Source organism: Euprymna scolopes, chromosome 41 (genome assembly GCF_053919585.1).
Source record: "Euprymna scolopes isolate OS-2025 chromosome 41, ASM5391958v1, whole genome shotgun sequence".
Taxonomy (NCBI): Eukaryota; Metazoa; Mollusca; class Cephalopoda; order Sepiida; family Sepiolidae; genus Euprymna; species Euprymna scolopes.
In genome coordinates, this window is record NC_136522.1 from 45,319,490 (window position 1) to 45,380,437 (window position 60,948).

Genomic DNA, 60,948 nt, shown 5'->3' on the forward strand with positions numbered 1-60,948 from the left:
CATGAACAAAGCTTCTTTCTTAGAATTGCACGCCTGTGCAACTCTTTCGTTTTCCTGCTGACTACAATATGCTTGTCTTCAAGTTCAACATAAACAAATTCTTGATGAGCCATTCTCATTAAGTAATCCAGTTTACCAAATTTCCACTTCTAACGATTACTACGATATTGTCCCATTGACTACTGTACACTTATTAACCCTTATCGTCGAGTGGGCTTCGGGCCTTGATAATTGGTGACTCTTTTGTAAAAAAAATCATAACCATCGGTTTAATGTCCGTTTTGTATGCTGACATGTGTTAGATATTTACTTCTCAGTGAACCTATCTCTGACCAGGTCTTTATTTATCCCTCTTTTTGTCAAGTTCATCCTTATCATTTCCTTTTATGTTTTACCTTACTCTTTCTTTATGTTCTATTCCTTTCAGTTAATAAATTATTATTTTTGTTGTTTTTTTTTTATAGTGTTAGCCATTAAAATTGGTTTGTAAAGGGAAGTAACTTATATATTACCTCCCTTGATGGGAAAAGTTTTATTTTGTTTTGTATTGTTTTTGTTTTGTTTTTCTTGACAGGAATGTATTTTTGACAAAGTCAAAGGACAAGTCACAATCCAAAAGAAAAGTTTATTGCAAAAGTTTCTGCCACTAATGATGAAACAATCTGTGGGTAAGTTCTTTTTCTTTTCATAAAAAAATTGTTTCCTTTGTGTCATTAACAGATTTTTCTTCTTGCTACAGGGTGACCCCCACCCCTCAAAAAACGGGCCTCAACTCTAATTAGGCCCCGTTTCTTAGTGTTTTGTCCGATGAAATGAAACTTTGGTCATAACTAGTTTATTATATTCAAAACATCACATCAATAGGTGTATCAGAATTTTTGTAGGAATTTTTGAGAGTCCTAACATGAAACTGCAAATATAAAAAAACTCGTAATTTCTCTTTTAAAAGTGAGTTGTTTATTTTCTTTATGGATTATACTTCCAAAATAAACTAATAAAGTTGTTTTAAAAGTAATAGAAATATTTTTTTTATTTAAAAAAAAAAACAGTAATGAAATTAAATGAATTTTACAAGCTCAGTATTTTTCAATTTTTAAACTTTAAAAATCTATCAACATTTTTCTATTGATTCAATTTTTATGACATTTTCAGTGTCAATGTGAAATTTTATGCTCTTTCCAATAAACCGAATATAATATTTTAGACAAACGTTTTCTTTTAATTCACGCCCCCCCCCATTTTCAAGTGTTTATTAAAAAGTAAATAATTAATTTACTCACCAAAGTGTTATATATCACAAATTGAAGATGAAAGATCAATAAATAATATATTCAAATTTAAAACAAAAAAAGAAGTGTTTTTTAGAAATTTACCTGTAAAGTCCGAAGTTTAAAACCTTTTTAAAAAAAAAAAAACACGTTGTTTGTTTGTTTGTTTTTTTAATAAAACCTTGGTCCTTGCTCCTTTAATTGAAAAAAAAAATTCGAGCCTGAATTACATTTTTCGAGGAGTTATAAGCTTGGAAAGACGTGGTGGAATTATTCAATATTTTCCACGAAATTTCTGACACACCTATCACATCAAAACAGGGTCTTGGGCCTTTTTTTCTCCGTTGATTGTAAAATGCTCAGAAAAACAATTGAATGTCCTCTGTTTTTTTTTGGAGGGGGGGGGGTCACCCTGTACTTCAAAATTAGGTTACTATTTTCGGTGACAGGTGATTTATTTTTATTTATATGGTTTCAAATTTGATGTTGTATATCTCTATGCATTTATAATACTTTTATTACTACTACTACTACTAATAATAATAATAATAATAATAATGATAATGATGATGAAAAAATATATAATGGATCAAAATTAAAACATCTAAAACTGGTAAGTTTAAAAAAACAAAACAAAGGAAAGACAAAACATAAATCAATAAAGAAGCAAAAAGAAAAAATGCCTCATAATGATAATAAATTAAAGTTGTCTTAAATCCATTCAATCCATAGTTCTAGTTTGAATACTCCAAATAATACTAATTTTTATTGGTAATTACATTTGACAAAAACAAAACCAATCCAGTGTTCAAATATAGTCAGAAATCTAAATCAGGTTTTTTTTGGTTTTTTTTTAACTTGAGAATCTTTGTCAAACTTAGAATTCCATATAGATGTCCAATTTCAACATAAGCTTTCTAAGTTTCAAAAGATGCACCCGAAGAAGGTCAGAGGTTGAATAAAAACTAACGAAAATAAATGTGCATATAACCATTTCTTTCATCTTTTTTAGTTGTGGCAAATCTTGATAATATCATAGATGTGAGAGTGGAAGAAAAAGAGTTGAAATATTTGGGTAAAGGGCGGCAGGTTGTCCTACACCTCCATACGGGTGCCATCCTTGGGATCACAGAATCTTTTACAATGGAAAATATATTGTAAGTATATTCTTACTTTTCTAATTAAAATTGAACAAGGATTTTTATTGCGTGCACATTTTATTGCAATGGGTTGTGGTTTTTATTGATTTCTTCTCATCGTTGTACTCCTTCTCTCTGACCTCTGTTCTCTCTGAAGTGCCTCAGGGGGCCTATCTATTGCGGGGTTAAATGTCGGCGACAATCGACTCTACAACTAAAAGATGACACAGGCAAGAAAAAGATGAAAAAAACGACAATGGCAAAGAAGAGATGACAAACGCAGCGGGTACCGTCGTGAACGAATATAAATCCGTTCAGGTTTATTTTTGTTAAAGAAACCGAATAGTGGTAGGAGGTCTCAGGCTGAGGATTGAAATCCAGCTGGTGTTGGAATGGGCACGGCTGCGAGGTCGTCACTAGTGGCTACAGGAAACATGTGCTGTCTTGAGAAGCTGGACTGCTGGGAATCAGATGTGTTGCCGGTGAGTGGTCACTGCTGCTTCAGCCATTGTCGGGGAGGTAGTCAAAACAGTTCTGCGTGGACATGACTGCTGCTGAATTGGGTTGGGCCGCTGATGGAGGGATCCTTGTTGCCTGATGAGCCGGGCTGGTCTGCCTCTGGTTGGAATAACTCGATGTATTTATACTCGTCCAGCGGACGTAGTTAGACATCATGATTTTGCAGCATTGATCATCGTTTTTCGTTCTTGATTTGTGTTTGTTTTTGTTTCTTTAAAGTGCTGTAGGGAGTCATCTGTTTAAGGTTTATATTCGTATGTCATATCAAATTGAAGCTGGGAAAGTTGTGAGCATTATTCTAGCAGGAATCGTGCTATTCAGAGTTCCACGGAAAAATTATTCATATCAAAGTACTTGTCAAAAGGGCCGTTGACTGTGGTTTTTACGTTTTGGATGGGGATCCTTTTTTGATGAGCGATTTCTTTTGGTTAAAACCGCAACACATCTTTAGACCATTATTATACCTGATATTCATAAACGACCTCCCTGATAAACTGTGTTTGAGATGGGTATATTTGCTGATGATACAATGGGCTATAATAGGCAAGAGGGAAAAACGGGTATACATATATCAAAGTCAATGGCAGAATCCTTAGAAAACAACTTCTAATCCATAGTAGAATGGCGCTGTAAATGGATAGTAACATTTACTGCTACTAAGACTAAACTTCTTTCCTTTAACAATTACAAGAAAACCTTTTCAATCACCGCTAACCATAACACCCTATCTGAGAATGCTTTTTGGTTTAACATTCACAGGTAACAATGAACTGGAACAAATACATAGAGGACATTGCAAAGGCTGCTACAAAGAAGGTGGGCTCCCTCTGCTGTACTAGAAAATTACTCACAGATGCATCTCTACTAAATCACAATTAACCCCTGCATGGAGTATTGTTGCCACAACTGTGCTAATTCATCTATCACTAGTCTATCCCTCTTGGGCAGAGTCCAAAAAAGAGTCTCCAATCTAATAGGTCCCATACTGTCAACTAAGCTTCAATTTCTGTCTCATCACTGCAGTGTTTCATCGTTGTGACTGTTTCACAAGTGTTGTAATAGAATGGGCTCTGATAAACTCATCGCACTTGTACCCCCTCGATGTATATATCCCCCGACAAACCCTTTTAGCAACCAAAACTCATTCCTTCAGTGTAGAGGTCTCTAGATGCCAGAAAGGCTTCTACTCTAATAGATTCTTCTTTTGAACTGCTAGACTTTGGAATTTCCTCCCTGTTTCCTGCTTCTTTGACTGTACTGACATGCAGACGTTTAAATATAATATAAACCAACATCTCGTTCTTCTCTTTGCATCATCCCCAATAAACATGGTCCCAAATAATGAACCCTTACATCCAAGTGGTAATATGCCTTCTTTGGAGTGAACATGAGTAAAAAAACAAAAATCCATTGTTTTAGTATTTCAACATTTCAGAACTCACATACACTTATGATAAAGGGATTGAGAACATGAGCAGGTGCTTGTTTACTTTGGCAATCATTTAAATCAGCACATTTCAGGTGTAAACATTATTATATACTCACAAGGCATGGTAAAATTTGTATATTTTCCAATATTACAAATTATATCCAGTAAAAAAATAATTACAAGTAAAAATAGAATTTATTGAGTTTTATCGTATGTTTTAATGTGGAAGAGTTGTGCAACTAATTCATATGACAAACTGACTTATCTCCCTTGACTTAAATTGATTTTAAATCAAAAGTCTGCCATTTTTTTAACCAAACATAATTGGGATTATTTTTTTGTTATGACTAGTGATGAGATGATTAATCCGATTCAGAATCGTTAATTGTAAGAATCGTGTATTTTGAGGGGAATCGGAATTGCATCGTTAAAAAAAATAACTTAGATTTACGATTCTTTCATTACGATTCTCTTATATTTTTAAGTTGAACTGTTTGTTTGAAGTGAGATTTTTCCGTCACATACATAGGTGCTGTCTGTCTGTTTCAAAACTTCGAGGCCATGATTAGAGTGAAGCTGAGAAACATAGGTTCCGCTGACGAGCCTCGTTCTGACATTCGGAAAATTTAGGTTAACAACCGGTGAAGCTACCGAAAAGTAACCCTTTTGAACAAAGATGGATATAAACAATATTTTTCAAATCAATTTCTTAATTTTACTTAAAAACAAAATGTAAACATATATAAACAAAATATTTTAGAAAATAATTTCTTAATTTAAAATAAAAATTGATTGTAAAGAATTTTTTTTTGAATAATTATTGAAAAATATTGCAAAGTGTTTACATAGCTGGTTCTTTGGGATAATAGGGGCGCCTTAAACCTCCCTTCCAAAACAAAAAAGCTTTAGTGTTTTTACTTTTTTTAATTTTTTTTTTAGTTTTAAACACAAGTAGTGGCTAGTTAGAATAAATGTATTGTAATGTTTTTATTGGGGTTGAAAAACTTTTTCAGCCGCCATATTACTGATAAGACACTTCACTATGCCCATTCACACAGGAATGTATCATGTTACCAAAGGCGGTGAAATGGCACAAAATAGTCCCAAGGTCTAGGGGTTCATACCATGCAAACGGTAAATTTGCGGCAGGTTTGATTATTAGATTCATTGTCAGCGACCTCAAATACCCTTAAAAAAACAAATTAGATCAATGTTCTGTTGTAGCGTAAGGTAACATTTACCAAACCAATTTATTTCGATTTAAAAATTAAAATCATTGTTAAAAATATGTTTAAAAAGTCAAATAAATAAATAGGAATAATTTCAGACGATTGGATATAAAAGGCTAAAAATTTAATCAAAGATTTAGTTATTTTTAAATTTCATTTAGAAATAAGAATATTCTAGAAAGTGGAATAAAAATCAGTTAACGATTGAAGCTGCAAAAAAAAAATGTTAAATTTTAAAGAGTTATCGAAGATAAAGAGAAAATAAAACAAAAAAATGAATATCAAAAGATAAAAAAACTTGAAATTTGATGTTATTGTATTTTTGTTGAATTAATCATGACTTTTTTTTTTCCTTTTTTTTTTACACGTTGGTCACCACTTATCAAGGCCCGGAAGCCACTCAGGGATAAGGGTTATTGCAAGTACAGTGCGTTAGTGTGGAGATTTGATGAAGTGTTTACTTAAGGGGGCGGTTCATTAGGAATTTGTTAACGTTTTACTTTTTCTTTATATTTTTTAATATATAAAATAACTCCTGAAATTGATTGTTATTAATTTCATGGTGCATGTTTCATTCATGGTTAAAATATTTGTTTAGACTTTTATCTTCAATGAAAGAAATTTTATGAAAAAAATCAAATCGTTTTTGAGATTTCCTTAGTGGTATTTCTACTTTTTTGCTGCACCAAATTTTTTTGCTACTTTCGATTATATAATGGTATATTTCAAAACAACAATTCCATGGGAATCGGAATCGTATTTGGTATCAGAATCATTAACCAACATTTTCCTGGAATCGGAATCGGAAAAAATTTAGGAATCGTCCCAACACTAATTATGACGGTTATATGCAAATACGGAATTGTGTGCGAAATGACATCACAGTAAGGAAAAAGATTATAAAAGAGAGAGAGAGAGAGAGAGCACGTTTGTGATGTGGGTGACATCACAGTCATAACGAGAAGTCACGCATGGCAGGAGAATGAGGAAATAAACGTCGTGGTTACAAAGAGTTAATTGATTACTTGTCCTATGTTTCTTGCGACGTACGCTGCATACAACGTGTGGGTCCCGATTGTCTATATGTTACAGATCTTCTACTGGAGCATTTTTCATAATTTTTGGAATTTATACTAATTTTGCCAGCACATGTAAGTACATAATAATGTTTTCACCTGAAATGTGTTGGTTTAAAAGATCACTAATGTAAACAAGCACCCAAAAGCGTTTTACTTATACTATTCTACATTCCAATTTTTTGTATCTTTGGCTTCATTCTTTGTCTCTTTGAATTATCATTCAACAAATCCTTCATCATTCACTGATGACGGTTTCTGTTTTCTATATCTTCCAGTTACCACATTTAGAACCTGTGTGTCAAGTTAAACAAAATCTGATTTGAAACTGATTCAAGAGTTTCAGAACTGTTTTGAAATAATAATTTTTTTTGGTCTGACATGCATAAGTTTGAAATAGCATTTTTTTTAATCTAACACAGTGATTTTTTTTTTGAGGGGGGGGGGGGTCTGACACATACAAAGTTGAAATTGCATTTTTCCCCAAAATCTGTCTTTCTTTTCTTTTTTCTTGGCCACTCAACCATTCTAAACTGTTCTAAAAATTCTTTGACCTCAACTTCGACTTTGTCACATCGTTATTTTTTTAATTTTTTTAATTTTTTTGTTTGATTGATTATTTCACCTTATATGCAGAGAGTGATTATTTAACAGCTAGAAGCTGGCTTGGGATGAATGGATGAATACAAACAGTGTTGAATATTAAACTGCTAAGGCAAAGAATTTGTTTTGGCTGGGACTGCAAAAGAATGAATTTGCTTTTACTGTGACTGCTAAGGGAACAAATTTTCTCTGGCTGGGACTGCTAAGACAACAAATTTGTTTTTATTGTGTGACAAAATACTCCTTTTTCGATGTCTCAGACTGGAATGGCTAAAGGAATGAATTTGCTTTTGCTGGAACTGTTATAATAAATTTGTTCTGGCCAGGATTGTTGAAGCGATGAATTTAGTCTGATTGGAACTGCAAAGGATATGAATTTGCTTTTTTTTTTTGCTTTTTTTTTTTTTTACACAGTGATCACCACTTATTAAGGCCCGGAAGCCACTCAGGGATAAGGGTTATTGCAAGTACATTACATTAGTGTGGAGATTTGATGAAGTGTTTACTTAAGGTGGCGGTTCATTAGGAACGTTAACGTTGGACTTGAACACATCCAAGTTGTAGTCCGGTGGGAAGCAGGCAGACGGAACAGTTCCACAGGCGTGCAGTTCTAAGAAAGAAGCTTTGTTCATGGAATCCGCGTTTTGATTTAGGCACAGATAAAGAGTGGGGGGAAACTTTTGACAGTGGATTCAGCTAGACAGGTGTTTTTCGCGAAAGATTGGCGAGGGTGGACCAGAGATTGGAGTTCAGACGAGCACCTGCCATGGAAATAACGATAAAACAAGGATAGGCTCGCAACGTCTCTTCTGTGGGAGAGAGGTTGCAGGGTAGAGAAAAGGGCATCCCCCACTAAGCCGCAAAGTCTATTTTGTACTATGTCAAGGCAGAATAGGCTGTTTTTAGCAGCTCCTGCCCAGATATGGCAACAGTATTCCATCCTTGGACGTACTTGGCTTTTATATAGATAGAGAATTGCATCAGTAGTGAGATATCTTCTGGAGCGGTAGAAGGATCCCACCATCTTTCCAGCGACCTTGGCAACAGACTTGATGTATGTGTTCCATTTCAGATCAGGAGTAAAGGTCAAACCCAGAAGCTTGTCAAAACACGGGGCCTCACCCAGATGAGAGCCATCCATCATAATTGATGCCAGCTGGGGATCAGAGCGTTGATGATGTAAGGATAGGAGTTTGGTTTTGGATGCATTAAAGGTAACCAGCCACATCTTCTCCCACTGAACCACGCGCTCAAGATCAGAGGAGACAGAATCAGAGAGAACTTTGTCATTTACAGCCTTTGATGTGTTGCCGTAGATGGTCGTGTCATCAGCATAGATGTCAACGAATGATTTAAGTATGTGTTTAGGGAGGCAATTGATGTAGATCAGGAAGAGAGTTGGACCCAGGATTGACTCCTGAGGGACTCCAGCATTTATATTGCAGGCCTCCGATTTTTGTCCATCTACCACTACTCTTATGAGCCTATCGGAGAGAAATGATTTAATGATTGAGAAAACATTTCCAGTTATACCGTAGCTGGAAATCTTGTGAAGTAGACCCTTATGCCATACCTTGTCAAAGGCCTTTGATATGTCAAGAGCAATTGCCCTAGAAAGGAAGCCTTTGTCAAGAGATTCACTAATCCTGTGGGATATAACCGTCAGCACATCTGCGGTAGATCTTGCAGAGCGGAAACCATATTGTGTGTCACTAAGAAGGTTATTCCTGCTGAGGTGGTTGACTATTTCTCTATTTAATATGGATTCCAGCAACTTACTCATAACACACAGGAGACTTATAGGTCTGTACTGAGAGGGAGATGATTTATCACCTGAATTCTTAAATACAGGGCAAACTGATGAGGTCTTCCAGGGGGTCGGAAAGCACTTCTCCTTAAGGCAGAGCTTAAACAGTTTTGTAAGTATGGGAGAAAGTTCTGGTTGAAGCTTTTTTAACACTATAATTGGGATTCCGTCAGGGCCAGTTGCTTTACTGGAATCTAGGTTCTTGATTAGCTTGGGGACCTCATGCACGGATATTTGTATGTTACCTAGCTTGTTCTGTGTTATAGGAGGAAATATGGGGAGTTGATGGCCTTCGTCGCGTAGGGTAGAATAAGCTGCAAAGTTCTTTGCAAATAGTTTGGCCTTGTCTGACGCTGACGAGATGACCTCTGGTCCATTGATAATGGTTGGGATAGAACGCACACTTCTGTTCAGGATCCTATTTGTTATTTGCCGAAACTGGTGGGATCCAAGCCGCTGATCAGCTACCTTGGATTTAACAGACTGGGCATATAGCTCTCTTGCATTTTTTATTACTCTTTTACAGTGGTTGCTGGCAGTCCTGAAAGCAGCTTTAGTCTCAGTGCATCTATTACGTTGGTAGCTATGGAAAAAGTGATTTCTGTGCGCGATAGCAGCAGCACATTCTGGGGAGAACCATGGCTGGCTGTTAGGCTTTTGTTGGAATTTTTTAGATGGTATGAATTGGTCTATGCCTACAATTAACCATTCGGTCAGATCTGATATTATAGAGGACAATTCCTTTTTAAACATGGAGTGCAGAGGTAAATCAGATATGAATATACGGAAGCTATCCCAGTCAGCCATAGAGTATCGGTATACAGTACGGTGGAGGGGTACGTCTGAGGGCTTCTTACATTTCATTTTTATCTTAACTGATACGACGGAGTGGTCGGAGGATCCTAGAGGAGAATGAACGGAACATGAACATAGCTCAGGGGAAGTTGAGAGAAAAAGGTCTAAGAGGCTTTCATATTGACCGGGTGTATCGGGCACACGGGTGGGTTTGCGAACAATCAGAGTGAGGTCATAAGCAATGGCAAAATCATGACAAAACCTCCCCTCATCATCTGTCTTATTTGAATGGGTCAGCCATTCCACGTTATGGACGTTGAAGTCACCACAGATGTGGATGTTAGCCGAGGGATGTGAAGACAGTATGTGGTCTATTTTCTCAGATATGCTCTTAAAGATAGTAACTCCGCTGTTGTGGGGCCTATAGAGGGCAAATATAAATGCAGTGGTGTTAGTAAGTGCAACCCTGAAGCACATATAGGGTAAATTAGGATCTTCTCTAGAGATATCTCTGCCACACGGGAAGCCATCCTTAATGTAGGCACATATTCCATGCCCATGGCGATCTTGGGTGTCAGATTTAGCTGTTAAATTAGAGTATCCGTTAATTATGAACTCATCTAAGGAAGTGGTCGGCCCTATTCCTGTTTCACTTAGAAATAATATGTCCGGTTTCGTCTCCTGTAATTGGGTTTCAACCTCTGGAAGGTTGGAACATAGACCCCTGATGTTGGAGAAGGAGACCTGGTAGTAGGGGTCTACGTTGGAAGATGGGGTTCTAGGTTTAATCGGGTTTTTATTCTGGAGATATTTCATGTTGAGGTTTTGGGATTTGTGGAATAGGTCGGCATACTTGGTTAGAGCAGTACAGAGGGGGAAAGTAAGAGAGAAAAAAACAGGAAAATTTTTTTTTTTTTTTGTAGCACACGAAAAGGTAAAGCTGTAACAATTACCCACTAGTATGGCATCGAGATGCCCCACCAGAGACTACTGCATGGTCCTGATCCACTCACCAAATGGCAATACAGCAGTTCCAGTACTTTGCGCCTGCTGATAGGACAGCCTCCTTAGTGGTTAATCCAAGGTTCGGGTCCCTGACTATCAGGCGGATAACGTCAGCCCAGACAAAACGTTTACCTCCAGCACCCTTACTAGTGACATGGCCACAAGGACAGACAGAGTCAGAAAAATTTCCGACATCTAAGACTACTGGTCACCAAGTACTACCGACCTTTAAGCAGTTTTTTCTTTACCCTTTGTCAGAAAAATCACTCATTGAATGAGGACTGAATGACAAAATAGGAGAAGCGAGAGTTACTGGAGCTGCCGATAACACATCCACTGTATTATCTACTCTCCATTAGATTTTGCTGGGATTGCTAAAGCAACAAATTTGCTCTGCCTGGAATTGTTAAAGCCACAAATTTTCTCTGACTTGAATTGCTATGGCGACAAATTTTCTCTAGTTGGAACTGATGAGATGAATTTATTTTTGCTTTAGCTGGGGTTGCTAAGGCAATGAATTTGCTCTAGCTGGAAAAACAACAAATTTTCTCTAGCTGGGGCTGCTAAGGTGGCAAATTTTCTTTGACTTACCTTGATAATAACTATTTTATCAAAAATATTGCCCGTTTGTTATTTTCTTTCTGTTATAAACATTTCATTTTTAATTTGAGTTTTGTTTATTCATTCATCTAGTCACCACTCCACAATTGCCAATGTAATCCAGAGATTTTTGGAGCCCTACATCTCACAGACATCTCAAGATGATGATGATGATTATCTTGGTGACAGCTCTTCCTCCGAGGAAGACAATTTTGAACAGATCAACCACTAAGATTTGCTTTCTGACCCTCCATCTTACATGAAATCACCTCCTCTAAACAGTTTTTCTGATATTTGAAATGAAATCCTTTTAAAGTCTACACTGAAATATTTTTTTTAAATCAATGCTGTTTACTTTTAGTTCAACACATATTTCTCTGGTTTATCATTGTTTTTATGAGTATTTTCATTAAACTGGTATTTTTTTTTTTTTTTTTTTGTACGGAAGGGAATGTTGTAAAGTTACAATGGATTAGTGATGCCATGTGGTTGTTGGAGTGCTGTTTCAGAAAATGTTTATATTGTATCATTCAAACACGATAATGTTTGAATATATGGTTAAGTGGCAGTTTTAGTCATTTAGAACTGTTTAAAGCTTCACCGTTCACTAATTTTTCAACCAACTTTCAAACAATTATTACAGTTTATAGATCACCTTCTCAACTATATTGTGAAAATTTTTTTTAATTTTCGTTCTTTAAAACAAAAGTTATGATGAATTTACTGGTGTTCAAAATCGTAAAAAAAAACGTAAAGAGGTGAGCCACTTTTTTTATGACTGGTTTCCATAGCAACTACATCGCTTCAGCGACTAGTGTTGCTATCAATTCACTGTTCTCGTGAAAAGAGAAGTAACAAGTGAAACAGAATGAAAGAATTAAAGGGAGATAATTTGGGGGGGTATTGAAAGCAGATGAGTGCCGTACATTGTTATTACATATGTGTATGTTATGTTTATGAGGGCAAAAAAATAAGACTGAAATTAAAAAAGAACAAGTGAATTTACTGGAAGCCTAGAAAAATCATGGATTACAATAGAAAAATGTGAGCATGAAAAGTAATATAGTTAAGCTTAAACATGGAAAAGTAAAGGACTAGTTGTTAAAACTGGAAAAGGACAAGATATTCTAGTAAAAAATATAATAAAGTTATAACTTAAAATATTGCAGCATTAAGAATTTTTTTTAAATTCAATTTAACATTATATAATCAATTTTTAATGCTGCAATATTTTAAGTTATAAATTTATATTTTTTACTTGAATATCTTGTCCTTTTCTTTCCAGTTTTAACAACTAGTCCTTTACTTTTCCATGTTTAAGCTTAACCATATTACTTTTCAAGTTCTGAGCTTGAATATATTCTACTGATGAGTACATATTAAAACCTACATTTTCTATTTAAAAATTAGGCACTTCTGCATGACAGTGACATATTAGCAACAGAAACGAGTTATCAACCCTTGTTCTTTGAAAGAGAAATGACATCTAGCAGCCATTATGTGAACCTCAAATATAAACAAATGTTTACGATAACACAAAAATATATAACGAAATAACCCAAAAATATATGAAAATCGAAACATTTATTGAATAAAAAATGTATCAAAATATAATTTTAATGTATTAATATAATTTCTTTTCAGTGAGTGATTTAATGTATCAAAATATAATTTTAGTTTGTCGATGTAGCAAAATAGAATTTTAAAAACATAAAACATTTATAGGGTTAAGAATAATTCTTTTTTACAGAAAAATTGTTTTTTTTTTCACAATAAGATTGTACAAGCATATTTAAAATTTAAAAACATGAAACATTTATAGAAGCTTAAGAATATTTTTTTTTTTGTACAAAGATATTTTTTTTTATTTTCACAGTAAGATTGTATGAACATGAAAATATAATTTTTGTTTGTTAATGTAGCAAAATATAATTTTAATATAGTTTTTATTTATAAAAATTTATAGAAAGTTTTTAATAATATTGTTTTTTTGTTTGTTTTTTTTTTTCAATGAGTGATTTTCATTGAAACCTTTTTAGAATATAGTATATTTGCACAGTTACAAGGGATAGAGTTTAAGAAAGGTACGAGTTATCGACCCTTGTTTGGCTGACACATGCCTTCCATCAGCCGTTCTTGAAACTAAAATACACACATTCGCCTCATGTTACTGTCATGTAGAAGTGCCAAAAATTATTACAATGAATTCTTAATATACCCAGTCATGCAAGAGATTTCATGAAGATTAACTAATTTGCATTTTTCTTTTGGAAAACGAGTATTCATTTATTAAGGTTTTTTATTAGATTGGTTTCATTTAACTATTACGTTTAATTCTTTTTATGCATAATTTCTACATTGTGCATAATTCTGTAGAAGTTAAAATGAAGACGTTCTAGCACATGGACACACACACACATATATATATATATCATAAGTCGCCTTGTCTGTGTGTGAAACATCTCTTCTAAACTCCTCTCTGAATATTTGGTGTACAGACTTGAAACTTGATATGTAGGGTATTAGGACCTCAGGAACACTTTTGATTTTGTTTTTAGCATGTAAAAATATTAAGAGGTCAAAATTAAAACAAAAACAGTTGACCTTGGCAAGAGTAAATCAACTAATCTTTAAATATGCTTAGACATTTTTATCTTGAAGTCACCTAATCTTTTAACCATTTTTATCCACCTGGTAATCGCTCAGACGATAACGACGAAGACTGAAACACCAAATCTGAAGTCTGGAGTGCTGAATGTTTTGGCTTTGATTCCAGCTGATGGCACTGAAGTAATTCTTTTTAACTTTTGAAATCATTTCTATATATAATGGGTACAATATAATAATCAATAGAGAATTCACTCTATAATAATAAATATGAAATCTGCATGAATTAAAATATTATATATAAGTGTATTTTATGACCAGGCAATGCCAGGCAGCTTGCTAGTATATATTTATTTTCATTTGCTATTAAGAAAAACACCATTATGTTTGCAGCAAGTTATTGTAACAAAATCTTGCAGCCAAAAAAACTACTTAAAATTCCCTCAATACATTATTCTCTTATTCATTGTAGCATGGTCATTCTTTTGACTTAAAACAAACTAAACTCATTAAATTCATCTATAAATATAAAAGCGAAAATGTATGTATGTACGCTTTTCCTCGATGTCCACAAAAGGCTTCTTTCAGAGAAGCGCTCGCTCGCTTCACAACTTCTTAAAACTTTTTATATCATCTATAAATGTAATATCTCGCAGTTAACCACGGAGCTCGCCTGTCTATTTAATTTTATTGACTTTCAAACGTTAATTATTCCACATTTCCTGCATTGGCACGCGTTACATTCGGTTTTCGGTATAAACAAAAAGCGAAACTCGACTCTAATCACAGGCCCAGAGCCAGTGGTCTCTACAGAGCTAAGTAACGTTTGGTCAATGTCGACTTCGTCATATCAGACGGTAGCTTTCATTTCGAGACGAGGGAGCGGGTTTTTAAAAACAAACAAACCGATTTGACCTCATTAAAAACTGTCCCGCACAAAATGCTAACTGCTGAATAGCTATCACCGTCACGTCAATCAAAAATGCGCACCTGTTTTTTTTTTTTTTTTTCACACTTTACTATTTTCCAACTGCGCGTCGTCAAGGCTTTTTTTTTTTTTCACACACACCTACAAACACCCGGACAACGCCGGGTACCCCTCGCTAGTCTATATATATAAAAGCGAAAGTGTGTTCTCTTTTTGTGTATGTCCAAGAAAGGCTTTTTTCAGAGAAGCGGTCGGTCGCCTAATAACTTTTTATATCACATGTAAATCGTAATATCTCAGAGTTAACAACGGAGCTCACCTGTCTATTTAATTTTGTCGACTACAGGAAGATAAATATTCAACAGCTTTCGCTCGCCGCATGTGGGTTAGGCCTTTTCCTATAATAAAAGCGACGCTAATTTTCTAGGTATTTTTCCGGTCTCGATCGGCGGAAATGTCCGAAAGCAATCAGCTTTGATCAATGTGAAAATATTATTTCCTTATATCAGAAGACAATTGCCATTAACTTTGGACAAGTGGAGCTGTTTCCCTCTACTCCCAACATCTTGGGGAAAAAAAAAAAAAAAAAAGCGTTCCCGCACTAAATGAAATGCTACCCCGCAGTCAAAAGTTGACCTCATTAAGTCATTAAAACGTGCACCTGCTAATTTAAGTAATTAAATAAATTCAAACCCATTGGTTAACGTCGCACTCTTTTTTTGTTCACACTTTAATTTCCAACTTTGAGGACCGAACCCTTGAGGCATACTTACCTACCAAAACATTTAAAAAAAAAAAAAAAATCGCACTCACTCCATGTTATAAATGCTATATACATTTTGAATGCTAACGGCTTTTTCTTGTTCGAAAATAGAACAAAAACATCCATTTTACATTACAAACACAAGTATATTTTCAAATATTGAACAGGTATTTTATTTCTTTAACTCAATCATCCCAAGGAAGTATTGAAATAAAGACGAAATATTGATAAACTTATAATTTTGGTTTGTTCCTTTTTCATTTCTCCATCACGTTGGAATATTATTGCCATATTTTCCATTACACATCATTTATTTGGATTTTCTTGCAATACCTTTCAATTCATTCAAAAGAGCATTGTATATGTTTTTATTGCTGATTAGTGAAGAGAAAATCATTCCTAATGTGAACATATATGTGCATATTTTTTAATTTCATTATCCACGGACACATTTCAACATGTTTCATCATTATAGGACTCATCAGCTTGGTTGAATCTAGCAAGATTCAAAATCAAACTCCAAGTATGTGTATGTATACATATACATGTCAAATTTTAAACCACCCTTTATTGCTAACATGGGAAGTAGTCATTAGCATGTTTTATTTTTTTCATAAATCATTTTGACTGGCTTCTCATCATAAATAGACACCAAAATCTCTACCCTTGCCTACCATTATTATTAATTAGTTAACAGTACAATAAAGAAAAATGCAATTCTTTGGAGGTTTTTGCAAATGCATAATTTTTTTTTACAAGCCTTCTCAAACTTTTTCTTGAGAAAAAGTCTAAATAATATAGAATAGTGAGACCTGTGGAAATTCCACAGACTCATTCGTATGTAATATATTGATGCTGGCATTCTGTAGATGTTCAGTGTAAATGGAGACGTTTTGATATTTATTGTAGCTCTTTTGTTAAAACTGCAAAAGTATTTATCATAGCTAGCAAGGACGCCCAGCATAACCTGGTTGTAAAGTACGCTTGAATATGATATTTTAATTCTTGCAGATTTCATATATATTATAGTTAATGTTTTATCAATTTTTATATATTAAAAGTTGCAATTTCAAAAATAAAGTTGTGATTTCAAAAATAAAAAAATATATCCATATGACTTGGATGCATCAGCTTGAATCGAAACCGAAACCAAAATTTATGAAAAATTCTTGGTAAAATTATAAAAAAATAAATGACTTGAGTGCTATCAGCTATAATTAAAGCCAAAACTTAAGAATTCTTGATAAAATTATTTATTACAAGAAATGGAAGTCCACAACAATTAAACAACAGTTAATCATGGAGGTGACAGTTATTTTTAAGATGATTGATCGCAGATTTGATCTTATTTTTTTATTTTGTATTTTTAATTTCCAAAAAAAAATGATTGATCACATTTATAAGTATTGTTACAGAGGAACATTTTCTTTTGTACAAAATATACAATCTGGAAACAGGCTTCTTAAGGTTTTTATAAAATTCCAATAATCTTTCATATCCCATTCTAAAAGGCAATGAAAGGGTAACATGATTTCAACAAATACATTGGTCCCAGCTTTTAATGGTTCCATTTTAGTGTGAGGCTAAACTGAAAATTCCAATGAAATATAAACAATGTTTTGAATATTTGGCACTTGTCCAAAATTTCCTTCGTAAAAACAAAAATAAAAGAAAATCTTTTTGATGTTCGTAACCATGATGGACAGAAAATATTGTACACCTAAAATCACGTTAATTGATCAAATAGTTTTCTTTTTAATAAAGAAAGCCATTTTTAAGCAGATTTGAATTTTTTGAATACCCTCCTTCTCAGTGTTAAGAATGGCTTTCTAGAATCTCGATTTAGAGTTATCTGTCTTGTTCCTTCGGACTGTTTTCAAGATGGTGTCGCAATATCGTCACTTATTTAGCCATAAAATTTGATTTTTTGATTTAAAAATAAAACTATTTGATCAATTTACATGATTTTTTGGTGTACGATATTTCTTTGCCTCACAGGTATGTACAACATACAGAGTTGTATTTATTTTTCATAGCAAAAACTTTAGATAAAAACATTTTAATACTTTCCTAAAAAGATCATCCTTATCAAAGGTTTACATGAAAATTCTTCATGAACTCCATTTAGTCCATGAATGGATAATTGAATAAAAAAGATGTTCAGAATATCATTTTTTATGCATTAGATGTTCAGATAGGTGAAGTAATATTCCTTAACTTAAGAGTTACCTACTTTGATCAACTCCCACCTCCGCCCCTATTAATTCATTCTTATTTTGACATTCACCTTGCTCGTATTATTTTCCCCATGGCGCCATGAGCAATGACCTTGTAGTTTTAAGATATTTTATTCATAAGAAAATAAAAGCAGTACAAGCCACTTTAATTTTTCCAGCAGTTATTTTTTTTTTTATTTACTGAGGGTTCAATGCTTGTCTAGGATAAGGGTTAATGGGTGTTAGGTAGACGGTGACACCGTGACAATAGTAGAACTTAGGGTTTAATTATATAAGATGACAGGTCAGCAAGAAATTATTTACATTTGACTTGAAAATGACAGTATTATAGTCAATTAGAAAGCAGCTCCACAGTATTGTGTACCACAGATGGACAGTTCTAGGAAATAAACTTTGCTCATGGAATTTCCGTTTTCATAGAACTGAAATTTGTTTTTCCTTTACAAATTGAGATCTTAAATCAATTTCTTTTGCTTTCAGTTTTATTGTAATTCGAAGTTTCTTTGATGCATGGAAGAAAAATCCATTCAAGCAAGTCCCACCTTTCCACACACAAATTTGGAAAATTGATCTGTCAGTTCAATGAATTAAACTGATTGACTTATTTGTAAATTTACAGGGATATGAATTTGGCACTTTTTAGCAGATTTTTCTTGATCCAGCAAAAGCAGATTTCTACTTAAGATGTGTGTTAAGTAACTTTTTAGTTGAAATCCATTTTAAAAAAAAAAAAAAAAAAAAAAAAAGATTTTTGCTTAAAGTTTTTTATGGAGTCATTCTAGACAAGGCATGAAGCCACTTGATGTAAGTAGCTATAAAATAAAACACAAAATGTAGCCAGTAGTAATAAATTCTTTCCCCTTTGTCAGTAACATTGCTCATGGAATGTAAGAACTAAACGACAAAACAAGGGAAGCATAACTTACGAGGAAGCCGAAAGTAAAGATCCATTTTCTTCTCTCCTTAAAGTTTTACCTTTATTTTTTCTTATGCTATCTGCCTAAAGGTTATTTCTTTTTCTCTTTATTTTTTTTCATGTTTAGAAAAACAAAGCTTCCTCTCCTTTCAAAAAAAAAAAAAAAAAAAATCTTAATTGACCAATCAGTTCATTCCATCTGATGATTAATAAATTTGTTTTAACCAAGATTTTAATTTCCCTAAACATTTTTTTTTCAAATTATTTTCAATGTTTTTGCTACTTATCACAAGTTTTTAGTTCTTTTTTATGCTATTCATTTTTTTCACAAACGCATACAGGTGAGATCATTTTTTTGGATCATTGGATCACTCACATTCAGGATTAAAAAAAAGGGTCTATTAAACATTTTTTTTTCAAATTATTTTCAAAAATAATTTTTAAATGAAATTCTTGTGATATTGAATTTTAGTTTAATATTTTATGATCATGATGTTACGATATGAAATCTGTATTATAATTGTCAAATGTGATGAAATATTTTCAATAAATCCATTAATGTAAATAATTCATAAAATTTATAAACTGAAACTTGACTCCTGATTTTCATTTTTTTAAATTCTTGTGCCGTAACTTATCGAAGCCAAAAGCTACTCAAGGATAAACTATAATGAGAATGTATATCTAGGCTGTGGAGAAGTTTTGTGACCAATGAAGCACAGGGAGGAGCAAGTGCTAATGTGATTGCAAGAGTTAAGATTGGATGAAGTTCATGGAATTATTGTCATTACTAATCAGCAGAGTGTTACCACTGTTGAGCAAGAGAAGAGTCTACCAAGTATGTGAATGCAGTGTGATGATGTATAGAAATGAAAACTGGTTATTGAGGGTAGAGGACGTGTTGCATGGATTCAGAGATAACAATAATAAAATCATTATGTACATTTACATACAAGAACTTGAATTACTTTGGAATAATTTATGAAAAAAACAACAAAAAAATCTGCATAAAATCCAATGACTAACAAATGTTTTCTATTAATGATTATTATTTTTAAACTAAATTTCTTGTTGGTATTGGTCGTAATGAAAAGTAAAACAAACTTTGATTATTTTTATTTTATTATTGAAATCTTTGGAGATGAGTAATTTGTATATTTATTTGCGGACCATTATCCTCATTTCCATAGTTGTCGTCTCACCATGTTTTGGCCAACTAATCCTCTGGCTTGCATTGGGTAGGATTGAAACAGTTATCTTCAGACAATGCTTACCCATAGAGATTCAATGCCTTTATCCACTGGGTACTGGGTCACAAATGGAACAAGAGGTTACCGACACATAATCGGTAATATGGACACATCAAACTACTTTTCAATTAGGATAAAACTCTAGTGAATATGGGGACAGAAATTTCTGTAGTAAATAGTGTTTTAAATGCACTTATACAGGGACTTGAACTATAAGAGACAGTAATAAATTTAAGAACAGCTAATGGGTCTCCATAAATTGTGGAAAATCTCTCCCGGTTAAGGATAAGAATAGCTCTACTACATAATCAAGTTACTTGAATTGATTTTCACAATAAAAGTTTTAAAATAAAGCTGTAGTGTTGTTTTCTTAAGGACAACACTTTCATCGATCGTTCCATCCTGTACTTTGGAAGAATTTATTAAAAAATAAAGAAACTCTGCATAAAAATTATAAAGGTTTTCTCTTAATAATTGTAAATATTTACTTTTAAACTAAATTTCTTGTTGGTCATAACGAAAAGTATTACATTGAAAAATGTAAAAGCCCTCCCCACTCATCTTAAATAAACATTAGATCCTTTTTATTATAAACAGAAAAGCCCTGCCTCTAATCTTCCTACATGAAGAAAAAGAAAAACAAACTTTGATTTTATTTATACATTTTATTGGAATTCTTTGAGATGAGTAATGTTTAAATATTTGCGGACTGTTATCCTCATTTTCATAGTTGTTTCACCACGTTTTGGCCAGCTATTGCTCTGGCCTGCTTTGGGTAGAATTGAAACTGCTATCTTCAGACTATGCTCACCCATAGATTCAGCGCCTCTATCCACTGGGCCACGAATGGAACAAGAGGTTACCGATACACATAATCAGCAATATGGACACATCAAATTCCCTTTAAATTAGAATAAAACTTAGAGAGCTTTAGTGGATACGGGATCAGAAGTTTCTGTAATAGTGTTTTAAACCCGAAATTCAAGAGACAATAAATGGGAGTCTGGTTTCCTCCTTCATTACTAATTTTATCTCAAGAAGAACTTTACTAGAGATTTGAACCTTTCCAAAGAATCTTGACTCAAGACTACTTCAGCCTGGAACTTTCATAACATTCAATAGAAAATGGTGCCTTTTTATAGACAGTTCGAAAAGAAGTTTAAAATGTGTTCTTCACAATGGCAACTTGTATGGATCGGTTCCTCTAAGTCATTCAACGACCCTCAAAGAAAAATATGATGAAATAAAACAATAAAAGTAATACGTTATGAGCATTACTGTCCCATGTATTTGGGTATTTGGTTGCCATACACTGATTATTTTTTCATTTCTCTTACAAGTAATTTGCAGTTGTTTTTTTTATCATCATTTGCAGTAAGGATTGAACCTTCAACCTCTCTTTACAACTGAATTTTACCAAGTACTTTATCCACTACACGACAGGTTCTTGTGGGAAGGATACCCAAATAATACAAATTTATGTTTTCTGTTTATCTCTGACCAGACATCAGAAATCATAAATGGTTATTTCTTTCTCTCTCACTTTGTTTTTTTATGCTGCTAAAATAGTGCTCGCCATCTGTTCAACTTCATCCTTCTTCTCATTACATATCTCTCGAATTAGAATGAAATCATTTAGTTCCTGTCGTATAGCGTCAGAGGTGAGATGTGGTGGATGAATACTGCGCAGTTTGTTGCAGTGATGCATGAACAGCCGCCAAATTGTAGAACATTTTCCATAGCCAATGAGAGCAACAGGGTCGCCTACAACAATAATGGCATATTTAGCCCGTGTCATAGCTGTGTTAAGTAACTTCTTGTTGAAGAAAAATCCAAACTCATTTGTTTCATCGCAGTAATTGGCAAGATTCTCCGAGCTTATATCAAAAAATCTCCGGGTACGCACAGTGCTAATGATGATCACATTGAATTCTTTTCCTGAAAAAGAAAGAAAATACAAATTAGTTAACTATCAAGTTTAATTCTTTAATATAATCACCATTAACTTAAATTTTATGTCAAGGAGTTAAAAATAACTAAATTTTTTTTCACTTTTATTGAATTTAACTAAATGATAAAAATTGTTTTTAAAATGTATATTTAATGTACTCAAAGAATTAGACTGGATTTAAGATTATTTTTCAATTGTGTAAGTTTTAACATTCCAAATAAACCTTTCAATTTGGTATTGCACTGCTGGCAGAGCACCCTATTTTTTGTTTATGTATATGAAATTATTAATGAAGCCTTTTAAGAATACCATTTTAGCTATATTTCAGATCCAGAGAATGCATTAATAATTCACAGCACAAACAGAAAAAAAAAAAAAATGAAAGTAAAATTAAATTACAATATTTATTCACTCATCAAATTCAAACCAGATATTATGACAATGAAAGTTTTCCATTTTCATCAGAGTATAAAAAAAAATGCATCCCTTGAAAATATATTTTTAAAAATAATTTTTTTTTGCAAAAAATAAAAGGCATTTTCAATAGAATAACAATTTTTTTTTTTTTAGTTATTTCAGACCTAAACATGATATTTGTACAAGATATTAAATACAACTAGCAAGACTACAGGGTGTTGCCCAAGGCAAAAGTGTAAAATATTTCTATTAAAACTTTATCACTCTAGTTGCCTCTTTATACGTCTCTTTCCATTTGACTATTTTACCTCTCTCTTTCTCCTCTGTTCAGCCCATTCCTCTCTAGTTGGACATCATATGCAGGCAACTGTGCTTCATATTATAGACAAAGTGAACTAAAAGTCTTGAAGATCCAAATCACAAAATGAGCCTAGGACTATAATCAAAGAATTCGTCCAAACACATTACTTGTGGTTCTATGATAGTACCAAAACCCAGATCTCTAAGACAATAATTCCACAATGATTTGTAATTATTTTGATTAGCCTCAAAACATTTTTAAAACATTAAAATAATTTATATTATAAACAAATCCCAACAAATGCATAATTTAGTTTTATGTAAAAATAGTAAAATCAGAAATGCTTTTTCTGAAATTTAAAATGAAGAAAAAAATTCATCTACATATGGGATTACTTACCTGGAAGATTTTCAACATGTTCAACAGCCACATTGGCTAGGTTTTCCGAGTGGTTACGCAAACAAATGCGGATCTGAGTTATCTGAAAAAAGTTTGAAAAAATAGATTTTGCGTGATAATCTTCAATTTCGGTGTTTGTCTGCAGGTGTAGATTTTTTGCTCTTGGTCAAAAAGAATAAACATGCAGGAAATTGAAATCGGATTTTTAAAAAATACAATTAAAACCTGATACTTAGTAAACGTGAGAAAAATTCATTTAAATTTCAGCAATAAAGCAAATATCTTCTGCGGGTTTTTGTTTTTTCACAAAAATGTTGCAAGTGCAAATACTTAAAAATTTCATGGAGACATTCATAACTGAGCCAATCTAGACTTATTTTTTACTAGCAGGGAGACCTGACGTTGCCTAGGATTGAAGGTTTCACACTTCCATAGTTTTATTTTCACCGATTCAACTTGACCATTTTTCAATCAAATCGAATCGTGGCCTGCACCAGGAGAAAACTTCACATGCCTCTCCACAGTGACAGTCCACTATACATAGTCTACATTGCACTGTAGAGAACCTACTGTTGATTCTATAAAATTATTTTTATATAAAATGGCTTGCATTAAAGCTTAAAATGCAAAAGTCAAGTATCATGTTTCAATTGTGCTCTAAGCAGAAACATTCATTTTGAATGCACCCCTATTATATCAAAGAACCTACTATTGATTTCTTTATATCTGGCCTTTTGGATTGTGTGGTGATAAAACTTCTCAAATGCACTTGTGATGTTAGGCTGTGTAAGGTGTTAACTTTGCTCAAAATTGCCTGTTCCTTCTTTCATCAGATTATTTCGATTGGTAGTGTTCTTATATTTTGTATTGAAGCGTCTTTGATAAATATCAGACACAACGGACATTTATGTGAAATTCCATAAATATCGGTTCAGCCATTTTGGAGTCCATAGGGAACAAACTCCTTTTATATAATAGTATTATATTTAAATCATTATATAATAGTATTATATTTAAATCATTAAAATCAAGATTTCCAAATTTTAATTTTTCAGCATTTAAAGATATGTCATAAAATCTAATTCCAGTTTTGCACAACTTTTTTTGTCCTCTTACAAGACATGAAAATCAAAATATTAAACGAAACCTTTAGAATCCCCAATTTTGAACAAATTCCATTACATGATTTTGAACACATTTCAAATTTAAGATTTCAATAGGCAGGAAAAGTTAGAAGTCATTTCCGACATGTCTAACTTCAAACATGAGGCAAGATGAAAAAAAAAAAAAAAAAAGGTCTTCCTAATCTAGTAAGCGATGTCGTTTTCTTCTCACAACTTTTTTCTTACAAAAGAGACATTGCTAGTCTATCTCTGCTCTATCATTTTTATAGCGAGTGTTCAATTGAGCTTTAATCTATGGACCCCCCCACCCTGCAAAATATTCACAAACACATCTAGCTAAAACAAATGTCAATTTCTTACTATCTATCTCCTGCAAATTACATGAACAAGGTTTTTTTCCTAGAACTGCTCGCCTGTGGAATTCTATACTGCAGGGCTGCTTTCCAGCTAACAACAGGATCATTTTCAATTCCAATATAAACAAGTTCTTGTTGAGACGTCCTCTTAATCAAATTCTATCTTATTTCTACAGCTACTGACCTGATCATTAACCCTCGAGTGACCTTCACTCGTTGAAAAAAAAGATTCAAGTCAACTTACTTGTTCTTTGTATGAACACACAACGCAAACAGATTTCGGTTCAAAAGGTCCAAGCATATCCGGCCAAGTTGACGCTACAGAAATCACACAATTGACAACTTGTTGAATTTCTTTTATATTGAAATAGGACGGGATGTTTGAGTGATAGTCCTCAATACCAGACACGGCATAAAACTGTAAAGGTTTTAGATTGGAAATGGCCGGTACGTTGTTTGACTCGATCGTAATGCCATAAAAACAGGTGGAAATGAAGCGAGTGATCTCGCTCACACTGCGATAGTTTTGCATCAAAAGTGTGTGCAGAGGTGAATTAGTTATCGCATTCGAAGGATAATGTTTCTCATAGTGGTCAAAAAGTCTTTGCATGATGGATATTCCAAGACCAAGTCGCCGGGCTTCAGGAGAATGGATCTGGATAAAAAATAAAGTAAAAAATAAATAAATAAAAGAGAAAAAAAATATAAAGAAATCTTCTTGAACTTTGGAATCTGTCAAACTCGTGAATCTGCACAGAATTTCAAATGTAACCTTTTATTTAATCCATGGAGGTAGCAATACTATCAGCCATGATTGGATTCAAAGTAATTCGCAATTATATTTTGAGTATCGCCCATAACTGAGAATTGAACTTTCAATCTCCAGAAGAGTGTAACTTGCAACCAAATTTTACCCTGTACTTTATCCACTGCACCAATAGACTATTAAAAAAACAAAAAAACACACTGGTCTATTTTCTATTTCAAATCTGTCATTAATGGGGCTGTGACAACAGCATATTCTTTTCATTGTTTTGACTCTTGATTATATATCCGACACAGACAATCAACTGAGAACCACATCAGTCTATATAAAAACATAAGATATTAAATGCTCAAAAATCAAAACAATGAAAAGAATATTCTGGTGTCACAGCCCTAGTTATTAAATACTGTTTTACTACAAAAACTTGCAATTTTCCCAATTAATAAATGCAACCAACAAAGAGGACTTTATGCAGATTCATTAACTAAAGCACGATCTACATCTGTTTGCAGAGTAAAAATAAGTTTAAACCAAAAGCATTCCAATTATAAAAATGATTCTGACTAATTGTAATAAATAAAAATAAACAATTTCCAATTATACTAGGCAACGCTGAGTGGCCCTGCTTGCTGAGTTAGGAAATAGCATCTGGGTGGTCCTTTTGACACAAGTTGGGGCGGGGGGGGGGGGATTTCACATTGTTGGATGTAACAGTGATGATGATGCCCAAAAGAATGTCTTCTTTAACAGATAATCAAAATGACCCCCCCCCCTCCACAAGCTGGATGGCTGAAAGACCTAAATTGGAAACATAAAATGTTTTTCAGTCAAGTAGATAAATTGTCAAGTGGATTTTAATTATTGGATTGACCGTGAAATCACTTTGGAAAGAAGGTCAACACTTATCCTACCTTATACAGATGGTCTTTGGAAAACTATCTCATAAGTGATAGAAAAAAGGTAAAGCCTTAACGGGAGTGAGGGTGAACGCACTGGGGCCTTCCCATTTTAGTGAGGATGAGAGGTATGGATTGAGAGAGAAGAAAGCGAAAAAGTTCCTTGAAGCTTAAGAACAATCCTTTTTGAGATGGTTTATGGAGAATAGTGGAATAAAGTTCTGTTGATCATGGGCGGGGCTAAGACAACCTGGTTCTGAATATAAGGCAACAATAGCCTCGAGGACATCCTCTGCCCGACTGTCAGAAGACCCAGACCTGAGAGAAAACACATTTCACTTGGATCTCACTCTGCTCCAAACCACTGAGCCCACACTGTGAAGAGACAGGCCCCCTCAGACTTAGGGTTGGTCGCCCAGAGTATCTGGAGTCAGAAACGGTCAACAATTGTAACTAACACTGAATAATTATCTTGTTTTTATTATACAACAAGCCGAGTTGTCCTTCTTGTCCTTTGTTTTGAAATGACCTCTACTTACCAGTGAAAAAAATAACACAGGTTTACAAAATCAAAGTCTAGTGGAAGATGTCCGTTTCTCTTGCCAACAGACTCTTTCTCACAAGACAGAGGTTGCTAATCTCTATCACTATTTTCATGGTAGATGCTCGAAGTTCCAATCCATGGTTCTTCCCAGTAAAACATTAACAAAAATTTGTCTAGATACAACCGCTGTAAGGAATTTTGCTTCTCTGCCCCAAACTAAACGTCCATGAACCAAATTTTCAAAAACTACCCATCTGTGGAACACAATACCAAATGGATGCTTCCCAGCACACTACCACAGATCTAAGAGAGACTCTGCATTCAGTTGTCTAGGCACAATATCAGGACCACTTGAATCCATTATGGTAACTTAGAGAAAGGCCAGATTGGAATTAATGCCTCAAAATACTTTTTTGTTCATGGTTTAAAGACTCACAGTAGTTAGAAATAAAGACAATATGGTGTATAGAAATGCAGATCGACAAAAAGAGAAAAAAGAAAATGGCAAGATAAAGCAAGAGCAGGGAAGAAATAAAATCCAGTTAAACAGTAGCGATAAAATAATCAGGTAAGCCCTAGCAATTTGGCAGAAATCAACTTATATATAAGAGGATTTTGACAAAAACTGTAGAACCCACAATAATGGTATATATCCGCAGATAAAAACAATACTGAAATATTAAAAAAGAAAATGTAATTGTAAAATAATGAAAACCCCTTTTTAAGGAGCACAGTAGTTATAAATAATGACAATATGAGGTCTACAAAATGCAGAGAGTTGTTCAGATTACTTGCCTTAATGCCCATTTGGTAACGATCACCCGAAAGGATAATAAGGGTGCTGCTTGAGGACAAACATAGAGGAAGCAAAATCTTAGCTTCAAATTCTTGGGCGGCTTCATCAATAAAAATGTGGGTAAAGTGTTTGATATTAAGGTTTATCAACTCATAGCAGTTCTCAAGTGTGCAGATGACGACACGGTGATGTTTAATAATTTTGATAAACTCCTCTTGTCTGGGTGACCTTAATATATATTTCTGCACTTCTATTGGGATTGACGAGATCCGTCTTCCAGCATAATATATACGCAATAATATATTTGGTTCGCTTCGCTGCTGCACGTAATCATCCAAGTGTTTAAGAATAAAAAGATCTGCAGAACTAGAAGAAAAAAAAAGAAAAACAATATATATATACATATCTGGGATTAATCAATGTCATTTTATTTTAAAATTAAAAATAAAAACGCGGGGAAAAAAAAATCTCTAAATGTAATGGAGACAAGTCGTTCTTAACTTAAAATATGAACTATCTCCCTTACATTTTTTTTTTTGGGGGGGGTTAGGCCATTTAAAATTATCTTTATTGTAAAAATATTATTTGACAAAGAATTTATTTTCTAAGGGAAAAAAACTCCTGAGGCTATTACGTTTTTTTTATTGTAAATAACATGCTATAACCATAAAATAAAATGATTGATAGTAGGAGAATGTGAGCCATGTCATAGATGAATAGTTCAATTCATTAACAATAAAAATGTACAAAGTTTCCAATCATTTCAAACGGATTTTTTTCAACTTACCTGTTACACTGGGTACATATTAGAATCTTGGCATCTGGTTGCTCGTCAAGCAACAACATTGTGGTTTGTGCAAGCGTTTCCGTTTTTCCAGTGCCGTAAGCACCATTTAGTATGAATGGAACAGGGTCATTCTTCTGTGGGTTAACACTGTAATTCACGGCATGCATTTGTTCTTTATTTAAAAAGTTAGAGCTGTGTAGAGAATAAAACAGTTTCTTTTAATGTTTCTTATTTTTTAAATATCAAGTTAAAGAAAAAATTATCAAACAAAAAATGCATGAAAGACCAAAAATAGAATGGTATCAACACGTTAATTTTCTGAATATATTTAGGTAGAACTTATATAAGTTTGCTTGGCTTACATTTGCAATGTTAACCTTTGAACTTATTGATTCAGAGCTAATTCTGGAAATTAAACCCATTAAAGATTAATTAACAAGACCTAGTGGGAATTCCAGAGATGCTTAACTCCTTGTTGTTTGTCTTACTGTACAAATACTTATCATATATATATTTTTTTTAAATTACACCTTTTAATTTGTCTACATGTAACAATTTGGCATATATGCCACATAGCAGATTCAAGACACCAAAGACACCTTTATGGTGAGCTGTTCAAAAGGGGGTGAAAAAAAACCCAGTTCAGTCTGCATTCTAACTCATGGGAATACCTAACCCAAGAAACATACTCCTGGAGTATCGCAAGCCACAAAGGAGCTACAGTTGTTGAATCTGCATTGAAGAACACAAAATGAAGCAGAGCAGTCAGTACCTCTGCTACTGAATAATCTCATATGTGTCCCACATGCGGGTGATACTTCAAAGCTCGAATTGAATTGATGAGCTATCCTCGGACTAACAGAACAATTGCATGATCATGGTCAATTATCATGTAACAATTCATTTTAAGATAATTCACTTATTTAAAATTGTAACATTTAGATGGATTAGGATGCAAAATGTTTTAAAACTGTTTAAGTTGAGACTGACAGAATTCTATTTATGACAATTTATTCGATTTAAGAATAATTCATTTTTAAATGGGTAAAATGTAATTTTTGCTAAACAACAACTTTTCATTTTACTCTTTTTCACCCCAAACAAAGTGTATTTTTACTTTAGTCATAAGGGGCTACTATTTGGGATTATCATAAACCAAGGATTGTAAGAAGTTGAGAAGCAAGATGTCTGTTCACATTACATTTAAACTTGAAATAGATCCAGTGCACCCAGTGAGTGAGATAATAGGGTCAAGAGTTAATTTGCAAAACACAACACGCTAGAAAAAGTAAAAAAAAATTTTTTTTTTAAAAAGTCTTAACATTAAATAAGTCAAAAGAGGAAAAAAGCAGTTGAATGAACTCACCCGTATTTGATTGCTTTCCTTTCATACTTTAAGGGGTACATTATAGGATTAGGAAAGAGCATATTAATGTGGTCTATGTCTATGTTGTCAAGTGCAAAATGCATCTGACAGAATGGTCGCCGGTTGAGTTGAAACTGTGTTTCTATAGGGCAGTAGGAATTACAACTCAGTCCAAGATCTAACATGCAAGACCTTGTTAAGGTAAGGTAAATAAAATTTCGATTTTGACCTTTGAATTGTACTGAATCCTCTTTAAATATTTCCATTTCATAGACTTTGCTGTCAGCTGTGGGCAAAGCAATATAGACAGATGTGCAGTTGTTCAGTATCAGCCGGCCGAGGTCTGTGTCTTCGGATAGTTCTTCTGGTAAACAAATCTTAGCGAAACATTCACCAGGTCTCTGGATGTAAAATGGTCCTTCATGAATGACGTCCATCACAAACATGGATCCACTCAAACTGTACCTAAAGAGGAAAATATCAGAAAAGAAATGAGGAAAGCAGGTACAAAGAGATATATAACATATTGAGGAGAGAGAGAGAAAGAGTAAAACAATAAAGTCATTTAAAAAAGTACTTCTTATCCAGAATTCAACTTAAAAAAAAATAAAAATAAATAAAAATAACAAAAATGCAGAAAAATCTTTATGGTATATGTACTCATCACAGAACAAAAGTGTCATAGTCCAAAAACCACATGAATTGATTAATTTTTAAACTAAGCAAATTCAATTTTATGATTTTTAGCAATGTTTCATATTACAAGGCTGATTAAAACAAGCAAAAAACCTAGGCAGTTGAATTGCATTGTCTGCCTTGATTTTTAAAACATGTTGAATCCATTTGGGCCACTCATGAAAGTCAGATTTTTTAAAGATCTGATTAAAAGTTGATTTTAGTTTAAAAAAATAAAAAAAATTTTTTAAAAAGTAGTCAAGTAATATTTGGATTACTACATTTTCAACCCATGACGGGTACATAAATCAAAATTGTTCCAGTCAGATTTGTTTCTAGCTTGCTACACACCTCCAATTATCATAAAATAAAATTACCTCGCCATCTTTTGCTGACGTGCAAACTCTTCCAAGTAAAGTAATTTGTGCATCTTCTGCACATAATTGTGCCTATTTAACTTGGTTGAAGTCACCTCATGGGTCAGAATATTTTCGATACTTGTTGGTGGTTTGTATTTTTTCATTAAATCTGATTCTTCTTCCAGAAGGATAACTTCACGGTTTTCTGGTGTCCACACTAAAAATTGTGTCTTCTCATATGTTGTCAATAGTTGCTGTATTTCATGATGCTTTCCCAATTCAACCTTAAGATCTTGAAAAAGTAATGGCTTGTCTCCAAAATCAAAAAGGACTCGTTGTCTAAATGACCCATGCATGTTGGCATTGAAACTGATTGTTACTTCCCAATGATTGATCGTTCCTTTCTGTTTGCAGAGATGGCCATCCAAAATCTGGTATTTACTTTTGTTGAAATCAGTCGTCAGCATGAAATGCAACCGATCCTTGTCATCGAGAAGGGAAACTTTTTGCAATTCCTTTGTCTGTTGGTGAGAAGAAGGTTAAGAATGTTAGTGATAGAATTTTAATATATCAAAACAAGTTGGAATGAGAAAGTATACATCTAATGTTATTGACCGTTCTTATTATGAAAGTTTAATTTAAAAACCAAAAATTGTTCTTAAACATTAAAATACGATTTTTAAACATTGCACCAAGTAGGTGTAGGGACTTCAACATCAACTTCAGGCTTACAAATGTCAACAAGATTGGACAGATCTCTTATGGAGGGGCTGACATTTCAGGGTTCATATCACCAGAAAATGAAGAGAACAAAGGAAAACTAAATAAGTCTTCTTTGAAGATGTATTATGCCAAAAGTCTTAGAAAAAAATAAAAATAAAAATAAGATGATTTTAATTTAATAAAATATTTCATAACCTTTTGTTTATCAAATATTTTCCACGAATCAAAATGTTTTCAAAGATGCGACAACTATGCATTATTTACTTTTTACATTTTTCATTAAAAATGGATAAAAATATTTTACAAATGTTCAATACTATATTTTATTAGTATTTTTTTTATGTTTCTTTATTTTAGTCATCATATTTGGTCTAATGTCCAATTTGACCTGCTTTAAGAAATTAACTTCCAAAATAGTTTTCATGCAAGGACGAGGTTGACAAGTATTACAAAAACTGTTTTAGATCTGTGCAGAGAGATCCCTACACCAGACTAAAATTTGAAAGAAACAAAAATATTTATTTTAAACGCACTTATAAAATGCATTTCAAATAAATATTTGTTTCTTTCACATTTTAACACAAATTAATTCCACATATTTGAATTCTTCAAACTATAATTCCAATCTTCAACATTATTTTCACCAGGTTTCGGTTGATGTAACCTCCAACCTTTTTCAGGTGCATCTTGTTCAACTCTAGAATCTGCAAGGAATTTTGAACTACAAACCCTTTATTTAACATGCTCTCATTCCATCCGTCATGATGTGGTAGAAATTCCAATTCACAATTGCATTATGGGTGTCACCCACACTGAGGATTGGATCTACAAACCCCCCAAAAAAGGGGTTCCATTCGAAATTCCATGCAGATCTTTGAGTTCAACAAAAATATTCAGTTTAACAAAATCCAAGAACCTGAAGAAGGCTGAAGGTTACATCGACTGAAACATTAATATAGAACTCAAGATGAGAACAGTAGTCCAAAGAATCCTAACAATAATCAATCTTTGTCTGAAAAATCCATGACCATAAATTATTTCCATTGCAATGTAGAAGGAAAGCCAAGAAATGAGAATAGATGCACTTGAAAAATGTGCCCAAACACAGGAAACTTATTTACAACTGGAGCGTGGCAAATAAAAACGAAAATCTTCTTCAAACTTAAGCATGACAGATTGAAAGTGCCAAAAATTCAAAATTATTTGTGTTGCAATCAAACAAAGCTCCTTACCTCACTGGTCACCATGATTTTCCATATGTAGGAGAATTTTGATTCTACTGATAATATAGTCATGTCACCAATCACTTCAACTTGGACATCTGGAATATTATTTCTCATCTAATAAAAAAAATATTTAAATAACAGATGAAATTTTTGTGTTTTCCCCCATCTAATGCAGGCAATAAAATCCATAACAAATATAATAGAACTCAAAAAATTGCTTATAACAAGGAAAAAAAAAAAACTCCCAGTTGTAGCATTTAATATTTTTTAATATCCACATTAGGATTGAATCTGTGCAATATGACTATAATACTTTTAAATAAATATTAATTTTTATATCTACAGACACAAGTGCTTCATGCTTATGCAATCATCAGTGTAAGAAGTGCTAATTACTGCTGGTCAGGAGATTCGAACACTGTCAACAAAGACTGTTCTAGCAGTCTTACAGGTCTCCACCAGTAACTAACATAAAAAAAGAAAGAAAGAACTCTCATCCTGGTAGACCTACTCTTGCTGGGTGTCCACCCTACTGATAAAATGAATTCTTCCTTTTACTATACCGGCGGGGAGAACATGTCCCTTGGCATTAGCATACAAGTCATGTATACCTGCCAATCGAACTGACATACAACCACACTATTTGTGGTATTTGCTTTTCTGCTCAATATATTTCGTTTTCACCACAATAGAGTTGTGTCTTCTCGACCCTTACGGGACCACAACACCTTCCTAACACTATTTCTTGTAGCATCCAGAAAATTCATTACAATTATCATAAAATAAGTTTTCTTTAAACATCGCAAAAGAAAACGTTCATTCTTTCTGATGTGATAATCTTTATTATAGATAGAGGTATGCTTGCCAGCATTAGTCATTGAGGATAGTTCCTACTCCCTCTTCCCCCGCCTTCCTTTAGTTCTTTCCAGTTTCAACCTTGTAAAATGTACAACGAAAAAGTTATTTTAAAAGTTTCTTACCACATTGAAAGGTATCAGAGACTCCTGATAGGTTTTCTGCAGTTTGACAAGATAAGCCATATGTGGCATTTTGCCCATATTTAGCTTTAACAAATGCAGTTTATACCGTTTTCTCCATTCCTTGAATTCTTCATGCCCATGAGCATTTGGGCACATATTGCTAATGTCTGGGGTGTCTGAATATAGACATTCTTTTGTCTTATGTCTGTAAAAAAAATAAAAATAAAACGGAAACAAATAAACAAATGTTAAATTTGTAGCAATAATCATTAACTAATCATATGCCCAAATATGTGGAACAGCCAGAAGTGAACGAGTTATCTGCTCCTTATATAGGGAGTACCGGTGAGTTGTCTGCCCTTATGACTATACAAGAACTGATGGAGGCAGTCATTTTGCTTGGAAGTGGAACTCAGCAATTCAACCTTTCACAATGACTTCCACACTTTAAAGTTATGAGAGTTCAGACATATTGAAAGATCTAGAAGAATAAAGCGAGCTTTTTTTTTTTTTAATTAGAATTCAAAGAAAGTTTTGTGTCTCGGGCTGTGTTCGTCTGTGAGTGACTAATTGTCCATGGTTGACTTGTATTGTTTTGCCAAGATATTAAACCAAGAATAACTCAACCTCTAAGAAGCTAATTTATAAAATATAAAAAACTAATATAAACAAAAAACGAGTGAACATCCAACAAATTTACAACTTACGCTTCACATAATTCAATTTGGATTTCTTTTTTCCAATATAAAAGGTGTTTTTTACAGATTTCTAACAAAGGTGGTTGCCGACAATTCCACTGTTGTTCTTGATCGTTCGTCACACGCCTATAGTGGTGATGGTTTGTAGTGCAGTGTTCGTTATATTGTATTTTGCTAGCGTACCAAACACCACAATAGGCGCATGTATAGGAGGACTCCGACATTTTTTCAGCAGGAAGGAGGGGGGGCAACTCTTGTTCATTGGATGCTTGACATGAATGTATTTTCTCCAGGTTTTTGACTGAAATAAAGCATAACATGATCAAGTTATATATCTTATATACTAGCAAGCTTTCACAATAATAAAACCAATAGACTCCAGTTACTCGGGTCTCGGTTTCGTATATCTGTACTGATGAGCTGTAAATTGTATGTGAATATTAATTTAAAATAAACATTTTATAACTTTGTAAACATGAAACAAAACATCATTAATTCATAAATATTAATGTGATCGTACTGAAAGAAAAAGTAATTAGATTGTAATTTATGAAAATCAAGCTGGACCCTCTAAAGAAGGAACATTATAACAAATTGGTCCACGGAATAAAACGATCACCGAATTAAGAAATAACGAGTAATTATTAATATTAAATTTTTCAAAACCAACATGTAAATTAGTTAACTTGTGATTCGCATATCCAAAAGAAGTCTAAAGTCCATAGTGCAAAGTTGAATTAATTGTAAATAGTCATTTTGACTTTAATGTTTGTGCAAGAAATCGGCTCAACTTTTATCTATTCATTTAGTGTCCTATAACAATTTATTCATTTAGTGTCCTACAACAAAAGGGGTGTATTTGTTTGAAGTAGCTTCGTAATATTGGTTACTGTATTCAAGTCACCTTAATGAACAAGTATTCATTGTAGGAACTGGTATATCCTTAGTGTAAGGCTTTCACGTTACCTTTCAATACTTCTACTCAGCTTAACCAGTCAGACTTATTTTTCAAAGCAGGAATTCTATATTGTTGCATCATTTAGATAGTTTTTCTTGACCAGCATTTCCTGGAGTTGACTTAATTCTGTTACATTAATACATGAGGAACAGAAAATAAAGCTAGAAATGTGAAATTCTACAAAGTATTTTGTTAAAATGACTTTCTTTTTTTAAGAAACTTAAATGCGTTCTAGTTAAGATGATGTGTTAACACAATAATTGAATTGACAACACTCCCTTTCACTAACAGCAGTAACTACAGATGACTACTGAAGCAGAGACAGTTTGCGGTTTACAAATTTTAATCTTTAGCCCTGGGTTCGACTTTTAATAAAGAAACAATCTTATCAAGGCTACCACTGACATCAACACCTGTGTACAGTACACATACATGAAGTCTTTTCTCTTCAAACAGGACTTCCTAACCATTTTTGTCTTCGTCCATAATCATGGAATTATTTTTTTATCAACAGTTTTTTCTCATTTCTCTTTTTCATAAATTTTAACAAAGATAATAAAGTTGCTTTAAATGTTGGAATGAGACCATCTTTCAATTCTATAGATATGCGAGATTTTTGAAGCAATTTTTTGCTGCATGCTCTGTTGCATTTCTGGATGTTGCTTGACCATGCATTTGATCAAACACCTTGCACAAAGATTGCAGTTTTTGTTTAGAATATTATTGATATTAAAAAGATAAGAAAAATCTATATGTATGTACCTGTGATAAAATGAAAATATATTCCAAAATACAAATCAATCAGGTAGTTTTATTTTTATAAAGAAAAACCTCTCTAGGTAATTAATGTAAATTCGTAAGCATTACAACATAAATTAGTATGAATTATTGTTGAGTTATCTCCTTTTGTTTCTTGACATTTTTTCAAAGTGGCAAGCAAGAAAGTCACGTCTCAAATACTCATAAAATTTGATTTTCTTATTTAAAAATAAATATACTTGATCAATTTATGTGATTTTTGGAATATGTTTTCGTTCAGTCAGGAGGAGTATGTACATCACAGACTTTTTTTGTTTTAAATATAGAAGGAATTTTGGACAAGAAGCAAAATCTCTGTAAAACTGGTGTTCACCCGGATTAATTATATTAATACAACATATTTGTAGACTTCCTCAGATTTTTAGTGTAAGTTTTTTTTTTGTTGAACAAATATAATTCGTCCTTCTAATCAAAAAGTGCTATATGTATGGGATAAGAGACAAAAACTAAAGCGTTCCTTTAGTTTACAAATTCTTAGCCCTCACCTAAAAATTGAACAAGCTGTACTGTGTAAAAGTCACGCATTTATAATGTGGACATTTTAATTACATGGTCTGAGAGTAGAATTGGGCACAAAAAAGACAAAAAGCAAAGGCTCCTTTTTAGTTTGCCAGTACAAAATATTTAGCCCTCACCTAAAAATTGAACAGACAATATGATTCATGGGATTCGTATAATATTAGAATTTAACATTTTTCATTTTTATTACAAATTTTTTTTTGCAATACAATCATTCAATTATCAGCCTTGGGTCACATTTGCACTGGCAAACTAAAATTGCCTCAAAACAAATACTTACTCTTATTAATGAGCATCCATTTCCACACATCGTACTCCTCTTGAGAATGTGCAGAAATACAATTGTTTTCAGATTTGCATTCGTGATCAATTTGAAATTTTTGGGGGTTCGTAGATGGTAAACTACGAACCCGTTTTAACCCTGGGATCGTTATATATATCTTGGAGTAACTCTTCCTCCAGTAATTGCATTCTTTGTCCGGTATGTTTGGATACTTTACGAAACATCTTTCGCATAATGGCAAAAGTTCATACGGACATCTCCCTTTTTTCCCCACAAAGCAACGCGAGTAAAATTTCATTTCCTCAACGAACTTTTCTTCTGTGATGTTTGCCACAGTCAACAGAATCCACACTTCTCTTTCGACAGTGCTGTGTGCCAGAGAACACGTTCGCTTACAATTTTTATCGAAGCATTTTCTATAAAGACACAGCCTATGGACTTTATTAATTATTGTTTTCTCTGCAGCATAAAAAAGAGTCTTGTGGGAACTCCAGCAGTGGGCCTCTAAACCTTCACAGACGACTCCACTTTTATCTTGGTGTACGATCAGCCGTGAAGATTCAAAGCAAGCACCACAGATGAATGAAAAGGACGTCCCATATTTTGCGGTGAAATTAAGTAAACGATGTTTCTCACTAAACTCAGAATAAAAAAATTTTGTTAAATCAAATTTTTCTTCCTTGTCAGCATTCCATAAAAGAAGCTCAATGGTATTGTGAGCAAACGAACAATGTTTCTGGCCAGATGTGCACAGGCTGCGCTTTTCTGTTAGAGATCTACAGAGAGTGTAGTACCTATTAAAAGTAGCTAACTTTTTTCGTTCTCTGACTTCCAACCAATGAGAAGTCCCCTTTTCGGCAAAAGCTAAAATGTTTTTTAAGCAGTTTTCATGGGGTGAGGTTGTCAAGAAAGTGTGAGGAAAACATTCGGCACAAAACATCCGAAAATCATGGGTCTTCTGAAGTGGGTTTTCATTTGTTATCGGCCAATATTCAACAGAGACGGGTTTTAGGGATAGATCCAATGATGCACATTCTTGTAAAGTAGCAGAATTACTGTTGCAGAGTTCAAGTTTGGAGGATTCACTTTTCATGGCTTCCATAACCAAGTCGGGAAGGGGTGGTAAACCATCCAACTTAGTTATAGCTGCAGAGTCAAGAGATGCTTGCACGATAGGTTTGCGTCCAATTACATCAATTGCTCTATCGGTCAGATGGGTGCTGCTCGAAGCTGAGTTTTCAACACATCTGTCTGGAAGACATTTCAAAGTGGTTGAATTTGTCAGACCAGGAATGTATGTTGTTTTCGACTTCACCTCCAGTAACTCCTGACTTGTCACTGAAATTAAAACCAAGAAAAAATTAGATATTTTCATTTATATTATTTGTATTCAAGCAACAGTTTTCATCTTAAATGTTATTCTTGTTTTAGACAATGTAACCCGACTTAAGGTATGTCTTGTCAAACTCTGGAATCGTTTATTCAACTTGTAAATCTGTATGCAATTTTGAAGGCAACTTTTTAGTTAATCCACAGGGGTAACTTATTCTCATTCCATCAGCCATGACCAAGTAGAAATCTTAATTTGTAATTGTATTCTTAGTATCACGTGCATTGAGAATCGAACCTTCCACCTCTAGATAACTTGGAACTGGTTATGACTGAACACATTAGCAGACATTTCTACCATGAATTTTAGGGGTCTTAAACATTATGTTTATTAGATGTGTAGTTTACTAATTAATGGATATACATAAATACACACACACATCTAGGACAGTAAGAGAAGTAACTCCTGCATATAAGATATGTACCTCTCTAAGTCAGCTGAGGATAATCTATCATTAAAAAACCATAAAAGAAAAACATTTAAAGTCCAACAAAATATCCTACATTTCAGGTGAGACTTTCATAGTTTATATTGAACCATAGTAATGGAAAAAAAAAAAGCAAAGTATTATAAATACACGTCCGATTCTAAATGACAAAATTTCCTCTTTTCGCTATTTTCTTAATCGTTGTCTCAACTCGGCAAGCAAGTTTCCAGATGATAGTCTTCAGGAGTTTTTTTTGGTGGGGGGGGGGGTTCATTGTTTTAGTGTGCAATTTTGGTAGAAGCAAAAATATTGTGTAATTGAATGTTATGTATATTTGTTGCTTTTATCAATTTGTTCTTATTTATTATTTTTTTTTTAATTGTGTCAAAATAAAGTTTATTTATATATAATGATGTTATTAAACCTGATGGTTGGAAGTTAGATTGGCTGAAATATTGCAAGAATAATATCTGAGATGAAAGCACTAGCCCAAACAAAAAATTGCAAAACTATCTATGGTTATACCGATTGCTATTTTATTTAGTGATTTATTTTGGGATCCATGAATTGGATTTTTATGCCTACTTGGGAAATTTATGTTAAGATTTCCAGGATATAAGGAGAAAAAAAAATACACCCTTTTAATATCTAATAAGAAAACAGTTCTTATTCGATTTATGGAGGAAAAGACATAAAATATAAATTATAGATGTGAATTACTCAACATGTTGTTTTTGAGGTTCAGAGTTAAAATTTTTTAAATTGACATTTTTAACAAAGATACTTTTTCTTTAATGACTGTGCATATGGTAAGTTTATGGTAAAGAAACATTATGTACCAATATGGTCTGGGTTTATGATTGTTGACAGTCAATTAAGCTATTTTGACAAATACAGTATAAATCTTTGGTTATAACTTTATTACATTTCAAAAATTACAAAAATGATCCATTAAAAGATATGGTAGATGTATTTTAAAGGAAACATTAGCCACAATTGTGAAATGCATTAACAATGGCAGACCATTAAGTAAATTGAAGTTGAGAGTTATCTCTCTTGTTTGTCATACTGAATTAGCTGCACAACACTTTCACATTAAAACATGATAAAATTCGATAATTCAATAAATTCTAGTTTTACTTGTAATTATTTTTTGGATTTTAGACAGACATTCGTCCTTTATATAATAGATTTATGCCACGTTTTAAAACAATTAGAATTCATGGACCCTATGGAAGTAGAAAAGCACATTTACTTCCCAACATTATTTTTCCGCAGTACTTTTATGAACGTATCCAATTTGAATTTTTTTTGGAGTTCGTATGTCCATAGCCGATGTTCTCCTTCCCCGTGAGCAAAAGTACATGGTTTTTGTTTACAGGGGACACAGCGTTTAAAGTCTGAGCACATTTCATAGATGCTGCAAAATAGTGGGCGATTGCGAACCGATAACCAGCTGTTTTTAGATTTCTTTTTAATCGCAAGCTTATCCCGTGCACAGGTTGGGCACGTCTTTTTGAGACAGAAAGCATTGACACCTTCTTTCTCTTTAACGAGGCACCGAGTGCATACGAGATGGAAATCATAATCCGCATCGAGTGGAAAACTTATGCAGCTCAACTCTTTCGCAAGTTTGAGGTCGTTGGAGTTAATCTTTGCTTGAGATTTATTTTTAACTGTGAAAAATAAAAACAAATTTTTAAAACATGAAGTGGGATGCAAGTAACATATGATAAAAACAAAATCGAGATTATTTTCCAACCTGGAGAGAGAGGGGGGGGTTATTCTTATCTGTGAAGGGGGAGTGTCTCTCTTAAGGGGAGACAGTACAAAAAGAAAAAAATTCGATATGGTGCTTCTGATATGTAACGTTATTAAGTTAGCTAGTATGAATTTTGATGTGAGCCAAAACAACACAAAGGATGAGAGAAGAAATAGCAAGACAAAGAAAAAAAAGAAATTACAGACAAATAAGGAAAGTCATTTTGGCAGCAATCAGTCTTTCATAATTGATCTCAACCAAAAAGTAACAGATGAACCTGGAGTTAAACCTCACTTATTAAGCACATCTAAACATACATCTACACTGAACTTGAAAAGCATATCATTACCAAGTTATATACGCCAGATTTTTGGAGAGATTTACACTTGATTCTTTAAATGTCATCTATGACAACATACCTGCAGATTTCTTGTTTGGTTTCTTTTTCTGTTTGGAAGCATTTGAATCTCTGGCAATTTCTGGAAAGAATTATAAAATTCATTGGAAAGATTTTCAAAAAATAAAGCAACATAGCTTTTAAAATAAAAATGAAATACTCTCTCCCTAATTGGGAACAGAACTTCCACTCATGAGGGTTGTTGTTGTTCCATGTGTCAATGCACATGCAGGTTAGTAACTTTTCTAACAGAGAACGGGGTTAGTTTATCTAATGCACCCCCTGCTAGGAATACCACTGGAGCTCAGGCATTTTTTGTTTTAGGCATTAATTTCAGTATGCTGGCTTTTCACGCCCACATCTGACATTGTGTTTAATGTGACAAGGAGGTAAATCAAATACTAGATGTAAACATGAGCCATCGTGTCACAACTATTCTTTGATTTCTTTATAACATTAAAAAACTATCACATTTTTTTAAAGAGAACGTTTTCGCCATATTGTTTGAATAAAATTATATATAATTTAAACAAACAAAAAAAAATGCTTTCCTTTTCTCCTTTACCATTTTCCCCAATATAAAGAAATATATTTAGTTTCTTTCCTCCACACCCTAAAAAAAAAAAAATTACATTATTTTGGGAATTTGTCATAATTTAAATCTTATTTTTTCATAAAAGTAAAGAATTTAAAAATGGTGAAATTGTAAACATACCTGAGGATTTGATTTCAATTAGTTTTTCCACTGTCTTGTTTGGCACTGTTGAGATCTCATCAGAATCACTCAAGTCCGATGAATCCGTGTCGGTTTCTAACAAATAAAATATAAAAACCTCAATTATGCTAACTCAGTCACATATTATTCTTCAGATTTCATGCGTAATATTAAACAAGTTTTAACTTGAAATGTTTCTTGCAACATGTAATCTTTAAAAAAATTTTCATTATACATAATTTTTCTCAAGATTGTCTTGGAGTCTTGTGAGAAGAAAACATGACAGACGCTTCTTTACTTAGTTTGAAGATTACATGTTATGTTTTACAGGTGAAAAATCGAAAATTAAAAATATAACCAATAACTTTCATCAATCCAAAAATCTGTTTGGTGTTTTTTAAGGTTTGCATTTATTGCTAAGCCAAAGGCTAGAAATTATTTGTCATTAGGAGTTTCAAATCCATGTTTGTTGAGAGACTTGTGTAATAATATGCAGTTTGGTGGATTAATACGATTAGATATGCAACAACACTGGCATTAATTAACAATCTCCTAAAAGAATTTCCCTGTGCCATCAAATAAAAATATTCAACATTGGATGTGTAATATTTTTAAAAATTGTGTTACATTTCTATTTAATGCACAATTTTTTTTTTTTTTTTTATTTATTTAAAAGAAATTGACCCCTCCCCCCAAAAATCCAACCAATGGATAAGTTTTCTGGTTGCTTCTATAACGAAAAAATATTGAAATAAATTTGAAAACGTTAAATGGCTTACTTGTTATTTGTTTACTTGTGATTGGAGGTGGCCTTATTGACTTTTCATTTGCATATGTGTCAATTATTGATTCTTTCAGAAAGTTTTTGTTTTATGCCTGCTATCAGAAGGGAGTGATTTTTATGTGTGTCAATATTTAAGAGGACCCCCCCCCCCCCTCCACTGTCCTCAAATTATTTTATTTGTTAATAAATAATAAAGCTCTGGAGAATGTTATTTGGAGAATGTTACTTACACTACTTACATGTAATCGCCCTCCAAAAAAATAGAATCTGGGTTTATTTGGGAAATAAAGTACAATTATTATGTAAGTAAAAAGAAATATATATATATATATACTGTACTTTAAGACTTTAGAATGTTCTCATGGTTTTGTTTTTTGTTTTTCTGTGTTGTGAAAGCAATTATATTTTGAAATAAATATTTTTATAAACATATTTTAATGTAAATCATTTTTATAAAAAGCTACTAAAAACTTTACAAACCGATTTTTCCATTTTATAATGTATTATTACTTCATAATACTATAATTATTTCATAATGTTTTATTATTTCATAATGTTTTATTATTTCATAATGTTTTATTTCATAATACTATAACCAATAAATTCAGCAGAAATACTATTTTTGAACTACTGCATATTTTTTAAAAAATCTCATCTCTCACAAACTTCAAGTTTATCAATTATTTTTATTTATTTTGCCCCCACCCTTAAAAGTTGAAATTTATTTTAAAAAATAAAATCAATTTTGCTTTCTAGCCCACCCAAAATAAAAAGAAAACATGTTTTATAAAAATATTTTTTCTTTTTCAAAAAGATTATATTTTTCACTAAATGAAAAAATTATTTTCAAAAATTGTTGTTTAGCTTAAAGACTAGAAATAAAATATTGTTTTCTTCCCTCCTCAAAGATAAAAATATTTATTTTTATTTTTAAATAAATTAAATTTTTGCCTTTTTTTTTTTTTAATTAAATTGTTTGAATTGGTCATAATTGAAAAGATCACCAATCTACACAAGACCTTGTTTTGTTTAAAAGAAAGGAATTTAAAAATTATGTAATTGTAAAACGTACCTGAGGATTTGGATTTCTTTAGTTTTTTCTCTGCCTTGTTAGGCACTGCCACGGTTTTGCTGGAATCAGGGTCCGATGAATCTAAGTTTTTAAGAAATGAAAAGCAAAAAATTAATCAATTGCAAGCATTTGAAATTAAAGAAAAGTTGTCTGCTTTGAATATTTAAATAAAAACTGGTGTCTGAATATTTGCTAACTTTGCAATCATTTTTTCTTACACTTCAAATAAAATTAATGTTAAAGTGTAGTACCTGTTTTGATACTATACTTTATCTTTAGTCCTGTCAATGATTAAGAAATCATTCTAGACTGTGGCAATTTTTATTTTTGTCCCAATCTGGAGTGCCTCTTTAATGACATCTAATTTACATATGTGTTTGTGGTGCATAATGTTTATACGTCACTCTTTCTCTAAATGCTCATTGAATCATGCGAAAATGGTTGAACAAGCGTAAAATGCAAAGTAACTGGTGAGAGAGAAATACATAGACCACTAACAGAGGGAGATGGATATTTTCATTTAATTATAAATTATGGCTAATGAGACCAATTAAAATCGATTTTTAAAAAATATAACTCAATCTCAGAACTAAATATTTTCGCATGCAGTTTGTGTTAAAGTATATAGAAAAAGACTAATGGAAACAAATGCTGATGAATTTCACATTTAGTGTAATCATATGCAGTTATTTTGCAAGATTTTAAATGTTGGACTTAAGTAGCATTTAAGCTGACATATCAAACAGATATTCTGTTGAGATAATTTTCATGTTTTATTGTTTTACCAGTTATTTACACTATAATAACACACTTCACTGCAATTTAATTAAAAATACATGCGAAAATAATATATACCCCCCCCCCCTGAAACAAAACTCAAGAGAAATAAGTCATTTTTAGGAAGAATATAAAATCTGTCCATTACAACTAAAATTGTATTTATTTTTTGTACAAGTTAAAGACATCTAAATTACATTTGTGTTATGTACAAACTTTTGAAAGTTGGACTTAAGTAGCATTTAAGTTGACATATCAAACTGATTCTGTCCAACTAATTTTCATATTTTCTCATTGTACCATGTTATTGGCTACAATTTAAAAATTTTTTTTTTTTTTTAAATTAAAATAAAAATAATTATACCACCCCTAAAACAAACAAAAAACTTGTCAATTAAAATTCTATTTCTTGTATAAGTTTAAAAGTACAAACAAAATTTAAAAACTAAGATGATTTCACTATATCCCGGGCAACATCGGGTAGGTACAATTGGTTTATTATAAAAAGATCAAAGATTGAGAGAGTGGGAGGAGAACTAAAATAAATTCAAAGAAAGTAAGAAAGAGTCAAAAAAAAAAAAAAATCAGAGAGAGACAGACAAATATATGACTGCACTTTCACTATTTCATAAGATAGCAGAAAGATTTTAAATTAACAATAAACTTTAATTTTTACAGACAATGCAAAAAATTAAATTATAAATATTCCCGGGCAACACTAATAGGTAATAAAAAACATGAAAAATATGTAAATAACTTGGAATATGGAATTGGCTATGTCGGGTTAAAATCCAATTGGATTCTTTTCAGTGGAATACTGGGAAAAGAATGAACATTCCAGAAAATATATTTACCGTTTGATTGCTCTGACGTTTCAGTGGAAACCTACAAAGAGAGTGAAAAATGTGTTGTATTTATTAATGAGTCATCACTTATCAAGGCTGGAAGCCACTCATGGATAAAAGCTAATACGATGGCCAAATGAGTTAAATCATGAACATAAGTTTGACAATAATGAATTAAAATTTGATGGCTTATGAGGACGAGTTATAGCAAGTATCTATTGACATTGGATTTGAACATGTGTTAGCAAGGAGGGAAGCAACCCTGCAGCAATGTGCTCCATAGATGAAAACTCTTGGGAAGAAAATTCTGTTCATGAAAATTCAATTTGATGTTAGGCACAAGTAAAAGGGAAAATTCTTTGCAGTGGTGGATGAAAAAAAGTTTTTGCTGTTAAGATTGAAGCTCAGCCTAGAACATTTCATGAACATAAAAAGAATAGAGTAAAACTAATAACATCTCTTCTGTGAGAATGCAGTTTGTACAGGGAGTTTGGAATAAATTGGACACTTTACTGCTAGTCAGGAAATTTAAACTGCCATAAAAACATCCTTGACGCTATAGGCTAGTATCTTTCCTCCAGGAAATAAAGTGTTTATGAATACAATGTAGGCAGCGAACAAAGTATATAGTTACGAAAGCATTTGACAACCGGAAGTGAAAATGTTGCACCTGTTCTAAAGTTAACTGCTTTTTCTTAATTCCCCAAACAGAGTACAATTTCAATTTCTTAAAAGGGGCTTTATTTTTTTTCAAATAAATATTAATCATTTTTTATACCTATAGACACTAATGTGTATATATATTCCCTGAAACAGCATTTCATGGTAAACAACTGATGATCCTTGAAAACTTATGACTATTGTTTGTTTGAGAAAGTAGGTTGGTTCTGTGATTGCAGATCAAATGACATGACAAATTTTCCAAATAAGAACTAAAATGAAATTTTTATAAAAAAAATTTTTCAATATAATTTTCAAGGTTAAAAAGCTTTCACAATATATATATTACTTACCTTTTGCTGTCTTGGGAGTTCAGGTGTTTCTTCATCAGAAGAACCATATACTCGCGCTAAACCAAGCTTCATAATAGCTGATGTAATTTCTTCTTTACAAAAAGAGTCTGAATAAAAAAAGGAAAAGATTTTTTTGCAATTTAAAAAAAAAAAAAAAAAAAAAAATTGTTTAATTTGTTTTGAAAGAAAAATAAAAAAAAACATGACGCTTATGGATTTTCTAGAGGGAGATAATTAGACTAAACAAAAATAAGCATATTTTGCATGAGATAATTTAAGACGCTATAATGCATCGAACAATGAAACAATTTTAAGTAAAAAAGACCTAATCTCTACAAAAGACAATATTACTCCCTGAAGTTGCCAAATCAGTTTACAAAAAGGACATTTCTGGAAATCATTGTTCAGGTATAGGTGTATTCATTTTGGTTATTTAAATTCCTAATAATTAGGATCGCTAATTTATTTCAGTTTTTAGTGTTTTCTTTGTTTTTGTTTTTAATTTTTCCCTCTTTCATAAATTGCCTCAACAATTTCTGGGACTAGCTTCATGCAGCTCTTGTGGAGACAAGGCCTTATTTTTTTCCTAGAATTGTTTCCCTGTTTGAGGAATTCTTTTAATATTCTTAATTCTTTACAAAATGTTTATATTTTTACTTAATTGATGCTAGTTATTCCCACCCCCACTCCACATTTCCATGAGTGTCGTTTCTCTTTCACTAAACAGTTATAATAGAAAGTTTAAAATTCACATAAAATTTTATTAATGCGCAGTTGGGGATTAATTATTACAATATTATATTTATTCTAAAAGTTTTCTCAGAAACTATCGGGCAGATCTAAAGGCACCTCCAAAGCCGTATGTAAAAGGTCAGCGTTTTACACACGGCTATTTTCTGGGTCAATTTCTATGGATGGGCATTAGAAAAAGGAGCAAAAAAAAAAAAAATCACCCTCTTTCATTTTATATTAAAAAAAATTTTTTCGTAGATTTTGCATTTGCAATTTTAATTATATAAATTATAGTTTTTTTATTATTGAAAACTTGTTATATAAAAAAATCTTTGTTTAAACTTCATATCATGTAAATATTTGAATTTAATATCATTTAAAACTTTTTAAAAAAGAATTACTTTAGAATTATGTTGTTTTTTTTTGTTATTCAAATTATATTCTAGAAAAAAATAAAGAAAAGTGTTTATTTTTTTAACATAATATTGATTTTATGACCAATTTTATTTACAATTTAAAGGTAAATGAATAAAATAACGGGATTTATATATATATATATATATATATATATATATATATATATATAAAATCTTTATTATTTGATCTTTTCAGCTTTAAGAAAAATGTTGAAATTTTTATTGACCTACATTTATTTTGTTTAGTTTTCATGACATGAAATATGGGGGGGGGGTAGAACACATAAAATAATATTTCCTCTAATATATTAGACAAAACCTACTTTTATCTAAGTTTATTTACAAATGAATAAATATGGAAAATTTCAGGAAAAATATGACTTGATTTTTGCTAGATTTTTAAAACATGGGTACGTCTACAGCTTCCAAAACGTTTTACAGTGTCAATAATGTAAACACATGTTCTCTCACATCTTCATTATTTTTGTATGCAGTAATTTTTTTTTTTTTTGAAATATTAACAGTTTATTTGAAGTTTTTTTTAAATGGTAAAAAAATTAGATATTAAATTAAATTACAGTTACAGCGTGTTACATACAGGGGGTTAAAACTGTGGCATGTGTTGGAGATCTAGCTGGCATTTTGTAAGGACTTTTTTCTATGATACAGTACAGCGAATTAACCCGTTTGATGCACAGTTAGGGATTAATAAAGCACACATTCTAAATCAACAGACTATAATTTTTGAATACTTTTAAAGGACAAAAAAAATCTAGTATCACATATTGCTATATACTCAATTAAAATATATTTGGGGGCAAGTGTACATTTTTTTACGAAAGTCGACTTTTTCTGGCAGTGGAGTAGTTTTTCTTTTTTGGACAATCATAAACTAGAACCATAATTTTTTGAGAAATCATTTGTAGAGACTAATATTTTTAACCCTAACCTAACCTTTCACATGCTTAGTGTTGTCTGCCGTTTTACATATTTTTTACGGTTTTCAATTTCCAGTACATTTCAATTTCAATTTCCAGTACTAAGCTATGGATTCTCCAATATTTGGAAGTGACTCAAGTGAAAATATGTCTTGCAAATACAAAAATGTTATCTATGCATTTTCTTAATAGCTGGTTTTATCACTTACAAATAAGTATAAAAATAAAATGTCATTACTTTAATTAAATATTGTTTTATCGGATTATAAAACTAGCATTTCTGGCAAAATAAAAAAATATTAAATCTGCTTACAACTTTTTAAAAGTTTCCATTTTTATTTATCATAATACTTATTGTTCGATTGATTATCGCAACATCCTAAATTGAGTCTTATTTTCTTAGTCAATGCTAGTTATCTCCCTTACACTAACGACCCCCCCCCCCCCAAAGCGCTAGTCTGGACCGTTGAGATTAAGGTTTTAATTGGACCTTTGTTGTACCTAAATGAATTTCATATCGTAGTTTCCCTTAGTTTAATATTTAATCAGAGTGTCTTAAATAACAAACAAACAAAAGTGCAAAAAATAAATGTAATTAAAGGCAAGTCGAGTCACTATTACCCCTGTCTATAATATTTGTTTGAAGGCGTTTTATTTCTTTGGTTTTGTTCAAAACAAACCTAGTGTTCACGCTTAAGTTAGAAAAAAATATGTATGTCCACTCCATAACCTACACGAGGACCACTAATAATCGCTCAAAAATCGAAAATTAAAAGTATTACAATAAATGTTACCAAACATGCAAAAATGTAATCTTTTGTCAGTATTTTGTTTAATTTTCGATTTTTAGCGATTAACTGTTTCTCGTTACAAACCTTATGGACAACAATTTTTTTTTTTTTTTTTTTTTTTGCTCTAACTTAAGAGTGGACAATAGTTTTATTTTAAATTAAAAAAAAAATTAAATTAATAAAACCAAATAAATTTCTTTATCTGGATAAGTTTATTTTGTCTTTGGTAACATTTATTTGTTGCATTTTTCCACCTATTATTTGTTCTGTTACAGTAAAAGAAAAAAAATCCTTACATTCTAGCAGATATAGAGCATGCAGAACGGCCAAGAATTTGACCAGAACAAATATAAAATTGTGAAAAATCAACTGAAAAAAATAAAAATGTTTTTTAATTCATATCCACATCGTCAGAAATAAAATGGAAGGCAGGGTAGACCTTTATATAAAAATGGAAATCGATTATAGGTAAAACGAAATATAAAACAAGCACACTACTTAATTAAATGCTTCAAATAAGTCAGTTCCGTTCATACATAAAACTATTCGGCCTTCTATTTTTCTAACGACGGGACATGTCAAGATTACCACTTTCAGATATAAATTTTTCTTTTGGGGTACCTATTAAAACAGTTTGTTTAACAATTTCCAACCCAATTCTCCATAAAAATTACCATTATAAATAGCTTTCTCATATAGATTTTCAACAGAACAAAAAGGGGTGAAAATCAAAGAAATATAAACACAAATCGGTTTGTTTTACAATACTCAGTGGTATGAAAAGTGGTTAAAGAAAAAAAAAATGGCTAACATTAGGCCGCCTCGTGGAACCTCATTAATCGCCCAAAAATTGAAAAATTAATAAGAAAAAATATTTTGTTTGGTTGAACAATAAATTTTCGCTCAATTGGTAATAATTATCAACTGCATTTTTGTTTCAGTTTTTATTTATGAGCAATTGTTGAAGTTCCACATGGCGGTCACATTTCTTTTTAATTTCGTTTCAAGCAAAAACAATAATCATGTCGAAAATAGTTACGAAAAAAAATTCATCGAGAAGAAGAACTACTCTTGGTGTTTTAGTATAAAAAAAAGTATTCGGGCGAGGGATATTTCTTGGTTAAATCACAAACAAGATTTTTTTTCCAAACACAAAAATATTTGAAAACCAAAACATTTATTGCATAAAAATGTATAAAAATATAATTGTATTAATATTGAAAAGTTTGCGTAAGAAAATATAATTTTAATAAAACAATTTTCGGCACTTCTGCATGTCAACATGAGGCGAATATGTAGATTTTAGTTTCAAGATGTCGCTTGTTAGCCAGAGAAAATTCTTTTTCTAAATTATATTTTGATAATTTTTATACAATCTTTCTGTACTAAAAAAAGATTATTATTAAACCTCTATAAATGCTTGATGATTTTTAAATTATATTTTTATACAACCTTACCGTTAAAAAAATAATTCTAAAAACAATCTATGTTTTGTGTTTTTATCACATTTATTATTTTATTTTCAGTTATGAATCACTCATTGAAAAAAATTATATTAACACATTAAAATTATATTTTGATATATTTTTTTAATACAATTGTTTTTTTACCACTTTTTCAGTTATTCTATAATAATAATTGCTCAAAAATTCTTTGAACTTTGTTTTGCGTGTGCGCACGTGCGTGTCTGCGAGAGAGAAAGAGATGCGGGGGGGGGGGGTAAAAAAAAATAGCGCCATTCTCATTTCTGGTTCATTTTTGAGCGATTCCCGAGAATCGTTCAAAAATGGATAAATAAAAAATACGGAAAAATAATAACAGGAAGAAGGGGGGGGGCTGAAAATCCGCACACACAGAGGAGGTTATGTTAGTTATGCGATCTAACTTTTCAGAAACTGAAAGGCTCGATTTTTAGACCCATCTCCGCTATTTGAATCTATGTGTACAGTAATACAAACCCCAGACAAAGTGTTTTTATCCAATAATTCTATAAATAAAAATTAAATCAATATTCATTAACAAAGTATTAATTCCAACAATTTCATTCAATTTATAATCTAATGAAAAAAAAGATAATTAAATTTCGTTTTCAAAAATTCATATTTAAAAAAGAATTGCAAAAAGGAAAAGAAGAGTTAAAATACCCCAAGCAATGCCGAGAACTTAAAGGTAACAAAACAGTATAAAACAAAAAGGGGGGGTTAAAAATATATACTCACATGAGAAGAATTAGACGAAAGAATAAAAAGACGAGTCTATCTTGGTTATTTCGCGGAAGGAAGTTTTACAACGAATGTGTGAAAGCGGTCAATGTGGTTTAATTTATGGGAAAAGTGTATCTCGAGGCGTGCCCTTCTTAACGAAGACCACGCCTGCTAGAGCGTGGTGGTGGGGTTCATTGATAAATAGAGGACCTGTCCCTTCCCTTTTTTTTTTTTTGCTTTTTTTTTAAGACCCCTTATAGCTGCTGCTGCTGCCTGTGACGCCTGCCAGCACCCTTTTTCCTGCTTGCGACGCCAACTACCCCCCCCGCCACTTTCCCATTATCAATTCATTAAGAGAAATCGAAGCACAAAGGAAGGAGTAATTGAATACAATTACTCCTTCCGTCGTGCTTTGATTTCTCTTAATGAATTTTTTAAATTATAGTTCCTATTTAATTGCTTTCACAAAAGGCCAGTATTAAACACAAGGTTAGTTTTAATGTTAGGAAAAAACAAAAATAAAGAAAAATCTTGTGACGAAACAGAAATATAATATTCCAAAAATGACAATAAAAAAAATGATCGAGTAGTTTTTCGCGGCCTAAATCTACGTAAGGGAAAAATCACCGTAAACACCGTTTCACGCATAGACTCTAGAATGGCGCGCTTTTAGAAAACATCCTTGTGCGTGTGGGTCAACTTGAGGCATAAAAGAGATGAGGAAACGAAGAATTTCATTCAAATCATTTCTCAAATTTACTGGACATTGTTATTAGGTATTCTTCTCTACTCTTTGCATTTATTTTATTTCAGTTTTCACGTTGAAGAATTGTAAACTGCGAATGCGGTGCGGCGGTGCGACCACGTGGAAAATAAAAATTATATTTTCTTCATCCGTTGTCCTCTAGTCCTCATTTTGGCCCCTGTGCTACCGTTACAGTGAAAACTCTTTTTGCAACAAGGTAAAATATTTGCGATTTTTTTTTTTTTTTTTTTTTTTTTTTTTTTTTTTTTTTTTTAGTAACAAAAAAAAAACAAAAAAAAAAAACGATACCACCTTGTTATATTTGCGAACGGCAGCCCTACGAAGTGCAAGGGCCAACTTTCAGTCAAATTGCTACGGCCTAAATTTTTTTTTTTTTTTTTTTTTTTAAGAAAAAAAATATTTCTTCTTACGAACTCTTGTTTTAATATATATAACGAACTGTTTCAAAAACTTGCGTGCGAAAATATCCTCGCTAAAATAACAAATGTGACTTTATTGCGGGAACATATTTTCTACAAATTTTATGAACATTATTTACGTAGTCGTGCACGTTATCCAAGCTAGGAGGCAGTGTTGTACCGTGGCCTTCGTTATAAATACGTTGGTAAATATCCAGATACGCTACTACAAAACGCCGACCACTCTAATTTGTTTTTTTATAGGTAATTGAGGTCGCTGACAACGAATCTGATAGTCAAACTTGGGGCAAATTTACCGTTTGCATAGTATTAACCCCTGAACCCACGAACTACTGTCCACCATTTTGCAGCTTCCGTTTATGCTACGCGCATGCACGCTGTAGCATAAACGACGGCTTCACCAAGCAAACTACGTTGGGGGTGAGGGGATTTTTTTTTTCCAGGACATAGAATTTTCTAATTTTCAAAAATACATTATAGCACTTTTTGGGTGGAAAATTTAAAATTAGCTGAAAAAGAAATAAAACAAGAAAAGGAAAGCACTCCAAGTTGGAGTAGGAGTAGGAGGGGGGGGTTAATTTATCTGTGTTTTTTTTTTTTTTTTTTTTTTTTTTTTTTTACCTGGAACATAGAATTTTCAAATTTTCAGAAAGTAACGCACCGACATACCAATTAGAACACCATTTAACATTTTCCGAAGATTTTACTGTGTACATTGGGGGCATGAGCGGGGGGGGGATGTGATGTTGGGGCGCGCGCGCCCCAACATCACATCCCCCCCCCCGCTCATGCCCCCAATGTACACAGTAAAATCTTCGGAAAATGTTAAATGGTGTTCTAATTGGTATGTCGGTGCGTTGAAAAATGTTTAACTAAACTGCAAAAGCACCTATTAAGCCACATAAGTTCTATAATTGAATCCCCCTCCCGCAAAAAAGAATGAAAAACAAAGATGTTTGGTGCTTATGTTTTTGTAAACCACATTAAAAACTACGCGAGACAAAAAAAAAAAAAAAAAAGTCCAATTTGTTGTACTTTTCTTTAACTGTAAGTCATTAAAAAAATGTCAGTCCGTAAGTTTTTGGTACGCCATGTGAGAAGGCAGTTTGCTAGGTGAGCAAGCCGTCGTTCATGCTGCAGCGCACGCGCGTAGCGTAAACGGAAGCTGCAAAATGGTGGAAAGTTATTTGTGGGTTCGGGGGTTAATACCATGCAAACGGTAAATTTGCCCCAAGTTTGACTATCAAATTCGTTGTCAGCGACCTCAATTACCTATAAAAAAGCAAATTAGAGTGGTCGGTGTTCTGTAGTAGCGTATCTGAATATTTACCAATACGTTCTTGGGGGTTGTATTACTGTACAGTGTACAGTCTGTACACATAGATTCGAAAAAGTTGTCAGAAAACAAATATAAACAAATGTTATCAAAGGCAAGATAAGTTACTTTTCTACCAAACTGGATAAATTTTCGTGTTTTTATTCAATGTAACATGTTTATTCAGCTCGAAAAACATGCAGTGTTTACCGATGTATTGGAAAATTCAAAATGGCGGCCGACTATCTCTTAAACACGGTAAGTTCGAGAAAAGGTGTTATAAATAATAAACTAGACAAAATACTGTTAGAAATTCGCTCAATATATATTACCGTGACATAAGGTGACAAATATTCGGTGTTTTTGTAATAATATTTTGTCTAGTTTATTATTTATAGCACTTTTTCTCGAACTTACCATATTTAAGAGATAGTCGGCCGCCATTTTGAATTGTCGAATACATCGGTAAACACTGCATGTTTTTCGAGCTGAACAAATATGTTACATTGAATAAAAACACAAAAAATATATCCAGTTTGGTAGAAAAGTAATTTATCTTGCCTTTGATAACATTTATTTGTTATATATTTGTTTTTTGATAACTTTTTCGAATCTATGTACAGTAATACAAACCCCGTTCTTGGTTGTACTCTGTCCCGAAAATGTTCGATAACTCTTGGCGGTTCACAATTTACTATGACACCGTCTAAGCAGGTACGCGTTCATATTAATTTGATTTTATGCAAACGAAATTGAATAAAATACACCGTCTAAAAGCACGCGGTCGCTTTTTCATTAAAGTTTCGATAAATTTGCACGTTTTTTTTTTTTTTAATACGCACGTTAAAGTTATTTCAAGTTATTACAAATACACAATTATTTAATTTATTTTTAATTTTCACGTTTTAATTTAAGTTCTTTCTAGTTATTACAAATTAATTAATTTATCTTTATATTATTTATTTATTTTTATTTATCTGTTCAATATGAGAATAGAAATTGTTAACCGTGTGTTAACAATTGCCGAAATACATGAAACGAATTGGACATTTGCAAAGTTTACGGAAGTCATTGGAACTGATCTGTGGTAATTATTACTGACTGGAACTCTATGTGGAGGGGGGAGGCAGTCGTTCAAGCAAAAGGTGTTAAAAAAAAAAAAAAAAAAAGGTGCTTGGTCGACTGATTTTATAGTAGTAGTTTGTTGTCCACTACGTGGGTCGGACTGAACTTTGCATAGCATCAACTTGTGGGTTATAAAACACCCCTATCGGTGATGTGTTAGTTGGACTTTTTTGTTTAGTCAAGTTACACGTTTCACAGTTACTATTACAATTTGTCGTTGTAAGCAACGAGGCAATACGTTGCAACTCCAGTTAGCCGAGAAAAGCCGAGAAGGATTCTCCACAAGTTAAGAGTTTCATTGTTTTTTCCTTCTACGTCGAGTTCAAGTTTAGCCGTTGAGTTGCAGAAACGCCTCCCCCCCCCCCTCTTCAGTCGGTTAAAATCCGACAGATCAGCTACACGCTGCAGCTTCTTTAGGCCTGATACGGAATACCAGCGTATGCCAAAGTTGCAACAATCGTAGGGTTCTGCATAAACGGTCAAAACCTTCTGATGGATATGTGTGGAATTGTCCCCCAGATTCTTGCAAATCCACAGCCACTGTCAGGAAAGGCTCCTTCGAAAGAAGCCGCTTGCCGATAAGTAAGTTGCTGACATAAATGATCCAGCGCAGAATAAAAGATGAAATCGGTGTATCGGAACACAATAGTTGACTGGATGTCTTTCATCCGAGAAGTCTGTGAAAAAGATATCATAGACAACCCAATGATACTGGGTGGAATACAAATAGAGACAAATGTATCAAAAGAAGTTGAGATCGACGAGTCTCTATTCTTCAGGAGGGAATATAATAGAGGGAGAGCAAAAAATGGAGTGTGGGTTTTTGGAGCCGTAGAAAGAGGAAGTAGTCGATGCAACCTTACAGTGATAGAATGAAGGGATCGGGACACACTATTTCGAATTATAAGATCTTGGATTCTGCCAGGGACCAGGATCATCAGTGACGGATGGGCGGCCTACGGAAGTATGCCCAGTCACGATAAGGTGCTCCACGAACAAAATTTCGTAAATCCAGTAGACTCATCAGTCCACACACAAACTGTGGAGGGATTTTGGTCCCACATAAAAAGAAAACTTAGGAGAGTAGCGACAAATGAGAATTTGTTCCACTCATCTCATGGAAGAGTTGTGGAGACGACGCGAGAAGGACTGAAGGAGCACGCATTTCCTCGCATCATTATTTAAATGCATTCGAGAGCAATATGCTTAAAACAAATGTTCTTAAATAATTATTTTATTCAATATTTTGTTTGTTCGTGTTAAATTTTATTCAATATTTTTCATTTTTTAATGTCTATGCGAAACTGCACAAGTACCATTTTATTCAATATTTTGTTTCGAGAGCAAGATGCTTAATAAAAATGTTCAGGTACTGGTCGCGATAAGAGTTCCCTGCCGAACACCCTAAAAAAACAATGACTTCTCCCCACGCATGCGCAAAGGAGTCAAGGACATGTTTTAGTTGCCATAGTAACTAAACGATCATGAATTTTTATCGACTTTGTTTTACTGTTTATGAATATTGAAATAAAAGACATTACTACACATTTATTAATATCTCACTTTTATCGACTTTTTTTTTTCTTTTTTTACTGTTTTACTGTCTGTGTCACTTTTATCAACTTTTTCTTTTCTTTTTTAAATATGTTTTTAGTTTTGTGTGTTGAATGAAACTTTTTTTTTTCATTACTACAATAGTTATCGACCCCGGTTAGCTAATTCCGTAAAATGAGATTCTACTTTTTTAGGCGAATTTGCACCCTCCCCATGTTAAGAATGGCTTTTAAAATAATAACGTTGTTTCAGCACGGATCAATAAGTGCACTAGTACCACAAAATGGTGATAGAATAATAAATTTACTTACGTTTAATCAATGTTATTTTCGCACCATTCATTCACTTTTATCGACTTTTTATTTTTTTAATAGCATTTTCTTTTTAAATGACTACGTTTTACTGTTTATGTCTCACTTTTATCGACTTTTTTCTTTTTTAATAGCATTTTCTTAAAATGAATATTAAAATAATTTCCCACTTGTACAAACATTTTACATGCGCATATAAACAACTATTTTTTTTTAATTTTTAACTTTTTTCATTTAATGAATAAAATAAATCATTTATTATTACTGTGTTTTTAGTTTTGTGTGTTGAATGAAACTTTTTTCATTACAACAATGATGAAACAAAAATTCCGACCCATAAAATTTTTTTTCCAATTTTGTTTGTAAATAAATATTGTAGTTAAAGATTATCGAAAAATTGTTTAGTTACTTTTCTTTTTAGTTTATTTTAATTTTATAATTTATAAATTTTGAATGGTGCGAAAATAACATTGATTAAATAAACAAACGTATGTAAATTTATTATTCTATCACCATTTTGTGGTACTAGTGCACTTAATGATCCGTGCTGAAATAACGTTATTTAAAAAGCCATTCTTAACATGGGGAGGGAGTTTTGTACCTATTCTCTACTTTAACCTTACAATTGAATAAAAAAAAAAACATTAAACTTTAATTAAGCTTAGAAATACGATTTAAAATATAGCGCGGATCATAAGTGCACTAGCACCCATTTTTTTTATTAATAAATGTTCAGTAATTATTTTTCTTTTAATATTCATAAACAGTAAAAACGTCGTCATTTAAAAAGAAATTATTTAAAAAGCCATTCTTAACATGGGGAGAGTGTTTCTACTTTAACCTTACAATTGAATAAAAAAACATTAAACTTTGGGTTTGTATTACTGTACACACAGATTCGAAAAAGTTGTCAAAAAACAAATATATAACAAATGTTATCAAAAGCAAGAGAAGTTACTTTTCTACCAAACTGGATATATTTTTCGTGTTTTTATTCAATGTAACATGTTTATCCAGCTCGAAAAACATAGTGCTTACCGATGTATTGGAAAATTCAAGATGGCGTCTGATTCTCTGTTTAACACGGTAAGTTTGGGAAAAGGTGTTATAAATAAAACCCCAGATAAAATACTGTTAAAAACACGCTCAATATATGTTACCGTGACAAAGGTTGACATATACTCGGCATGTTTTTAATAGTATTTTGTATAGTTTTTTATTTATAACACCTTTTACCAAACTTACCGTGTTAAAGAGAGAATCAGACGCCATCTTGAATTTTCCAATACATCGGTAAACACTGTTTTTCGAGCTGAATAAATGTTACATAAAAACACAAAAAATATATCCAGTTTGGTAGAAAAGTAACTTCTCTTGCCTTTGATAACATTTATTTGTTATATATTTGTTTTTTGACAACTTTTTCGAATCTGTGTACAGTAATACAAACCCTAAACTTTAATTAAGCTTAGAAATACGATTTAAAATATAGCACGGATCATAAGTGCACTAGCACCCATTTTTTTATTAATAAATGTTTAGTAATTATTTTTCTTTTAATATTCATAAACAGTAAAAACGTCGTCATTTAAAAAGAAATTATTTAAAAAGCCATTCTTAACATGGGGAGGGTACAAATTTGCCTAAAAAAGTAGAATCTCATTTTACGGAATTAGCTAACCGGGGTTGATAACTATTGTTGTAATGAAAAAAAGTTTCATTCAACACACAAAACTAAAAACATTTAAAAAAGAAAAGAAAAAGTTGATAAAAGTGACACAAACAGTAAAACAGTAAAAAAAAAAAAAAAGTCGATAAAAGTGAGATATTAATAAATGTGTAGTAATGTCTTTTATTTCAATATTCATAAACAGTAAAACAAAGTCGATAAAAATTCATGATCGTTTAGTTACTATGGCAACTAAAACATGTCCTTTGCGCATGCGTGGGGAGAAGTCATTGTTTTTTTGTTTTTGTTTTTTTAGGGTGTTCGGCAGGGAACTCTTATCACGACCAGTACCAATGTTCCTGTTAAATAATTTTCATGTTATTCAATATTTTGTTTGTTCGTGTTAAATAATTTTTATTCAAAAACTTGAATACAATTATCATTTTATTCAATATTTTGTTTGTTCGAAATTAATTTATTTGTAATAACTTGAAATAACTTTAACGTGCGTATTAAAAAAAAACGTGCAAATTTATCGAAACTTTAATGAAAAAGCGTCGGGTTATTTATTCAAATTCGTCTGCGTAAAATCAAATTAATATGAACGCGCACCTGCTTAGACGGTGTCATAGTAAATTGTGAACCGCCAAGAGTTATCGAACATTTTCGGGACAGAGTACAATACTGCCATTTAGTGTTAACTTTATATCCTCTATACCATAGAATTTTATATAATTATTATTGTATTCGTGGATCCTCAACCCTATGCAGTCTTTAATGTTATATGTTTGGTTTGTTTGGGACCTACTTCATTCCAAGCTATCAGTCACAATGTCGGACCAAAATTTTCCCACCGAGTTCGACTGTGTGTCTCGATGCTCCAGCAGAACTACTAGAACCCGCTCTAGGTATGTGAAAATGCCAAGGCTTTTGCGAGGGTGAAGTTGCACTGGTAACTTGAGTAAGCCGTAATTCTGTGCACTGGGGTATGTGTCATAGATTTGGGCTTAGCATCTGTATCGGGGGGGGGGTTAACTACACAGCACGGATACTGATGACATAGCACACATATTTCGCTACATGCTGGTATTTGAATTATTTTCATACGTTCAGTAGAAGTGAAAAAATTTTTGAAGTGAAGTTTTGTGTCATTTAAGTCATCGTTATTCGACCTGAAGGCAAGTTGTAATAGTTTTGAAACTATATATATTCGTTAATATAGATATTAAACCTTATTTGTGCAAAATATGAAGCCTAAAATGTGAAGTCGTTACAAAAATTTTCAAAATTTCATCAACGCCATCTTTAACCTACGCACTTTGTTTACAAATATTTTCCGACGGCAATAACACCAGACTACGGCTGGCTAAAAGTATAAAATTTCTTTTAGCATATAAATTATTAAAAATTTATTTCAGCATAATGAACTTTTAGGATTTAAACTATTTTAATTTCTTTAAACCAAAACATTTCTCCCCGGCAAAATCAATCGTCAATGTATTCTTTTTTCTATTTTATCATTTCGAGCTGCTTTTTTTTTTCTTCCATTTGTTACTTCGCTTTTTCTATAATAAACTAATAAACCAATTTACAATTAAAATACAAGAGTTAGTTTAATTTTTAATTTTAAAAATTTCATTAATATATTTTTTGTGATGCACATTTTGCAAACTTTAAATTCTAAAAGTTTTAATAATTTAAAAGAACTTTTAATTTATATGCATATAAGCATATATGAATATAAGCAAGAACAACAGGAGAAATAAAAAAAACGGACTGGTTGTTGAGTTTTGAATTCTTAAAAAGGGTTTATGATATAACATATTTCGATAAGGACTTGTGTCTGTAAAATTTCAGTGTGATTTTCATATTCAGCCTAGTTGAAAACACTCACCTTTAAAATTACTTTTATTGGGTTCAGGAGAAATGTAAAAAAAAAAAAATATATTGGTGTTTGTATGAGGAAAAAAAAAAAAAAAGGTGCTTCTGCAGTTTTCATGACATTAAAAAAATGGAAATATTAAAAAAAATATACATCGTACGTACTCGTCATGGGATAAAGTATTCATACAGAAAAAATCATTTAATTTGATCAGACTTCATATGCGGGTGTCGCGGGGGCAAGGAAAAAACGGTAAATTTTCAGATTAGGTCCACCTCCACAATTTTCTTTTAAATGACGACTTTTATAGGTTTTCGACTATACTGAATACGAATACCGCATTGAAATTTTGCAGAAATAAGTAGTTCTCAAGATATAAAAAGTTGTATTATGCATTGTGTTCTTCAGCGGCCATTTTTGTTGCGCGCACGCCATAAACAAATCTACTGAGACAGCCGCCTACCGGAAACACATTTCTGGAATTGCCCCTCCCCCTACCACGTACCGGAAAAATCCACTGTTCTGAAAGT

General features: G+C 32.4%; 4 protein-coding genes across 4 annotated transcripts; 1 reads left to right on the top strand and 3 right to left on the bottom strand.

Annotated features, from left to right (window-relative positions):
• The first annotated feature begins 573 nt into the window (after positions 1 to 573).
• Positions 574 to 11,790, top strand: LOC145266500 (cytochrome b-245 chaperone 1-like). Its single transcript, XM_080122228.1, has 3 exons — positions 574 to 668; positions 2,281 to 2,425; positions 11,564 to 11,790. Exons 1-3 carry the CDS (start codon positions 650 to 652, stop codon positions 11,700 to 11,702), a joined length of 303 nt encoding a protein of 100 aa, XP_079978354.1. The 5' UTR covers positions 574 to 649; the 3' UTR covers positions 11,703 to 11,790.
• Positions 11,791 to 21,509: 9,719 nt separating this feature from the next.
• LOC145266496 (ATP-dependent RNA helicase with zinc finger domain-like) lies at positions 21,510 to 25,861 on the bottom strand. The gene is made up of 3 exons (XM_080122223.1): positions 24,964 to 25,861; positions 23,240 to 23,321; positions 21,510 to 22,109 (listed from the first exon to the last, which is right to left on the bottom strand). The coding sequence occupies exons 1-3, from the start codon at positions 25,327 to 25,329 to the stop codon at positions 21,724 to 21,726; spliced, it is 834 nt and encodes a 277-aa protein (XP_079978349.1). The 5' UTR covers positions 25,330 to 25,861; the 3' UTR covers positions 21,510 to 21,723.
• An 866-nt stretch (positions 25,862 to 26,727) lies between these two features.
• LOC145266670 (ATP-dependent RNA helicase with zinc finger domain-like) lies at positions 26,728 to 39,658 on the bottom strand. The gene is made up of 10 exons (XM_080122596.1): positions 39,652 to 39,658; positions 37,112 to 38,452; positions 34,545 to 34,836; positions 33,838 to 34,042; positions 32,864 to 32,971; positions 30,927 to 31,429; positions 29,875 to 30,339; positions 28,509 to 28,700; positions 27,721 to 28,087; positions 26,728 to 26,805 (listed from the first exon to the last, which is right to left on the bottom strand). The coding sequence occupies exons 1-10, from the start codon at positions 39,656 to 39,658 to the stop codon at positions 26,728 to 26,730; spliced, it is 3,558 nt and encodes a 1,185-aa protein (XP_079978722.1).
• A 524-nt stretch (positions 39,659 to 40,182) lies between these two features.
• On the bottom strand, positions 40,183 to 51,690 carry LOC145266672 (uncharacterized). The gene is made up of 7 exons (XM_080122598.1): positions 51,393 to 51,690; positions 46,297 to 46,403; positions 45,293 to 45,323; positions 43,662 to 43,742; positions 41,806 to 41,901; positions 41,113 to 41,172; positions 40,183 to 40,607 (listed from the first exon to the last, which is right to left on the bottom strand). Exons 2-7 carry the CDS (start codon positions 46,366 to 46,368, stop codon positions 40,183 to 40,185), a joined length of 765 nt encoding a protein of 254 aa, XP_079978724.1. The 5' UTR covers positions 46,369 to 46,403; positions 51,393 to 51,690.
• Between the last annotated feature and the right edge of the window lie 9,258 nt (positions 51,691 to 60,948).

What these genes read in the sequence shown, in the direction of transcription:
- LOC145266496 (XM_080122223.1), bottom strand. Translation starts at nt 25,329, where the DNA reads ATGCAAAGACTTTTTGACCACTATGAGAAACATTATCCTTCGAATGCG. An exon ending in TGTGTTCATACAAAGAACAA is followed by an intron (nt 23,322 to 24,963) that starts GTAAGTTGACTT and finishes AACTTTTTTCAG; the next exon opens with ATAACTCAGATCCGCATTTG. An exon ending in ACATGTTGAAAATCTTCCAG is followed by an intron (nt 22,110 to 23,239) that starts GTAAGTAATCCC and finishes TTTCTTTTTCAG; the next exon opens with GAAAAGAATTCAATGTGATC.
- LOC145266672 (XM_080122598.1), bottom strand. Translation starts at nt 46,368, where the DNA reads ATGAAGCTTGGTTTAGCGCGAGTATATGGTTCTTCTGATGAAGAAACA. An exon ending in AATTGAAATCAAATCCTCAG is followed by an intron (nt 41,173 to 41,805) that starts GTATGTTTACAA and finishes AATTCTTTCCAG; the next exon opens with AAATTGCCAGAGATTCAAAT. An exon ending in ACCAAACAAGAAATCTGCAG is followed by an intron (nt 40,608 to 41,112) that starts GTATGTTGTCAT and finishes TATTTTTCACAG; the next exon opens with TTAAAAATAAATCTCAAGCA.
- LOC145266500 (XM_080122228.1), top strand. An exon ending in TTTACAATGGAAAATATATT is followed by an intron (nt 2,426 to 11,563) that starts GTAAGTATATTC and finishes TCATTCATCTAG; the next exon opens with TCACCACTCCACAATTGCCA.
- LOC145266670 (XM_080122596.1), bottom strand. An exon ending in ATATGTACCCAGTGTAACAG is followed by an intron (nt 28,088 to 28,508) that starts GTAAGTTGAAAA and finishes TTTTTCTTCTAG; the next exon opens with TTCTGCAGATCTTTTTATTC. An exon ending in GTTACCAAATGGGCATTAAG is followed by an intron (nt 26,806 to 27,720) that starts GCAAGTAATCTG and finishes TTCTGACTCCAG; the next exon opens with ATACTCTGGGCGACCAACCC.